The 59,071-nt window shown below is 43.1% G+C and overlaps 2 protein-coding genes across 2 annotated transcripts; both read right to left on the reverse strand.

The window, feature by feature from the left end:
* Positions 1–2,548: 2,548 nt before the first annotated feature.
* Positions 2,549–6,604, reverse strand: LOC120522416. The gene is made up of 9 exons (XM_039743366.1): positions 6,358–6,604; positions 6,049–6,258; positions 5,639–5,958; positions 5,294–5,550; positions 4,902–5,141; positions 4,629–4,818; positions 4,252–4,504; positions 3,358–3,415; positions 2,549–2,804 (listed from the first exon to the last, which is right to left on the reverse strand). Exons 1-9 carry the CDS (start codon positions 6,602–6,604, stop codon positions 2,549–2,551), a joined length of 2,031 nt encoding a protein of 676 aa, XP_039599300.1.
* Positions 6,605–6,976: 372 nt separating this feature from the next.
* Positions 6,977–8,858, reverse strand: LOC120522417. Its single transcript, XM_039743367.1, has 5 exons — positions 8,424–8,858; positions 8,218–8,330; positions 7,621–8,066; positions 7,210–7,537; positions 6,977–7,129 (listed from the first exon to the last, which is right to left on the reverse strand). Exons 1-5 carry the CDS (start codon positions 8,593–8,595, stop codon positions 6,977–6,979), a joined length of 1,212 nt encoding a protein of 403 aa, XP_039599301.1. The 5' UTR covers positions 8,596–8,858.
* Between the last annotated feature and the right edge of the window lie 50,213 nt (positions 8,859–59,071).

Genomic DNA, 59,071 nt, shown 5'->3' on the forward strand with positions numbered 1-59,071 from the left:
CTGCCCGGTCTGCATGTACAGGTGCACGCCGGTGGGTCCTGGATGCAGTGGAGGTGGCGCTCTGAGTTTTCCAGATTTCCTGGATCTTGTCGCGGTCCAAAACCGGGACACCCATGTTGTCAGTGGCATCCCCGAAGGCCTCCAGCATCTCCTCAATGAGCCGGCCAGTCTCCTGCACGCCACGTGTGCGGCGGCGGCAGTGGCGGGCCAGCTCCTTCAACGGGATCTTTCCGTAGCCGGAGCCTTGGGATCGCTCCCGCCTCACCAGCCCTGGCCTGTAGCAGCCGGGCGACGCCTCCCTGGTCCCACTCAAAGAGGCAGAACGAGAGACGCCGCCATGAAGAGGCTATATAGTGGGTGGCTCTCCGTGGTGACACCGCCGCAAAGCGCGCATCAGGTGCCACACGTCGAGCCGCACCACCAGCTGTTCCCACTGGTGGAATAAGAGGGACACCTTGAGGGTCCCCCGTGGGAACAGCAGTCTCGGTCCACGTAGAGGACCAGAGGTGGGGACACACTGGCATCACGGTATCGCCGCATCAGCCCGGTGGCCATGGGGTGCAGGCCAGCGCCCTTGGCTGCAGTGAGGACGCTGATCAGGACCTGGCCGTGCTCGTTCCCCACGTTGGTCACCCAGGCTGCCGTTCCTGCCGCGGCACCGGCAAGTTTCTTGGTCACCTGTAGGATGAAAGGAAGAGCGACAGTAAGCTGGAAGGAAAGAAGGAAGGAGAGAGGGTGGGGATGGCGATATTGCTCACCTTCTTCGTTGAGTCCATCTTCAGGATTGAGCCAAAGATGGAGGTGATCCGGGCCTTGGTCTCTTCTATCCTCGAAGCCACCTCCCTGGCATAGACGGACAACAACCACTTTGTACGGGCACCGGGTCATCAGCGTAGAGGAGCGAGCCGCAGGTGGCTCAGCACCCCGTGTGATAAATTTGGAGCCGCCGCGTACATGAACTTTTTGGACCGCGTCAGCCAGGACCTGGTGTGCTGCTCGAGCAGATATCTGCAGCCGGGTGGCCCCATTGCCCAGCGTGCGCCCTGCATCTGCCCAATCAGCTTTACGTCGCAGGATAACCTGTGTTAGACAGAACAGAGACGTTAGGACTGCCCGTGTACCTGTGGAGAGCTGACCCAGCCATCAGAGACTCCTTGTCTGACCTGTAAGTCAGGATAGCTGGAAAGTCATCCCGGTGCGTGTGGTGCAGCTGATCCAGGATATCCTGCGACCAGCCCGCCACCTTCTTCCTGCAGTGCCGCACTCTAGGTACTCCGTGGCCATAAAGTACCATCCGCCTGTGTCCAGGACCCTCCGGACGGTCCTGTAGAGTCCGCCCCGACAACCTGTGGCTGCACGCCGTGCAGGACAGCTTGTAGCCCCACATGCGGTACGGCATCCACAGGAAGAACGGGCGCTGAAAAAAGGTGTCGGGCGATGTTGGGGGCTGGAGGTGCACGCTATGGGGCCGGAGGAAACCACCAAAGGCGAAGGTTGGAGGTCAGCACAGGCTTTCCGCCCTTGCCTGGTGAAAAGGGCCCGCTTACCCACTTGTGCTGTTCCTGGGTAATGACTCCTCCAGCCCTCGGGCAAAGGTAGCTGTGTGAGAGAGAGAGAGAGAGAGAGAGAGAGGACAGACAGACAGAGACAGAGAGCATGAGCAACAGAAAAACAAACAAAAAGAATCGGACAGGGCCTCTTCCTTTCCCGGCAATGCAATTCAAACAAACGCATCCTTTTAACTCACCTCTCTCCTGGCTACGGATAGCGTTTGCGAAGGCTGCTTTCCCGGATCAGCCATCGGTTGGGAGCGCTGGGATGGCACTGGCCCTCTACTGGTTGCAGACTGGGAGGTAGATGCTGGGAAGGTTGTTTACAAATTCAAACAAATAACAGGTTAAACAGAAAAAGTGAAGGAGCCACCACCCATTCCATGGGTGGTAGTCACTTACCAGCCTCCAGCTCCATGCTGGCCGACAGCAGCACGTCATCCGGAATCTCGACGACGGAGGCTGCTGCAGAGAGAGAGGCGCTGGGGGCAACGGTGGTGGTTTTGGGAAGGGAGGAGGTTGCTGCTGCATTCGCCTCGTCTCTTCCGCCACACATACAGCTGGAGTGCATGCATCCTGGTCCCGACTTTGGTGGTCTGGCGCCGGAGCCATTTGATGTAACTGCATTGGGGTACAACAGCACAAATGGTAACACTTGAACAAATGGAAGCAGGGTCCCACTACCTTGCTGGGCCCTTCCCCTCAGACCCCACCCAAAAGTCTTTTCTCACCTCTTGGCCTCCGGATCTGCTGTATTGTAAAGGGCCTCAAACGCCAGGTGTCCGTGTTGGCCGGCCGACGAGCCTCTTGCCCTCGTCCGAGCCCCAGCCGACCCCTCCCCCCGACGGGCGGATGGCCGTCTTCACTTCGGGAAAGAGCCAGGCGTAGGGACTCCAGGGCGATCTTATTGCCCGTCAGCGGGCTATCTGACACCTGGCCATCTTCATGCTCCCTCATGTGGGTTGCCAACACCATGACGGCATAGCCGAGGTCATGGGTCAGCAACCATTTAAAGGTCTGGCCCCGATACTGTCCAAACTGGAGCTCGCTGGCGCTGCGCACCAGCTTGGAGTCCCCGGGTCACCACTGCGCCCGCGACGCGCCTCCTGGCCTGCTCCCTGACCGTCTCGTCCGACTTCACCTTGAACGGCACAGAGCCGCTCAGGCGGTTTGCCTTGGCGACCTGGACCGCCGGAGGCCTTGAGGGTCAGTTCGCCAGAGGTCTCGCGGCGGAACTGCGGCACAGGGTTCAAGCTGGAAAAATCGGATAAACCAAGAGAAAGTTACAGTTCCATTCCAAAGTTTTACAACACCCGTTTTTCTTCCAATTTAACCTGCTCAAATGCAACGAGCGACCTGAAACAGATCCGCAGGAAACTGGCAAACATTAAAAATTTAAAGTTTAGGTTACCAAAAACTGAAATTAAAAGAAATTTCAGAATATTACAAATTGGCCTTCAGGGAACAACTAGTAGGTTAAAACCTCCATTTAGTGTGCACTAAGCGCGTTGCCTCAACAGAGACAAAATAAAGAGTAACTGAGCATGCAAAAAATGAACAAGGAAACAACAGGATGATAAACCACCACCTTTGAACAAATTCTTTAGGCACCAAGCCCAATATCCCAAAAAGTGTTTTTATTTTTTTCTTTCGAATTAACCTTTGTCTTATTTAACCTATGAATACTTACATGTCAACACCGCAGGTGATGTTGGGTCTATTAAAACAACGCAATCGACCAGTACGTCAGTTAAAGAAAGAAACCTTTGCTTTGACAAGAACATTGCTACTACAAACAAAGACTCACGTAGGTATACTAGTGGCAGCCATGGTAACAGATACCAAAAAAGAGTTAATTCTCAATTCTGAAAGAGTAAAAGGGAAAAACAGTCGTGAACACTGACCTTAATTGAGGCAAGTGAGGCCTGCAGTTCTTTAGACGTTGTCCTGGGGTCTTTGTGACCTCTCGGATGAGTCGTCTCTGCGCAAGCCTCTCTTGAAAATGTAAGCCGATCTTCGTGACGGAAGAAGGCCTCTTGCTGTGCGGAGCCGGGTCCGTAAAAGGAGAAAAGGGCGGACGCATAGTAGATTAGCCACGCGGTCGCGGGAAGGTAAACAGAGAGCCCTTAAAGCGGCGGCGTCGGGATAGAGGCAAGGCAGACAGAACGATTCAATCAATAAGGTTTATAAAACGAAATATCAAACAATACAAGAAAAATAACTATATACAATAAATAGAACATGAAATAACTAATAGAAATCAAACACTTATCAAAAAAAGAACATGAAATAACTATATACATATAGTATAAAATAATTAATGAAAAAACTATATACATAGAATAAAAAATATTGCAATACCTGTAGACGAAGCCCAAAATTAAAAAAGACAATTGAGAGAGGGGCCTGCCAACATATAAAGTGCCAGTCATTTGCAAAGATTGGAAAAAAAAAAAAAAAGTAAAAACAGCTTGAAAAAGGACGGAGGCCTCCTTGAGAACATAAAGTGCCAGTTATTTGCAAAGATTGGAGGGAAAAAAAAAAAAAAGTAAAAACAGCTTCAAAAATTAAATGAAGCAGGCCTCCCTTTCTGCCAACAGATAAAGTGCCAGGCAGTTATATATATATATAAAGCAATGTATGGGCTCCATCTACAGATTAAAAAAACAAAAATTAATTTATTGACAATCCCCCCCTGCACGTTTTTGCTTTTCCCTCCGCTTTTCCTCCAGCCACTCCTCGATGGTTTTGCCGGCTGACGTGGAGCAAAAGAATTCCCCCCCAAACTGGCTGTGGCCGAACTCTTTAGTTTTTTGCCGGCCACAGCTCTTACATATGTATTCTTCAATCTTTTTCCTTTGTTTGGGGAGGATTCCTTGCTGTCGTGCCAGCTCGTCCGCCTCCTGCTTTTTCTTCCGCCGCCAGGCAGTGGTGCGGGGTACTGAGGGTCCTGCCTGCGGCGGTGGAAGCGGAGGACTGGCAGTGTCAGCCGGCGGGAGAGTGGCTGGGTGGCGGGGGCTTCATGTGGCACAGGGGGGTGCACAATGATGGCTGGTGCCACATCCACGGGGCCCCGACGTCGCTGCGTCGCCTGAACGGATAGGTCAGGTGGGTCAGGAAGTGGAGTGGTTGTGCAGCGGACTGCTCGGGGCCCGTGGGTCGTGGGCGTGCGGCAGGGGTGGGCTCTGTAGCAAGGGCCGAGCTGGTTGGCAGGGGCACGGCCAACTCCAGATCCCGCCGTTGAAGCTCCCTGGTGCGAGCGTAGTGCCTACAGGGACAGAAAGCAAAGTAAGTCACGGCGGGAGGGAGGAGAGCAGCATGGTGGATGGTACTTGTCCAGTGTGTACTTACCATTGTGCCAGTGTGCGCTGATTGAGGGGGAATAACTGGATTCGAGTCTGGGCCAGGAGTACCGAGTTTGTGAGGATGTTTTCCCGGATGCAGATGTAATCCCGCATCACAGCTGCCCAGCGATTCACCCTCACGCCGCAGATGGTGGTTCCTTCGGGGTGAATCCTGGACAGCTCTACACAAACGGCTTCCACAAGGCGGCTGATGTTTGGCATCTGTGTGGCTTGGCCGCCCATACACCTACAACATTATAGAGAGAGAGGAGAGAGAGAGAGAGAGTATATATATATATATATATATATATATATATATAGAGAGAGAGAGAGAGAGTGTCATGCCATCGATATCCAATCAAAAGGATAGAGGCCACACCAAAGAGGTTGATCACCTACCATCGCAAGCTCTCCACTCCCGGTGTGACAATGGTTTGCGAGTGCTTGCGTCGGAACCTCCCCTGCACCAGTCTTTCCTGGTAGCGTGGCGGAAAGCGAACTGGGGCCTTGTCGCCCTCCGGCAATCGTTCCCAGAGGGTGACGATGTCCGCCACTTGCTGCTGCGTCACGTAGGCGTGGTGACGCAGCTTGACGAGACTCAAGGCCAGGTTGACCACGTGCTGGTAACCTGGGTCAGTGTCAGTTCCAAGGCTATGCTGTTGGGGGGAAGAGAGCAAAAGTGAGAAAGGGGAGCACTCATCAGATATTCCACAGGTATAGCACAACTTGTCAGGAGACACTTACCAGCTTGTGGGACCTGCTTTGAGTGGCCTCGTCTCCAGGGGAGGTCTCCTGGTCGGCTGGCCCAGACTGTGAGGCGCCGATGGCAGGATGCGACTGGGACCTGACAGACGACAACGGTTGTTGGGCGAAGTCCTCCTCAAGGCCGAAGACGGTGTTGTCCAGAGCTTCCTCTTCCAGGCCCTCGACCTCTTGGAAGCCCTCATCGACACTGTCGTCGTCGTCCGTGTCAGTCCCATCCGGAGCGTCGGGATCCCTGCCCATCACTTCCTCCAGCACTCGACCGGTCTGCGAAAACAGGTACTGGATACCAATAAGCTCACCTGTGAAAAGGAGGCAACTGTTATAAAATGAAAAGGTGGGACGGAGGGAGAAACAGATAAGACAGACAGACAGCTCGACGCCTGCCTCACCAGTGTACTTCGCAGGCCGGGTGTAATCAACAACGAGCTTCCTGTGATAGACAATCTCGCTCAGCTCGTTGGTGGAGTGCTGGAGTTGGCCACTGTAGCAGACCATATCACGGTCTGCTCCCTCCACTGCTTGTGCCGCACGGTCTTCGTTCCACCGCGTCAGGCCTTCCAGCAGGTAGGCCTGAAAGTGGGCCGCACTGGCTGAAGTGCCTGAAAGACACGGTGAGAGAGAGAGAGAGATAAAAATGTAATGCCACCCACTCCCTCGCACAACACAGGTCAAAAGTACAGGTTTCTGGGCACCCTTACCAGGTATGAAGCGGTCCAGATGCAGGTGGAACGACTCCAACGAAGTTGAACCTCGCGCACACCTGAACACCGGCAGCGTGATCCCCCCTTTGACCAGCTGCCCGGTCTGCATGTACAGGTGCACGCCAGGTGGGTCCTGGATGCAGTGGAGGTGGCGCCTCTGAGTTTTCCAGATTTCCTGGATCTTGTCGCGGTCCAAAACCGGGACACCCATGTTGTCAGTGGCATCCCCGAAGGCCTCCAGCATCTCCCAATGAGCCGCCAGTCTCCTGCACGCCACGCGTGTGCGGCGGCAGTGGCGGGCCAGCTCCTTCAACGGGATCTTTCCGTAGCCGGAGCCTTCGGGGATCGTTCCCGCCTCACCAGCCCTGGCCAGTCGCGGGCGACGTCTCCCTGGTCCCACTCAAAGAGGCAGAACGAGAGACGCGCCATGAAGAGGCTATATAGTGGGTGGCTCTCCGTGGTGACACCCCGCAAAGCCGCCGTGATCAGGTGCCACACGCCGAGCCGCACCACCAGCTGTTCCCACTGGTGGAATAAGAGGGACACCTTGCAGGGTCCCCCGTGGGAACAGCAGTCTCGGTCCACGTAGAGGACCAGAGGTGGGGACACACTGGCATCACGGTATCGCCGCATCAGCCCGGTGGCCATGGGGTGCAGGCCAGCGCCCTTGGCTGCAGTGAGGACGCTGATCAGGACCTGGCCGCTCTCTCCCCACGCTGGTCACCCAGGCTGCCGTTCCTGCCGCGGCACCGGCAAGTTTCTTGGTCACCTGTAGGATGAAAGGAAGAGCGACAGTAAGCTGGAAGGAAAGAAGGAAGGAGAGAGGGTGGGGATGGCGATATTGCTCACCTTCTTCGTTGAGTCCATCTTCAGGATTGAGCCAAAGATGGAGGTGATCCGGGCCTTGGTCTCTTCTATCCTCGAAGCCACCTCCCTGGCATAGACGGACAACAACCACTTTGTACCGGGCACCGGGGTCATCCGCGGTAGAGGAGCCGAAGCCGCAGGTGGCTCAGCACCCGGTGTGATAAATTTGGAGACCGCGTACATGAACTTTTTGGACCGCGTCAGCCAGGACCTGGTGTGCTGCTCGAGTAGATATCTGCGCAGCCGGGTGGCCCCATTGCCCAGCGTGCGCTCCTGCATCTGCCCAATCAGCTTTATGTCGCAGGATAACCTGTGTTAGACAGAACAGAGCCGTTAGGACTGCCCGTGTACCTGTGGAGAGCTGACCCAGGAATCAGAGACTCCTTGTCTGACCTGTAAGTCAGGATAGCTGGAAAGTCATCCCGGTGCGTGTGGTGCAGCTGATCCAGGATATCCTGCGACCAGCCCGCCACCTTCTTCCTGCAGTGCCGGCACTCTAGGTACTCCGTGGCCATAAAGTACCATCCGTCTGTGTCCAGGACCCTCCGGACGGTCCTGTAGAGTCCGGCTCCCGCCAACCTGTGGCTGCACGCCGTGCAGGACAGCTTGTAGTCCCACATGCGGTACGGCATCCATAGGAAGAACGGGCGCTGAAAAAAGGTGTCGGGCGATGTTGGGGGCTGGAGGTGCACGTTGCGGGGGCCGGGAGGAAACCACCAAAGGCGAAGGTTGGAGGTCAGCACAGGCTTTCCGTCCTTGCCCCTGGTGAAAAGGGCCCGGCTTACCCACTTGTGCTGTTCCTTGGGTAATGACCTCCTCCAGCCCTCGGGCAAAGGTAGCTGTGTGAGAGAGAGAGAGAGAGAGAGAGAGAGAGGGTTAGACAGACAGAGACAGAGAGCATGAGCAACAGAAAAACAAACAAAAAGAATCAGACAGGGCCTCTTCCTTTCCCGGCAATGCAATTCAAACAAACGCATCCTTTTAACTCACCTCTCTCCTGGCTACAGATAGCGTTTGCGAAGGCTGCTTTCCCGGATCAGCCATCGGTTGGGAGCGCTGGGATGGCACTGGCCCTCTACTGGTTGCAGACTGGGAGGTAGATGCTGGGGAAGGTTGTTTGCAAATTCAAACAAATAACAGGTTAAACAGAAAAAGTGAAGGAGCCACCACCCATTCCATGGGTGGTAGTCACTTACCAGCCTCCAGCTCCATGCTGGCCGACAGCAGCACGTCATCCGGAATCTCGACGACGGAGGCTGCTGCAGAGAGAGAGGCGCTGGGGGCAACGGTGGTGGTTTTGGGAAGGGAGGAGGTTGCTGCTGCATTCGCCTCGTCTTTCCGCCACACATACAGCTGGAGTGCATGCATCTTGGTCCCGACTTTGGTGGTCTGGCGCCGGAGCCATTTGATGTAACTGCATTGGGGTACAACAGCACAAATGGTAACACTTGAACAAATGGAAGCAGGGTCCCACTACCTTGCTGGGCCCTTCCCCTCAGACCCCACCCAAAAGTCTTTTTCTCACCTCTTGGCCTCCGGATCTGCTGTATTGTAAAGGGCCTCAAACGTCAGGTGTCCGTGTTGGCCGAAGCCGACGAGCCTCTTGCCCTCGTCCGGAGCCCCAGCCGACCCGTCTCTCCCCGTCGACGGCGGATGGCCGTCTTCACTTCGGGAAAGAGCCAGGCGTAGGACTCCAGGGCGATCTTATTGCCCGTCAGCGGGCTATCTGACACCTGGCCATCTTCATGCTCCCTCATGTGGGTTGCCAACACCATGACGGCATAGCCGAGGTCATGGGTCAGCAACCATTTAAAGGTCTGGCCCCGATACTGTCCAAACTGGAGCTCGCTGGCGCTGCGCACCAGCTTGGAGTCCCCGGGGTCACCAACTGCGGCCCGCACGCGTCTCCTGGCCTGCTCCCTGACCGTCTCGTCCGACTTCACCTTGAACGGCACAGAGCCGCTCAGGCGGTTTGCCTTGGCGACCTGGACCGCCTCGCCGGAGGCCTTGAGGGTCAGTTCGCCAGAGGTCTCGCGGCGGAACTGCGGCACAGGGTTCAAGCTGGAAAAATCGGATAAACCAAGAGAAAGTTACAGTTCCATTCCAAAGTTTTACAACACCCGTTTTTCTTCCAATTTAACCTGCTCAAATGCAACGAGCGACCTGAAACAGATCCGCAGGAAACTGGCAAACATTAAAAATTTAAAGTTTAGGTTACCAAAAACTGAAATTAAAAGAAATTTCAGAATATTACAAATTGGCCTTCAGGGAACAACTAGTAGGTTAAAACCTCCATTTAGTGTGCACCAAGCGACGTTGCCTCCAACAGAGACAAAATAAAGAGTAACTGAGCATGCAAAAAATGAACAAGGAAACAACAGGATGATAAACCACCACCTTTGAACAAATTCTTTAGGCACCAAGCCCAATATCCCAAAAAGTGTTTTTATTTTTTTCTTTCGAATTAACCTTTGTCTTATTTAACCTATGAATACTTACATGTCAACACCGCAGGTGATGTTGGGTCTATTAAAACAACGCAATCGACCAGTACGTCAGTTAAAGAAAGAAACCTTTGCTTTGACAAGAACATTGCTACTACAAACAAAGACTCACGTAGGTATACTAGTGGCAGCCATGGTAACAGATACCAAAAAAAGAGTTAATTGTCAATTCTGAAAGAGTAAAAGGGGAAAAAACAAAAAATTACATATAAATGGTTAGTAATACAATACACACTTTAAGGCCTTTAATAATATTACAACTACCTTGGTTACACTGCATTTTCCTATTTTTTGCATTATTATTATTATTTATTAACAAACATCATCATAACGCAATTCTGTCCAGACTATTTACAGATATTTACATTACTGAAACCACTTTACTAAAAAACAAAAAAAAAAAGAATACTTTTATTAATATCTACAAAACAAATAAATTCTCATTACATTCAACTACATCTGTTTTATTTCGCTTCACTATAATCCTTGTGCACTAAAAGTAACATCAATAGCACCGTTTCAATAGTATCAGCGGGCCCCACTTTAAGATGAGACTTGAAACTTAAACATGACATCGCTTTTACACGGGGAGGCGGGTCTTTCCCAACAAAACTTGAAACGCATCTCTTTCTCAGCCAATAAAAGTTTACAAAATACTTGGCACAAGAGCGCCTCGACCAATCGCTGCACGCTGTTGCACACTTCTGCTTGTCAATCATCCCACAACTCGGCACAGAGTAGCTGAGAAGATCGGAACCATATTTTTCGTTGTTATATTAATCAATTTGATCAACTTTAAAAAGATCTGAGGCGAAAATTCATTTTGCGGAATGTAAACACTACATGGGCGCCATCTTGGACATGTGACCGGAAGACTACCGGCATCCCTCGCGCCGACGTCACATCCCGCTCTAGCGGCCATTGCTATCTCGCGTTTTCCAACACTGATGCTTGTAGCAAGCAGAGGTGGAAAATATACTCGGGAAGTATTACCAGATAGACGAAAGTTTACTCAAGTAAAAGTATCTGACACGGAAACTATTCAAGCAAAAGTAGAAAAACAGCCCAGGTCAAATTACTCAAGTTAAAGTATAATTTAGTTACTTTAGAAAAATAACTTCGTGGGGGCTACACTGAATATATTTGACGCATCGCGGCTTATTTTACGTGTAGGACAAATTGTCGCGTATTTTTTTTTACACCTTTGAATCCGGAAACGCTACTCTGCTCTCTAAATCTTGCAGTCGGCTGTCGTTGAGAGGCATATTCTCGAAAGGCCGTTACAGCTCTCTGAAGTCACAATTTGTCTGGACGAAATACTCAGCCTTCGCTATATCAGTCTACTCAGATCTTATACCGCTGTCAAGTTACGCTATTTTTGTTAGCTGTGGGACAGTTTTAGTTTTTCCTCGTAGGTTTCTAGATGCTTAAGAGATGTACAAGCAGGCAAAGAGTGATTTTGCTCTTCTGCTCCATGGGAGGAGGTTCATTTCCTCTGTAGAGTTCACCTTAGGACATGTGCGTTACAGTATGATAGGTATGCCGCCCTGTCAAACTCACCACCCTGCCTGGAGACAAATCGGGAGACGGTGAAAATAATGCTTGGGTTCTTGTGCATTGCTTCTGGCACTATAAACTGCTTTTGAATCGTATCACTTAAAAGTGCAGTTTTGGCGGTAGGTCCTTCTGGAAGGTAGAAAATGACGAAGGCTGCGAGACTTAAAGTGATACGGCTTGTTCTATAGTATCAATCTGCTGTTATAACATTGTGGCTTATCATGTTACCATGATGTAATAAACTTTTACTTATTCAAAATCAAAATACTTGATTTTCAAAATAGTTGAAAAAATGCTGGCGAGGCTAGAGTTATAGTGCGAAACGCTGGGAGAGGAGGGCTCAAAGGGTTAAGGTGGCGGCGGGCGTCTCGCTTCTGCCCCTCTCGTAGATACAAAGTGGAAAAAGATTCGCATACAGTGGCATGCAAAACTGTGGACACCCCTGCTTAAAATGTCTGTTACTGTGAATAGTTACGTGAGGAGAAGATGAACTGATCATCAAATGACAAAGTTAAAGATAACACATTTCTTCAATATTTAAGCAAGACTGCATGTCTATTTACATCACTCACAGGTACAAAATACCAAAAAACTGAAAAGGGCCTGAAGAAATAGTTTGGGCACCCGACATGGTCAGCACTTAATAACACCACCTTTGGCAAGTATCACAGCTTGTAAACGCTTTTTGCGGCCAGCTGAGAATCTTTCAGTTGTTACCTGGGGCATTTTCCCCCCATTCGTCCTTGTGGGCCGTCTTGCATGAACTACTCTTGAGATCTATCCACACATTTTCAATGACGTTTAGGTCGAGGTACTGTAAGGACAATGGCAAAACAGTCGGCTTGCGCCTCTTGAGGCTTTCCATTGTAGGTTTTGAGGTGTGTTTCGGATCATTATCCCGTTCTTGGACGCATCCATCCCATCTTTTTAACTTCAGCTTTTTTATTTCCAGATGGTGTGATGTTTGCTTCCAGAATTTGCTGGTATTTATTTGAATCCATCTTTCCCTCGACCAATGACATGTTCCCTGTGCCACTGGCTGCAAGACAAGCCCAAAGCATGATTGATCCATCCCCATGCTTATTGTTGTAGAGGTGTTCTTTTCCTGGAATTTGGCACCCTTTTTTTCTCCAAACATACAGTACCTTTGCACACTGTGGCCACAGAGTTCTATTTTGACTTCATCAGTCCACATGAATTGTACAAAATAAAAAACAATACAGTAATCTTGCATAAAAATGTGTCATCTTTAACTTTGTCTTTCGGTGATCAGTTCATCTTCTGCTCACTTAACTATTCACAGTAACAGACATTTTAAGGAAGGGTGTCCATACTTTTGCATGCCACTGTATATACGTCACACACACTCACCCGCCCATCCAGAGCATGCTCCTTCCTGTGTGAATGCAAGTGACACATATAGGTGAGACATGTGTGTTTCTATCTGGGATGTGAACGAGTCTAGTGAGAGCGAAATCAGTGAAGTGCGAAAGCGAATTTTGTTGTCGACTTTGGAGTAATGGAGGTGGACGAATTGGTTCAGAGAGAAAACAGCACAAAATAATTCTTGGGTTGCCACAGTGAAATTACCTATTGTCACAAACATTATGCACAAAAGTACACTTTAATTTGTTGCATTGAAATGTTTCTTATTGTGTGTAATTAACAGCTTCAAAAAATTCCGTTTAGTTACATTTACCTTGGTTTTGATTTCCCCTCCTTGACTGTTCTTTTACTGCTAAAATACTTAAAAAGAATCTCCTTGGGTCACCTTCCGCCTTATCCACTATATTCCTCTCTAACTGCCTTTTAGCCTCCCTAATATCCTTCTTAATGGTTGACCTGATGTTCTCATACGCCCTACGATTCACGCCGGAGATATTAATCTTATACGCCTTATGCAGCTGTTTTTTTTTTCCTTTGCAGCTTCTTTTTCAGCTCTTTATTAACCCAATGCAGAGTTAAAAAAATTTCCTACTAATTCCAAATTCAACTATGTACCTATCCTGCATTATATTTAAAATGGTCTTAAACCTGTTCCACTGCTCATCGACTCTCTCCACACTTAAAAGCTTATCCCAGTCTATCCTTCTTGGACTTTGCCGCATCTGCTCAAAATTTGCCCTGCCAAAGTTAAACTTAACAATTTTAGTCTTCGCATCCACACTCTTCCAAAACGCCGAGAACTGCATTATATCATGGTCACTTGACCCTAGTGATTCAATCATCTCTACACCCTCAATTTTATCCTGATTATTATGAGAAGTCAATCAAAATGACACCTTTTACTGGCTAACTTGAAAGATTACAATATGCAAGCTTTCAAGGCAACTCAGGCCACTTCTTCAGGCCTGATTATCACAAAATGCTAAATCTAGACTGGCTTCACCCTGCGTTGGTGCTTTAACCTACTGTATTAACAGTCACTGATTACTTCTAAAAACTCCTGCTCTTGTGCTCTGCTGCTGGCAAAATTATCCCAGTTAATATATGGGTACTTACAAGTCCACCATGACTATAATATCTGTAACGCACTCCTGACTTAAAGACTCTTTCCCTAATGCTTTCCAGACAAAGCCACATGTCCTCACTAAGATGGGACTCATCCTCCAACTAAAGAGGACTTGCGTTTAAATTCTGTTTGACAAAATCAGCAACCCACCCACCCCCTTTTGTGTTCTCTCTATCCTTCCTAAAATGTGCATCCCTCTATGCTATACTCATCCGCATCTTTGTTACTCAGCCAGGTTTCGGTTATTGATATAACATCATAATTCTGCTCCGCTAAATACAACTCCAACTCACCTGTTTTATTTTTGATAGTTCTAGCATTAAGGCGTGTTACTTTTATTGTGTTACTCATTTTACTTTTGCATTTCAATGTTGGGTTAGAATTTACTGTACATTACTACGCGTGTTTATTTTTACACTATTGTCTGTTCCTTCGTGTATATTTCTAAACCTGGCCTATTCTAAACTCCCTGCCCCCACAAACCCTAGTTTAAACAATCCTTGGCTAACCTATTCGTATGCCTTCCCAACACACTGGTGCCCCTCCAGTAAAGATGTAACCTGTCGTGGCACAACGGATCCCATATGTTGCAAAACGAGTCCCAATGGCCCATAAACCTATGCCCTTCTACCCTACACCAAGATGTGAGCCACGTGTTTAGCCTTCGAATCTCCTCACTCTTACTTGGATAGGTGTGTGGCATAGGCAGAACTTCAAAGACTACCTGTCAGTTCTGCTCCTCAGGCTGGCACATAACTCTTTAAATTTGGAACGCAGAACTGACAGACTACCCCTTATGTATGTCATTTGTTCCAACATGGACAGTGACAACTGGATCCACCCCTGCTCTGGCCAAGAGCCTATCAACTATTTCAGGGAGGTCTCCCACCTGTGCCCCTGGAAGGCAACACTCCATGAGAGAGACTGTGTCTCTGGAGCAAACTTGCGTGTCAATCCCCCTAACACACCGAGTCCCCAACTATCACTACCTCTCTTTCTGGGAACTGGTTTTGAAGGGGCCTGTTGTGGCTCCTTATGCCTGCTTACCACCTCAAAGTTAACTTTACCTCTGTCTGTTCATCTAACTTAGCGCTTCTCTTATTCCCTACTTAAAAAGCTTTCCACTCACGCCATTTATATTCCTTCGTATTTATTAACCTTTATACAGCAAAGCTCTTAACAGGTCTACTTTCCTGACCGCTACAAAGCCATTCAACCTAGAAAAACTCGCATACTGATTATCCACTGTTAATTTCTTACTGCTTTGTCTGCTCCAACAGCCACTTGTGCCTAAACAATGCCTCAGCACTAGCCGCCTGCCTAGGCACTGCAAGGCCCTACTCTTTACCGCTTTGAAGTCAGCCGCTGCCTTTTTTGTTCACTAAGGAATCATCGTTTCTGTTACATACTACAACGCCAGTTGTTTACTTACAGAGATGCCAGTGTCAGCTACTGCTGCTTACTGTCCTCCCTCACCGACGCTAGTCTGAATACAAACAGCAAGTACAACTAACAAGTTAACTATTCCAAATGTTCCCCAAAACACCCGGCTGCTTTTGGTCCTGTGTGGGCGAAAAGAAAGCAAAAAAAAAAAGCCCTTCTAAAGGTGGGGGGACCTTTAATAATTGCTGCACGGCTCCTTAGCGGCAACCAAAACACAAAATATTTAGGAACAAAATGTATTTTTAACTAACTTTTACACCAGAGAGAAAACAAAGTCGCTTCTCCTTCTTTTGCAAGGATGATGTCAGTACATCTCAGTCTCTGAATTCAACAACGCTATTTAGAGTTGAACAAAATTGGTTTTATGAACTGTATACTCAGTTGAGAACTTTACATACAAAACTGCAACTGTCAACTATTCTATTAAACATGAAAAATTAACGGATTAAACAATAAAATTCCAAACACAGAACTGGGATCCAGCATCATCTATTTGCATCTTTTGTCTGGTTTTCAACATATGAAAACATGTTCATTTTTAAAGCAAGAACCAAATAAACAAGACAGCAGCTGCAGTGGTTTCAAAATGTAATTGTTATTCGTCTACTTCATCAACTGCAAACTGTCATCATGAACTCTCAATATGAGGTCCAAAGAGCTGCCCATGCAAGTAAAAACTGTAAATCATTTTTTTTTTTTTTAGTGTTCTCTGGTCTTTGCGTATTTATTCTTGCAATGCATTCTGCATTCTCTTTCTTTCACCTTTCATACACTGACCACGAGCAGTCAGCACACATCTATTTCATTCAAACGCACTTTGATCACAAAATCAGTTTCATCCAATTTACTCAATCGTTCTCAACTGCTATTTTTCTTTTTCTTGTATACATACTGTATATATATATATATATATACACACACAATCTTTGCAATTTATACTTATCTTGTTTGAACTATTTTGACTTTCATATATTTATTTGCTGTAATTCCTAACAGTGACACCATCTTGATAAAAAAAATCTCTCCATGTGTCTTCATGAAAAAGGCGCTCAATTACAAAATCCCACTTACACACATTATGTGCTTGATTACTTTACTGCGTCTCTCGTTAACCCACTACTTGGGTCCGGAGCTCATTCACACTCACACTTGTCTCCGCTCCTGTGGCTTATTTTACTACCACCAAGAGAAAACGGAGCTTATTCACACTCACACTTGTCTCCGCTCCTGTGGCTTATTTTACTACCACTAAGAGAAAACGGAGCTCATGCAGTCACTCACTCAATCATTCCTTATTTGGGGATGGGACAATTAAAATATATGTGTGTGTGTGTGCGCGCGCCTGCCTACCCTTCACTTAGCTGTTTTTGCTATATAGTGATGCAAACCTCAATGCTCTGCATGATTTTTCTAATGTTGTAACTCTTATTGTTTCATCAACAAACATCTAAACAATAGCCCCTTACTTTTAATGGCCAATGGTAGCCGTTGCTCTACTTTTCCTCCCACAGTATAACATTTATTTACAGACCCTTTTTACACGCATAGGTTTCCCTTCTTATCACTCTATGTTCTTTAAAGCAATACAGTCCATTATTTTATATGCAAAACTCTATACACATTTATATTGTGACAGATAGGGAACGCTGTCATCCCCTTAAACCCTCAGACGATAAAAGTCCAAAGAATTATTTTAATAATTCAAGTAAGTGCACAAAACACCTCCACTCTACTTCACTAATCCAATAATCATCAATCCCCCATACCACCCAGCCGCTCGGTCACACTTTCTCCCAACTCAGCTAACTGCTGGGATCTCGTACAGTCCTTGTAACTCTTTGACCCAGAAGTGGATCTGTCCCTCAGCCAATGTGACTTTGTAACACTACGGTGTCAGGTGAAAACTCCTTTTCTTCATGTGGGAAGTACGTCATTTCCTCTGTCCCCTCGACTGGGAAGTACTTCTGGGCTAGAAGGAAAATGGAAGTCCCTGGTCCTCCATGCAGCATCCCCTAGCCGTCCCCACGTTATCCAGCAGGGCTGCGAAGAAAGACTCCACTCCAATATCAATGATGCCCTGCTGGAATTTGGGGTACCCCCAGTTGCAGGGTGGGCTCCATGGGGCGACTGGCCGGGAGAAGGTGCTGGCCATATTCCACAATACTTCCTCCTCCCCTCCCCCCCCACCGGCACACCATGGAGCGTCGCGTGCAGGCCCGCGCGGGTCGTCTTCCTCTAGGAGGGCTTTCTGGTCGGACCCTGGCTATTTCTTGAACAGTATTCCCTAGAGAACCTAGGGGGAACATTAGACCAGATATACACTTTATCCCCTGTTCTCCAAGGACTATTTCAGCAAATGTGGCCCGGCCGGCGGCATTCAGAACACTGCCTCTGTCCTCCAGTTATTCTCCCTCTGCAATGATGGAAACACTCTGGAAAGTCTGGCTCCGCCCCTTTTTTCCACCAAGGAGGGTTCCACAGCCACACCTGATCTCTCTAATTTGTCAGGGGAACCCCATTTTTCTTTTGGGATCTCTTGTTTAATCTGGGGTTTATCTACAGTCTGAGTCTCTCTATTTGCCAGAGAGAGAGAGAGAGAGAGAGACCCTTCACTGTTTGAACCCCCTTTGATTTAACCATACCCGGTGTCGGGGTCTTCAGGATCGTATCACTCCGGGAGACAGCACGAAACAGCTGCTCTGGCTCGATCAACCCCTCCCCCGAGCACTCAGTCAACATTCCCAACTTCCTTGTAGGGCTCGCAGCAACTTGGCACGAGTTATGGATTAATCGCGGGCCCGTGTCAATAGGCGTCCCTTTTTCCTGTACAGTACTGGTAATACTCACCTGTACCACCAAATTAATTAATACAAGAGACTCCCGACCAAACCGCCGCAGGTATTCCTCAAGCCTTTTTAAAGGTGCTGCGGCCGTTGCTCCCAGCTCTTCGAGAGCCCTCTTGATCGTCGTCACAATCTGGAAAAAAAAACTACGTATGGGCTCGAGCAATTTCTCCAGTTCCCGCACGTCCATAATAATTATTTAAAATCGGTCGGAGGTGGTCTCGATTCATCCCTACCTTCCGGCCAGGAGCCAATAAGCACACCCGCTCTTGGCACGCAAGGGCGTCTAGGATTTGGAGACCTCATTTCTGGAGGACCGGGCTGCCATCTTTGGCTGACTGCGATCCGCCTGTAGTAATTTATCGGCTGACCGATCAGTCATTTCCCGGACCTCCTTACCGTTTTGTGGGATGAGAGGTACTTCGCTCACCTCCCCCTTCCCCTTTGGAAAGTCCAAATCTGTCTTCTTTTGGGCGAAGTAGTACGCAGCAGGACGCGGACCTTCTCCTTCCCAGAGTCCCTCGGCGTTGGTCACGTGATCCTCGCCGGCACACAACATGCGGAAGTCCTTCTTGCTCATCTGTTCGAATAGGAGCGCACCACCATCTTCAGGATTTTCTCCTGCCTCTTGCTGGGCCTACGGATGACCTTCTCCGAGGTATGTGCACGGGACGAAATGTGTTATTTTAAATGTGTTATCAATTAAATCCCCGGCACAAACATCGTGGTGGTCGTCTTTCTCCGGAGGCCTTTCCCGACCCGTGTAGCTCTGTAGCTCATCCCGAGTGTCAGCCATGATGAGCGTGGGACCTCCGCTTTGGCTGTTGCTCTGCTTGGCCTTTCTTCCTCATGATGGACTTGGTAAATGGAGTTTGTGGCGATTTTTCTGCATGTCGTGACACGGTCTTCTTGGGGTTTTCTGGCCGCAGAAAATTTTTTTCCAGGTCCTCTGCCAAACCGACGGCCAGAGGATCCTGCTGCCTAAGCCACTGTGACAGATAGGGGGCACTGTCGTCCCCTTGAACCCTCAGACAATGTGTCACACACCAGATAAAAGTCCAAAGAATTTTTTTTTAATACAAATAAGTGCACAAAGTTTTCCATTATACTTCAGTAATCCAATAATATTCAATACAATAATCGATCCTCCACACCTCCCAGCAGCTCAGTCACCCTTCCTCCCAACTCCGCTCACTGCTGGGATCTCCCACAGTCCTTTTAAACTCTTTTGACACAGAAGTGTTCCTGTCCCTCAGTCGATGCGACTTTGTAACACTTCCAGGTCGGGTGAAAACTCCTTTTCTTCATCCCGGAAGTACATCATTTCCTCTGTCCCCTCGACTGGGAAGTACTTCCGGGCTATAAGGAAAATAGAAGTCCCTGGTCCTCCCTGCAGCGTCCCCTGGCGGTCCCCACGTTATCCAGCTGTGAAGAAAGACTCCAATGTCCACAAAGCCCTGCTGGAATTCGGGGGCACCTCCATATTGCAGGGAGGGCTACATCTGGGGGCTTAGGGGTATTGGCCGGGAGAAGCTACTATTGCTGCAGCTTTCCCTCAGACTGGCTCTCTCTCGAGGCGGCCTGCAGGCAGCCGGCAACTTTGCCTCTTTTACGCCTCCCTGAAGAACATGTAGAGCCACAGCAAGGGGTGTTAGTTCAGGAACTCCACACCTATTCTATACACTGTTTGCCGTCGTCACAGTAACCTTAGTATTTGATAGGATTTGAGCACCGCCTGTTACTTGTGCAGTCCTCCGTCCCCGGGATCAGAGCGTTTATCCTTTTAACCACTTCAAAAAATCTTTAAATTCAAATTTCCATTATTTACTACACAACATTTGTACAATCATATTTACATCAGCTGCGCAGCCTTTACACATTCCATTTAAGTCTGTATGCCCATCTCCTCATCCTACCTTGTTCTTTTAGAGAGGCTTTCTGCCGCTGTCTCCGTCGGAGGGACGAGCGCTCTTTTGAATCTTCACACAAATTTTAGCTAAATATCACTTACCTTTTTAGGTGATCACCATCTGTGTTTGTTTCACAGAGCACCGTCCCACCTCTGGATGCCACAGCTGCCTTTTTCTTCCTCATGTCAAGGGGTCACCAGAATCTGACAATGAGAAAATCGTCGGCGCAAAGACGCACCAAAGGTCATCACCTGGAATGAAGGCTCTCAGGAGTCAAGAGGATGGGATAACAGAGTTTATTGTTTTATTGCAATAAACAACACGGACTCAACCCAATTCGGCCAAATCAAGCTGAACCCCCAAACGGTTCAAAAATCAGTTTATACAGGTGCTGGTCATAAAATTACAATATCATGACAAAGTTGATTTATTTCAGTAATTCCATTCAAAAAGTTAAAATTGTATATTAGATTCATTCATTACACACAGACTGATGTATTTCAAATGTTTATTTCTTTTAATTTTGATGATTATAACTGACAACTAATGAAAGTCCCAAATTCAGTATCTTGGAAAATTAGAATATTGTGAAAAACTTCAATATTGAAGACACCTGGTGTCACATTCTAATCAGCTAATCAACTCAAAACACCTGCAAAAGCCTTTAAATGGTCTCTCAGTCTAGTTCTGTAGGCTACACAATCATGGGGAAAGACTGCTGACTTGACAGTTGTCCAAAAGACGACCATTGACACCTTGCACAAGGAGGGCAAGACACCAAAGGTCATTGCTAAAGAGGCTGGCTGTTCACAGAGCTCTGTGTCCAAGCACATTAATAGAGAGGTGAAGGGAAGGACAAGATGTGGTAGAAAAAAGTGTACAAGCAATAGGGATAACCACACCCTGGAGAGGATTGTGAAAGAAAACCCATTCAAAACTGTGGGGGAGATTCACAAAGAGTGGACTGCAGCTGGAGTCAGTGCTTCAAGAACCACCACGCACAGACGTATGCAAGACATGGGTTTCAGCTGTCGCATTCCTTGTGTCAAGCCACTCTTGAACAAGAGACAGCGTCAGAAGCGTCTCGCCTGGGCTAAAGACAAAACTGCTGCTGAGTGGTCCAAAGTTATGTTCTCTGATGAAAGTAAATTTTGCATTTCCTTTGGAAAAAATCAAGGTCCCAGAGTCTGGAGGAAGAGAGGAGAGGCACAGAATCCACGTTGCTTGAGGTCCAGTGTAAAGTTTCCACAGTCAGTGATGGTTTGGGGTGCCATGTCATCTGCTGGTGTTGATCTATTGTGTTTTCTGAGGTCCAAGGTCAAAGCAGCCGTCTACCAGGAAGTTTTAGAGCACTTCATGCTTCCTGCTGCTGACGAACTTTATGGAGATGCAGATTTCATTTTCCAACAGGACCTGGCACCTGCACAAAGTGCCAAAGCTACCAGTACCTGGTTTAAGGACCATGGTATCCCTGTTCTTGATTGGCCAGCAAACTCGCCTGACCTTAACCCCATAGAAAATCTATGGGGTATTGTGAAGAGGAAGATGCAATACGCCAGATCCAACAATTCAGAAGAGCTGAAGGCCACTATCAGAGCAACATGGGCTCTCATAACACCTGAGCAGTGCCACAGACTGATCGACTTCATGCCGCGCCGCTCTGCTGCAGTAATCCAGGCCAAAGGAGCCCCAACTAAATATTGAGTGCTGTACATGCTCATACTTTTCATGTTCATACCTTTCAGTTGGCCAACATTTCTAAAAATCCTTTTTTTGCATTGGTCTTAATTGATATTCTAATTTTCGAGATACTGAATTTGGGACTTTCATTAGTTGTCAGTTATAATCATCAAAATTAAAAGAAATAAACATTTAAATACATCAGTCTTTGTGTGATGAATGAATCTAATATACAAGTTTCACTTTTTGAATGGAATTACTGAAATAAATCAACTTTGTCATGCTATTCTAATTTTACGACCGGAACCTGTAAATCATTTCTTATCATTCTGACCTCGCTAGAAGCAGCCTATTCCCCACTTCCCCTTGACCCTTTTCTCTGCAGCTGGCCTAATTCATTTTTTTTAGAACCATCAATATTTCTTATCTTTATTTTTCTGCTTCGCTTATTTTTTAGGTCGGCCGAGAGCCAACACATGTTTTCCCTTCTTCCATCCTGGTGGTGTTATTATCTCATCTTTCTCCCTTCCTGGGTCCTCTCGCTAGATTTTATTGGCAGCTAAAGCCAAGCTGCAATTAAAAAAGAAATATGGCATGGGCCTTTAATTAACCATTAGCAGGCCCACCTTTCATTAAATAAAGGTTAATGCTTATATATTTTTCTATATTTACTTATGCTAATACACGAATCTACTAATTTTATTTTCCATAATACCTGACTAAAGAAGCAAAATTTTAAAGCCCCAAACCACTGTTAATGTTACCTAATAAATAGCAAAGTAGAACTTCGATTAGAAAGAAAATGTGCGCTCTGACGAACACAGCACATGTGTGTCATCAGTATCACGTCAAAGTTGTTTCTTGCCAAGTCCTTCTTGTGACCAATTCTGGTGTGAATACGCACCTGACTTCAGACTCGTAAAACAAGGCTGTTAAGAGATATTAACTGGCGCTGCTCTCGGCTATCCGTGTCAAAGTGTCTATACTGATCCAGGTGCAGCTCACCGTATCTCACGCTGGCTCATGCGCCTTTGCCAACATTGTAATTTCCTCTTATAAATCTTCTATTTTGTCTACGAAATACGTGAAAACTTTGGCAGAATCCATTTCATTGGCAGTAGTAAGCAATTTTCTAGTTAATTCTTATGTTATCTCATTTAACGCTACAGAAGACAATTCCCCAATCAAAACACAGTATGTGCTACAGCCCACCCTCTCAAGTTTAACAAGCAAAAGTGACAGTTTTATTTCAAGCTGTTATTTCATGGTGCGTTTCGAGGACTATTATGGACAATAAATAAGCAACAAAACACATATTTCGTGACATACATTTATGCTCACAATTCATGACATGTTTATTTTTGCTCACATTTCACAGTACATTCACGCATTTGTGCATTTATTTACTCATTTCATTTTGTCCAAAATATTCCTATGACACTAATATAGCTGGACAGTAGGTGGCAGTTGCATAGATTTACAAATACCAACCATGTGATATCTGGATCAGCACCATCCAATCCATCAATATTTTGAAAAACTGGGACAAAATAATGGAGATCAATTTGATCTGAGACAGAGAAAAAGGGGGATCTGATTATCCAGACTACTTTAATCTAGAGTAAATATTTGGGGGTTAGAGAGGCCCCTGGGCACTGCTTTGTTTGTAACAATAGCTGGTTATTTTTCAGTTTAATAAACTGACTTTTTTCTGTTAAATCATATATGCTGTACTTTTAAACATGCTGCACGTTTAAAAATAAAAATCAAACTTAGTTTCATGCGTTTTTGCACATCTGAGGAAGAGTTCTTGCATACGTGACTGAAGGATGGATCAGGGCCACTGTTGCCAATAACCTGGCCCATTACACTGCGAAATACTGAGATGCAACAACTGACTGAGCCAGAGAAAACAGGAAAACTGCACGGCCATTACGTCATTTATTAAAATACTTTGTGTTTCCAGGTCAAGGCCTACGAGCCCCCAAATTTTTTTCATGTGGTTTTAGTTTAATTGGCCACTGTGTCAACCAACTGTACTTTTAAACAACTCGCCTTGAAAATGTAACCAAGTAGGATTGTTACTAATTAAAAATACTTTTTAAAAACAGTACATGTATTTACATTTGAAAGTACAATTCCCTACAAAATCTACTCAAGGACAGTTTAAAAAAAATATATATCTCATGTGCATGTACTGAATGATTCAATGTACAGTGGAACCTCTAGATACGAGAAATTCAAGATGAGTAAAGTATGAGCGAAAAATTTGGATCTAAATACGAGCATTGGCTCGCGTAATGAGCCAGGCTGTGGTTATGCGCGACACTTTTCCCAATTTGCCTCGACTCGGGGATTCACCCAAGCTGACGCTGCCAGCCCGTCAGCTCACTCAGTGTTCCTTGTTCTACCGTAGCGTGAGGATCTACAAGTTTGTGCGTTTGTGATTTCATTGTTTCACTGTAGCAGTTCGCCGTATAAGCGTATCCAAAAATATTGCGGACATGCAGACGGACAATAGGAGACGATTGCCCTCAAGAGGAGTACTAGGGTGTTTTACCGTGTTAGCCATTATAAATGTACAGAAAAGCCAAGCAAAATGACACCTTTTATTGGCTAACTAAAAAGATTACAATATGCAAGCCTTGATTACATCTTGCCTGAATTGCCTCGAACGCTTGCATACTGTAATCTTTTTAGTTAGCCAATAAAATGTGTCATTTTGCTTGGCTTTTCTCTGCCCTCAAGAGGAGAGAGAGAGAGTGAGCGAGCAAGGGAGATGAGAGAGAGAGAGAGAGAGAGAGAGAGGGGGGGGGCGCGCGAGCAAGAGAGAAGGAGAGGGAGACGAGCACGAGAGAGAACAACCATCAGCTCAGTTATGATCACATGATGCTCAGCACACAAAGTGTATCCACACTTATTTATCAGCGTTGTTAGGAAAATTGATTTTTATGTTGATATTTTTGGGGGTGCGGAATGGATTAACTGGATTTCCATTATTTTCAATGAGGAATTTTTGTTCTAGATAGAAGAAATTCGCTATACAAGCTCAGTGCTGGAACGAATTAAACTCGTATCTAGAGGTTCTACTGTATTTTAAAAAGGCTAACATTTTTATTCTGTGTAACCTACAGCTGATTTAACAAACAGCTGGTAAAGAATGTGGCACACATGGGCAATAAACTATGTTATCTTGCAAATGAAAATACCGTGAGATTCATTATCACATCATCAACTCTGACCACTATTCCTGGTAAGTTTGTGGTGGCAGCACATCAGCCAAGAATTCCCTGTCCCCAGCCACAGATTCCCATGCTGGCAGCGTAATGCTGTAATGAAAATGCTAGGGTGCAAATGTGTGCGATACTGAAGGTGTAGTGGGTGCAGATGTGACAGCAACAGCAACCATGAGGGATACATCCAAGTAACCGATACAGCAGTAAGACGGTCCTCACTTAAATCACTATTCAATGTCCAAGAATACAACGGGTTTATTTGCGGTTCTAATGGCAAAAATAAGTGCATCAGCCGGGGAGAAGTCACTTACGATATGAGCAGCAGAGGCGCCTATAAAAAGTGCAAAAGCCTACAATGTCATAGTCAGTCTCACGCAGCAAAAGCGAGGTGTCCTTTTAACAGTGGTGGAAAGTGATGAAGTACAATCACTGCATTACTGTACTTAAGTACATTTTTACTGTATCTATACTCTGCTTAGGTAGGTTCAGCTGTGTCTTTTGACTTTTACTCCACTACATTTTACAACAAATATCACAACTGTCTACATGGCGATAAATCACATTTTACAGTCCCTTGAATGTTTCATTGTTTTGAACAATGCTTTTCAGTGAATCAATTTACAAGCACAAATGAATCGATTCAGTAGAGCTCCACAGGAGTGCTAAAAAGCATGCGTGACGACATCTGCCTCTTCCACTTAGAGCAGTGGAAAAATCTGTCTGACAGACTACCTTAATTGTGTAGTAAAATGAGCAGAGTTTGTCCAAGAGCAAGTTCTGTATTTACTGATAAACCGCCCACTACTTACTGTACTACTTGCAACATTGTCTCTGAAGCATCAAAGAGAATGGGATTGGAAATAAAAATAACAGGTGCAGCAAAAGGATGTGATGACTTTCGGAGTTTTAAGAAGGATTGATCAATAGACGGAGGACATATAAAGTGCCGTGGCAGTGTTTACACAAAATGAAGTTTCAGTGATCATTAACAACTCTTTGTAGGAATAATGTTTCTCCAAAAAAAAAAAAAAACAAAGTGTTAAGTGGAATCTGGAGTAATTTTGAACTATTTGTGAACTTCTTTAGAAAAAGGTATTGTTAATAAAGAGCCTCATATGAAAACATTTTTTAATGTTGTTTAAGAAAAGGTAAATAAGCTGCATTGATTAATTTTTGCTTAACTGGTGCCATGAGTCAAATGATAAAGTTACCTTTCATTCTATGCTTTCAAAAATCATTCCCTAGCGCCACAACCCCATTAACTTCTTTCTACAAGCTTTACTGAAGCTGAAACCGAGCATTTCCATTGATAGTGATATACCACAGAAATCTATTCCTGTTCTGAATGATAATAGTTGTTTTAGGTTCAGGCTCTCTGTGTGGAGTTTGCATGTTGTCCCTGTGTGCATGTGGGTTTCCTCCCACAGTCCATAGAAATGTAGGTTACATGAATTGGTGGAACTGAATTGGCTGAATTGTGTCTGTGTGTCCTGCCCGTGATGAGATGGCATCCTGCCCAGGAATCATTACTCCCTTACAAGGAGGGTTCTTCATCGGAGAAAGTGCACAGAAGCCCTCCCCACAAGAAACATCCAGTCACACAAGAATAACGCAGCTGCACCAGGCGTAAAGGCGAAAGATGGCACCGTTTGGATGCAGAAAGAGGTCAGGCATCATCCCGCCTGTGAATCTGACACGTGTATGTCCTTCAATGAAGTTTGGTTTGTGATCGTTTAGTGATAAAAATAAATGTATATGTTGCCTTTGTAAAAGCATAGCCAGTTCGAATGCTATTTACCTTGATTTATTTACTTAACGTTTCTTGTGGATAGGGCTTCCATTCTCTTTCTCCGATGTAGAACTCGCATCCTCATCTGAGTTCACCCGTGTTATTGCATGTCTTTATTTGAAAACTAGCACAGCGTCGGATCGGGGGAAGGGTGAACGTGACAGAGAATAAAATAAATTAAAAAAAAAAAAAAAAAAACCACAGTCGGCACAGCGCCATCAGATCTAAACACTAGCGTGGCGAATTGCTCACGTACTGAACTGACTTTAGCTGCAGGTGGTAGTCCTATTTTACTTATAGTTCCAAGCACAGTTGTGTTGTGTTACAGCAGTCCATTAGCCAGCAAAAGCGCTGTGAAGAAGGGGTCTGTTGCTACGATCCTGCCTTTGTCCAGTCTGATAGCAGTCACGGGACATGACATCTTTGATTGCAGTTACAACAAACAGTTCTGAGCAGGCATCAGCCACACCGCTGCTCTTGTGAAAAGAATGGAGATAAATACCATCAACTCAAAGAGGGAGAGGCAAGTTTGTTGTACCACGTGAACGTCACTGAGAAAATAAAACTGAATAATAAAAAACACTAACTTTTACAAATACCCAACATTTACACCAGGTGTTAGACTCAAATTAAATGAATGTTATTATACTGTAGAAATAATAATAATAATAATAGCAGCTCACTACTCAAAACACCCGGTCTCGAACCTGGGACCTTCAGGTGATAAGGCAGTAGTTCTTACCTCTGCACCATTCCAGAATACATGTAAAGTCCCTGTCGACTGACATTTGAGCTTGAGTTTTTAACTCGACATCCACATGTACATCGAATGTTTTTTTTCCCCCCTTTGGTTATACTCTTGAATAACGGCCCACGTATTTATTTGATATTTGGACTAAAGTCTTCCACACATTATACACTTATTTGTATAACATGGAAAACATTCCTACTTTAGGTATGTGTTCAACTTTTCTTGCATTTCCTTTCATCCTACACTTACCCAGATCTATGTAGACAAGGACCACACATGAAATGCATGTTTTCCAAACAACGATATACTGTATTGATTTACCCTATACAACTCCAGGCTCATCACACAAAGATAAGGAGCCTTGGCTTGAGCTGGTAGAAGTTTCTGCCTGTGAGCTGGGCTTCGTCAAGGCAGAGGGTGAGACAGCAGCCAGCTTGCACCGATCAATGTATTTATAAAACAAAAGACACTGATATTAGAGGTGCGGAAGGATTTAAGCTTGGCCAGGATGATGAGTTTTTTTCGTAGGCTTCAGGAATTCAAGTACAAATGAATGAAGCACTCATATTATTTATGATTTTTTCTATTTACAGCTAAATCATCATCGGCAAAAGAGAACTCTGTCACTGATCATTCTGTCATTTATCATGCATACACAACGCTGTAACAGGTCATTTACCTATGTATTAGAAAGTGCTAATTGTTCTCTACAATTTGTTATTGGCATAAACATTAAATTAGTATATTTATTCATGACCGGATCTACCATCAGGGTGACTCGGGTGGTTACCCTGGGGTCCTGTTCACTCAGGGGCCTTTGTATGTGCCACAAAAAAAGTGCCTAGGAACAGGAAAAGTCCAATTTTTACCGACAGTACAAGCACTTACAGCAACACAAAGTCCTGCACCCACTACTGGCACAACACCAAATAGACGGAAATAAACAAAAATAAACTTTTAAAATAAAAATACAAGTGGGTATTGCACGATCAGAGCAGGTATCTAATAAGTCACTTTTATGAGAGAGGACATTTGATGTGCTACCATGTCACAAAAGAGGAAAAATGATGGTCATTCAAAGCAAGAGCCCGGAAGTGCATCGAATGGAAAAATTAGAGAGTTTGAAGATATAAATTTAGCGGAACGGTTTATGGACTCAAGTTCCCCACTTCAAAATGTAAACTCAGTATTATACTAACCAAGACTATGTATTATACTAAGTGATTATCAGCCTGGTTCAATTTTACTTTAAGAAGCCAAGTACTTACAGCTCATTATACCAACATTCAGTGGTAGGCTGATGCATTTATTTATTCTTACATTTTGTTGTATTTTATGATCTCTTGTTGCACCGTATTGTATTATATATGGAGTGCTGTGTGTTGGCACGCATTTCATCGATCGACAACTTGCATTTGCCTTATAATCATGTAAACCAGCAGCACTGTATGCTGTATGACAAAGGTCTGTTTGCACATATCTGCGAGTGTGCATTCTCATCCGTGTTTGTTGCAAATCGAACATACGTTATCTATACTAATAAAAGGCAAAGCCCTCACTGACTGACTCACTCACTCACTCATCACTAATTCTCCAACTTCCCATGTAGAGAGAAGCAGGCTCATTCCTTACAGCTTACTTACAAAAGTTAGGCAGGTTTCATTTAGAAATTCTACCCTAACGGTCATAACTGGAATCTACTTATGTACATATAAAAATCCAAACCTACAAGGCCCTGTGTGAAAAGTAATTGCCCCTTGTTAAAAATAACCTAACTGTGGTGTATCACACCTGAGTTCAATTTCGTAGCCACCCCAGGCCTGATTACTGCCACACCTGTTTCAATCAAGAAATCACTTAAATAGGAGCTGCCTGACACAGAGAAGTAGACCAAAAGCACCTCAAAAGCTAGACATCATGCCAAGATCCAAAGAAATTCAGGAACAAATGAGAACAGAAGTAATTGAGATCTATCAGTCTGGTAAAGGTTATAAAGCCATTTCTAAAGCTTTGGGACTCCAGCGAACCACAGTGAGAGCCATTATCCACAAATGGCAAAAACATGGAACAGTGGTGAACCTTCCCAGGAGTGGCGGCCGACCAACCAAAATTACCCCAAGAGCGCAGAGGCGACTCATCCGAGAGGTCACAAAGACCCCAGGACAACGTCTAAAGAACTGCAGGCCTCACTTGCCTCAATTAAGGTCAGTGTTCACGACTCCACCATAAGAAAGAGACTGGGCAAAAACGGCCTGCATGGCAGATTTCCAAGACGCAAACCACTGTGAAGCAAAAAGAACATTAGGGCTCGTCTCAATTTTACTAAGAAACATCTCAATGATTGCCAAGACTTTTGGGGAAAATACCTTGTGGACTGATGAGACAAAAGTTGAACTTTTGGAAGGCAAATGTCCGTTACATCTTGCGTAAAAGGAACACAGCATTTCAGAAAAGAACATCATACCAACAGTAAAATATGGTGGTGGTAGTGTGATGGTCTGGGGTTGTTTTGCTGCTTCAGGACCTGGAAGGCTTGCTGTGATAGATGGAACCATGAATTCTACTGTCTACCAAAAAATCCTGAAGGAGAATGTCCGGCCATCTGTTCATCAACTCAAGCTGAAGCGATCATGGGTGCTGCAACAGGACAATGACCCAAAACACACCAGCAAATCCACCTCTGAATGGCTGAAGAAAAACAAAATGAAGACTTTGGAGTGGCCTAGTCAAAATTATATACCGGCCATAGCCAGCAGCTCGCTCGCCGTGTGAGGCGGAGTTACGTCCCTCATCGTCACGCCTCCCACATAATTGAGTGCCTGCCCATATAAGGCCATCTGTCAGCAGCAATCCAATAGAAACACTGCCGCTAAATATTCACGGGTGAAGGACTGTGCTTATGCAGAGTAAAATGAGATGGTCAGGGTGGTGTTTGGCACAAACTCAGCGAAACTGCTAGAGAAACTTTTAAGTGCCGGGTCTTAGCTAACATTAAATACAGCCCTGGCCATCGCACGAGATGGCACCAGCACAGCTGGGAAACTTCGATGCATGTACACCGAGCGGCTCATGTGAAATGACGCAGTGCACAGACAAAAAGCAACAGTTCCAAAGAGTGCTGAACAAAAACCGAATTACACAATTGAGAAGGCAGCAAAAAAATATGAAGCGTGTGATACATACAAGCATATTCATAAGTGCAGCTACTGTGGAAACAAAGCACACGGTGGAAAAAGTCAATGTCCCGCTAAAGGAAGACAGTGAGGAAAAAAAAAAAAAACCCATGCATGCAGTGCATCACGTCTCAGATAAAGAGGAAGACGAGCTGTTTATTGGTGCTGTAAGAAACGAATCGATGAATGAAACCTGTTATCTTTACAACGATTGACAAACACAGAATGTAACTTGAACACAACACATCCTACAAATAAGAACCTGATTGAAAGAAATGATAATCAAATCCTTGATGACAGCAACACTAATAACACTCACAAAACAATTACTGTATATTGACAATCATGTTAGGTTATTTTTAAAATTTTCCCTTTTCTTTTTCATAACTTAACACACTACTTCTCCGCTGCGAATCGCGGATATATATATATATATATTATATATGCTGATCTACATACTCTGAAATAGACAAACCACACGCTGTGGTGCAATGGTAGAGGCTTTGCTTCTAGCGCCGAAGTCCGAGGTTCGATTCCCAAGAGGGGGTGCACGAAGTACGTACGCGCGCTTCCCGATTCATTTTACCCTCGCATCCCCTTGGTTTGAGACGTATGAAAAAATATGCAGTTAACAAAGAAAGACAGATCACAAATTGAAGCTTTATGAATAATGGATACTTTATCCGCCATCAATGATTGTTTTGGTAAAGCCATGCTCAGTGTATTCATTAGATGAACGGTAAAAAAGTAAGAGCGAGGGAAGGGTGACTTATTGAGGCACGCAGGCGAAACCACAATAGCACGCGGGTTCGATGCGTCGGTGAGCGTCAACTAGATCTGAATTGCGTGATCACACTCGAAAAAATATATCTTTTCGAGTTCTATTTAGTCGACACAAATATCTTTGGTTGGAACGTAAGGCGAATTTACTCTTTACATTTGTATGGTGAAGAAAAATTTATGCAATGACGTCTACATTTAACTTACATTTCTACCAAAGATATTTCTGTCGACTAAATAAAAATTCCTTCTATTTAAAATTTAAATAGAACTTGAACAGATACGATAGTTCATAATATCCACGCAGACTTGCACGTAAGAGCGGGAGTCAACCGTTTTAACACACAGCGTATTGCACGGATACGAAATAGCCTGCCCATTTAATTATTTAGGAATGGATAAATAAAGATTTTGTACAAATAATGTTTTTCATTTTTCTTCCTTGATTGATTCTGGCACCCCCAGCAACAGTTGCTCGCACCCCAAAGACTGTGTGTGTGTGTATATATATATATATATATATATATATATATATTTATATTACACACTCACCTAAAGGATTATTAGGAACACCTGTTCAATTTCTCATTAATGCAATTATCTAATCAACCAATCACATGGCAGTTGCTTCAATGCATTTAGGGGTGTTTTCCTGGTCAAGACAATCTCCTGAACTCCAAACTGAATGTCAGAATGGGAAAGAAAGGTGATTTAAGCAATTTTGAGCATGGCATGGTTGTTGGTGCCAGACGGGCCGGTCTGAGTATTTCACAATCTGCTCAGTTACTGGGATTTTCACGCACAACCATTTCTAGGGTTTACAAAGAATGGTGTGAAAAGGGAAAAACATCCAATATGCGGCAGTCCTGTGGGTAAAAATGCCTTGTTGATGCTAGAGGTCAGAGGAGAATGGGCCGACTGATTCAAGCTGATAGAAGAGCAACTTTGACTGAAATAACCACTCGTTACAACCGAGGTATGCAGCAAAGCATTTGTGAAGCCAGAACACGCACAACCTTGAGGTGGATGGGCTACAACAGCAGAAGACCCCACCGGGTACCACTCATCTCCACTACAAATAGGAAAAAGAGGCTACAATTTCCACGAGCTCAAAATTGGACAGTTGAAGACTGGAGAAATGTTGCCTGGTCTGATGAGTCTCGATTTCTGTTGAGACATTCAAATGGTAGAGTCAGAATTTAGCGTAAACAGAATGAGAACATGGATCCATCATGCCTTGTTACCACTGTGCAGGCTGCTGGTGGTGGTGGTGTAATGGTGTGGGGGATGTTTTCTTGGCACACTTTAGGCCCCTTAGTGCCAATTGGGCATCGTTTTAATGCCACGGGCTACCTGAGCATTGTTTCTGACCATGTCCATCCCTTCATGACCACAATGTACCCATCCTCGGATGGCTACTTCCAGCAGGATAATGCACCATGTCACAAAGCTTGAATCATTTCAAATTGGTTTCTTGAACATGACAATGAGTTCACTGTACTAAAATGGCCCCCACAGTCACCAGATCTCAACCCAATAGAGCATCTTTGGAATGTGGTGGAACGGGAGCTTTGTGCCCTGGATGTGCATCCCACAAATCACCATCAACTGCAAGATGCTATCCAATCAATATGGGCCAACATTTCTAAAGAATGCTTTCAGCACCTTGTTGAATCAATGCCACGTAGAATTAAGGCAGTTCTGAAGGCGAAAGGGGGTCAAACACCGTACAGTATTAGTATGGTGTTCCTAATAATCCTTTAGGTGAGTGTATATATATGACAGCAACACTCATCACTCACAACAAACAATTACATTGACAATCATGTTACGTTATTTTCAAAATGTTTCCTTTTCTTTTTCATTACTTCTTTAACACACTACTTCTCCGCTGCGAAGCGCGGGTATTTTGCTAGTTTGTAATAACTGCAATTACGCATCGGCCCCCATTAAAATCCAGTGCCGCACCCACCTGCTAAATTTGTTTGGCTACCAGCTCTGTAAATGAACAAAAAAGGTGAAATTGATCCAGTATAAAGTTTTGGAGTTGTTGCTCCTTCTTCAAAGCCTGTACCTGACTTATTACTGATATACGATGGATGTTCAAAAAGTTTCCGCACTTTTAGATTTTCGTTGGAAACTGTGAAGGAGAGGAGTAGTAGTGAGTGGTAACTAAAAGGTTTGTTCGACGCTGGGAAAATTGAATCGCAAACGGAGGTGACTAGGCAGAAAAGTGATGTAATTTGTTTTTGAAATTCTTAAAATAGATTTTTTTTAAAAAGTGCGCATCTTTATGAACGTCCCTCGTATATGGTGTTCATAATAGCGAGGGGCCTTTTCAGAGTGGACGACTTCACCTGCCTTTGTCGGTAGCATAATACGCATCTGTCACAGTACTGACCCTATGAACTTCTCATTCTTATACATACGTTCGGGAGGAACAAATAACGACCTATTATACTGTCGAATCAGAGAATACATTTGACAAGTACTTTTAAATATATTTACAAGCAGGCGCTTTCCTACTTTTACTTTGGTAGAAAGTTCAACGGGGTGCTTCAACTTGATCTAGAGGACGCTTTCGTTCGTTTGCACTTTTACCCAAGTAAACCGCTTAAAAACAAATGTAAAGAGTCCATTCTGGCACTCAGCGCCGCCCCAACATCATGGTTTCATTGTGCACTTCTGGTCGAACGTTCATTAAACTCATATAGAAACGCACGCAATCCTTTATCGGCGGTCAACGCGTGTCCGCCATATTAGACGCCATTTAAAAATTGTTTTTTCTTTCTTAAAATCGCCTGACACCTTAACCTGCGATTGAAACGACATGCGTCGCCCTGAAACACCATTCCCACATCACTACAGGTTTTAAACAATTGACTCTAAATGTGTCTTCAACAACATTTCACAAATCCAAGCCAAACAGAGAGAGTCGATAAAATGATAGGTGGAAGCCCCGATAATAACCTTAACTACAAACTCTGCACTCACATTTCGTAAGTTAACAAAAAAAAAAAAAACTAACAGGAATAGTTCTGTAAAGAACAATACAGCGAAACATGTTGCATTACCTGTGAATAAGGTCTTGTCACGAGTCAGTCGCCCTCTTCTTTCTCACAGAGAATATTAGTACGGCTCCTCACGCCCTTCTAGACGACGTTCCGTTAAGATGGCGTTTTCAGGCGCTCCTACTATTAACTCCAAAGTTAACGTCAATGAGCGGCATTAAGCGTGTCGCCCTCTGTTGGCCGTTGCCTGGTACTGATTTGTATTAAACAAACATTTTTATCGGCATCTACAGGTGCCGGTCATAAAATTAGAATATCATGACAAAGTTGATTTATTTCAGTAATTCCATTCAAAAAGTGAAAAAATTATTTTTTTCTATGGGGTTAAGGTCAGGCGAGTTTGCTGGCCAATCAAAAACAGGGATACCATGGTCCTTAAACCAGGTACTGGTAGTTTTGGCACTTTGTGCAGGTGCCAGGTCCTGTTGGAAAATGATATCTGCATCTCCATAAAGTTCGTCAGCAGCAGGAAGCATGAAGTGCTCTAAAACTTCCTGGTAGATGGCTGCGTTGACCTTGGACCTCAGAAAACACAGTGGACCAACACCAGCAGATTACATGGTACCCCAAACCATCACTGACTGTGGAAACTTTACACTGGACCTCAAGCAACGTGGATTCTGTGCCTCTCCTCTTTTCCTCCAGACTCTGGGACCTTGATTTCCAAAGGAAATCCAAAATTTACTTTCATCAGAGAACATAACTTTGGACCACTCAGCAGCAGTTTTGTCTTTAGCCCAGGCGAGACGCTTCTGACGCTGTCTCTTGTTCAAGAGTGGCTTGACACAAGGAATGCGACAGCTGAAACCCATGTCTTGCATACGTCTGTGCGTGGTGGTTCTTGAAGCACTGACTCCAGCTGCAGTCCACTCTTTGTGAATCTCCCCCACAGTTTTGAATGGGTTTTGTTTCAAAATCCCCTCCAGGATGCAGTTATCTCTATTGCTTGTACACTTTTTTCTACCACATCTTGTCCTTCCCTTCGCCTCTCTATTAATGTGCTTGGACACAGAGCTCTGTGAACAGCCAGCCTCTTTAGCAATGACCTTTTGTGCCTTGCCCTCCTTGTGCAAGGTGTCAATGGTCGTCTTTTGGACAACTGTCAAGTCAGCAGTCTTCCCCATGATTGTGTAGCCTACAGAATTAGACTGAGAGACCATTTAAAGGCTTTTGCAGGTGTTTTGCAGTTAATTGACTGATTAGATTGTGGCACCAGATGTCTTCAATATTGAACCTTTTCACAATATTCTAATTTTCCGAGATACTGAATTTGGGACTTTCATTAGTTGTCAGTTATAATCATCAAAATTAAAAGAAATAAACATTTGAAATACATCAGTCTGTGTGTAATGAATGAATCTAATATACAAGTTTCACTTTTTGAATGGAATTACTGAAATAAATCAACTTTGTCATGATATTCTAATGTTATGACCGGCACCTGTATAAACAAACAGCCTGAACACAGGACTCTTTACAAAGACAACAGCTATGCTTTAAAAGTTTCCCCACTCCCACTAGCAAGAGCTCGGTGCCTCTTTACCTTCATTGTTTTTGATGAATACTACATTAAAACAATCCGAAAAAAAGTCCGAACCAAACTTAGAACCACTAGCATTGGAAGTGTGTAATGCACCATTAAAGCACCGGGATTAGGGGTGGAGGCGTTAGCCACAATGACGAATGGTCAGTTATGTACAAAGATGAAGCACAACAGCACAGCCCAATGAATCCAACTTTAACGAAAGCTGTGGAATTTAATGCCGCTGACATTAACGAATGCAAATCACGAGTGTCGGAACTGGAGAAACAACGGCTCTTCAAAAATAGATTTAATGAGCTGAAGGAAACATTAAAGGAACAAGACCGATATGATCAGAGATAAAACCTAAGAATTAAAGGATTCAGGGAAATGTTGAAAAAGGATACAAGACTTGAGTTAATACAACAGCTTTGGAAGTAGCTCCAGTCCGAGCTGTTAGGATGAAGGATATTAACCGCACCGTGCACGGGCAGAGTAAGAAGGATGCAAAATCAGCACAGATAGGTGATTCCGCAATTCACCTGAGATCAGAATCGGGACGTTCTAGGAAGATTCTGTGCCATGTAAGCAGGAAGAAGTTGTTAAATTTGCAGAAGGGCCGTCACAATAGGATAGGCTGGCCAGTGAGACTCCTTATTAATTATTAAGAACAATATCGATACAATACAAGCAACAGCACATATCACAGGTCACCTTCATATAAAACATTGCCGGGGGTACAGACTAGAAACAAAGGCAGATTTTGAAAAAAGTTTAAATGATTTAAATAGTGATACAATCAGTATCGCTTTCATATTTTTACAATCGGAAATAGTTTGTAGATTTACCCTAACATTCATTTTAAAATGTTCAAATGCAGGACTTCCAAACTGCTTCATGTTGTGTATATAATAGTGTGCCAATATAATATTGAATAATATTTATTTATTTCATTACAAGTGACATTTTCTGTTGTTTGTAGTGGGGTTGTAGTTTAATTATGTAACTCTATCCAAAACTTTTTTTTTTAGAACAGGACATAACCAAAACAAATACTGAATAGTTGCAGGAATATGGTAACAAAAAGTGCATTTACATTGAGCATTAATTTTAAATCAGTGGACAACTAAAATATTTACAGGATAAACCTGATGAATTATCTTGTATGTGATCATCTCTTTATAACTTTATTAGTTATTCAGTACTTATTGGGTATCGTCCATAGTTTTTCCCAATCAATGTCTTTTCGAAATAAAGAATTCCAATATGCTGTAATAGCAAGTGTGTGTTCATCTTGTGATAAAGATCTTAAAAATTGATGATTGCATGTATAATTCAAAATATCTTTTCCTTGTAGTTTAATAAAAGCCATACATTTTTTAAACGTTTCTGTTGGACTTTTATTACAGTCTCTTAAAAGAGTCGACATTTCTCTAGGGGTAGCCTATTTTACAGTGTGATATTCATTAGGCTGCAGTGGGCTGGCGCCCTGCCCAGGGTGTGTTTCCTGCCTTGCGCCGGGTGTTGGCTGGGATTGGCTCCGGCAGACCCCCGTGACCATGTAGTCAGGATATAGCGGGTTGGTTGATGGATGAATGGATATTCATTAGGATTAATATAAATGTTATATTTATTTATGTACTACTCATAGTAATATGACTCACTATTATCATTTAATATTTGTTTAACCCAAACTATATAATTTTTGTCCCAATTTTCAAAAATGAAAGATTTATTTCTAATTTTAATACATCTGTTCTTCTAAATAGTAAATCTATGGAGGGAAAAGTTAAGCTTATACTTAAATGACCATGTAAGGAGAGCCTGTTTATAAAACTAGCAAGTTTCAAAGGAATTTTTCCAGAGGACAAAATTGCACTTGAGTAAGAATTCGATGCCACCAACATTTTGAAATACAAGATTAGGAATTATATACCACATACTATCCTTGTTTTTAGATAGTTTTGAATTCATTTTATTTTAAGGATAGCATTAGTAGATTTAAATTCCAAAGAATGTGAAGCCCCCTTCTGCCAGTGAACAACAAATATTTTAAGTTTTTTTTTTCTCCAATTGAAATTAAAAAGTCTAGAGTATTTTTTTAAATAAGTGTAGTTGTAACATCCAAGACAAGTGAGGCATCAAATAGTTGTGATTAACCCTCAGATTTTGATGAAAGTATTTGGCCATTTAAAGGTCTCTTAACAACCATTAATTAAGTCTTTTCTCAAAAATTCATAATAGGGGAAAAATTTAGATGATTTCTATTATTTGAATCTTTAGAAATCTTAATACCAAGGTAATTAATTACATCTTTAACAAGGATATTTTGCAAATTGATCACATTTCCCCAGATCCATTAGGTCAGATTTAATGACATTTAAAGAGAAACCAGACTGATTTCTTAAAAAAGTGTTGTGTTATCCACTGTGTACATTTATTTTCCCTATTTAGTATTTGAAAATGATATCTTTAATTATTTATAGCCATAACTTGTGTAACCAGTAACAACAACATGGGCTGAAAGGACTGCCCCAGAGAGCCTCTTGGGCCATGCATCAGACAAGCCAAGAAAGCATGTCACGAGGCATGCGTCCGTGATCCACCCGCCTTCATCAGTGGCAGATGCATGCATCAGTGTAAACTGCTGAAGCAATAAGGTTAATTTGCACGAATATGAAACCAAATAATAAATAAATGCTTAGTTGGGTTGTTTCATTTTGAGCAGTTTGAGGAGAGTTCTGGGTTTAAAGGGGTTTCTAGAAACTATTTATTTATCCGCATTTACTATTATTTATAGATAGAATTTTACAGAGGTTGTTTTATATATGTATAAAATGTATTTTACAGAGGTTGTTTTATATATGCATAAACTGCTCAACAAATTAAAGGAACACTTTGAAAACACATCAGATCTCAATGGGGGAAAAAATCATGCTGGATATCTATACTGATATGGACTGGGTAATTTGTTAGGAATGAAAGGATGCCACATCGTTTGATGGAAATGAAAATTATCAACCTACAGAGGGCTGAATTCAAAGATACCCCGAAAATCAAAGTGAAAAAATTATGCAGCAGGCTAGTCCATTTTGCTGAAATTTCATTGCAGCAACTCAAAATCATACTCGGTAGTTTGTATGGCCCCCACGTGCTTGTTAGCATGCCTAACAACGTTCGAGGCATGCTCCTAATGAGACGACAGATGGTGTCCTTGGGGATCTCCTCCCAGATCTGGATCATGGCATCACTGACCTCCTGGAAAGTCTGAGGTGCAACCGGGCAGCGTTGGATGGACAGAAACATAATGTCCCAGAGGTGTTCTATTAGATTTAGGTCAGGTGTGCTTTATTTTTGTTTTGTCAGGCAAGCTTAATTTTTGTTTTGTAAAGTCCGTATGGTGAAGCCTTTTCTTTTACAAGAGACTCATTCACGCGTAGAGGTCGCCATCTTGTGGTGAAGTCTTTGGAGCGATCGTATGTTGTTCAATTATTGGAATTCTGGCTCGGCTGAGGCTGTAATTTGTTCCCAGGAAAGACAGTAACTACCAAGGTCAGGTCAGGTCAGGTCAGGTTGGGGAGCATGCACTGGTACAGCGCATTGCCACACCACCACATGATGAAACAGCCTGGTTGGCAGCTCCCTAGGCTGACATGCAGGCAATCGTGCCACATGGCCCTAGTGCAGTAACAGCCTCATTCATTCGGGACTCCATGAGCAACTGCTCATTCGACAGAAAGTGAAACCAGTGGTACCCAATGATTCTCCAAAAAGACACAGTACGGAAGGAGTCCAGTCTTCATCTCAGATCACTAGATAGTGTCCATGTCTTGTATCCATATAGCAAAACAGGAAGCACCAGGACTTGGACCGTTGTCCTTTAGCAGAGATATCAGGAGCGCCATAAAGCCCTTACCAGCAATCTCATGACACCCCTATGCTTCACAGGAAGAGTCACCACAGACATGAATATCACTGCCGAGGTAAGTAAACCTCTCCATAAGGTCGACACACTCCACAGACAGAGAGACTACCAAGATGAGCGATAATGGGTGTTGGCTAGCAGTGCCACTGGCCATTGAGGGTATTTTTCTTATTCTAGTGAATATATTTGGTTATCCTGTCTGTCTATTTTATAATAAAAAAAATCTTGGGAAGAGAGACGAGATGTGACTTTCTCAGTGAGACACTTTCATGTCTCACGAGACAAGACTTTGTGACAAGAGATTTAACCATGCCTAGGGCTAGAAATAAAAGAGAAAGAGTAGATGACAAAGTAGAACGTCATAAAGAATTCAAAAACGTTGGCACGATACACATGCAGAGCAGATTAGAGATAATGGAAGTACGAAAATTCGAAAGTCTCAAAAAAATGATAGTAAAGATCTCATTAGCGCTAACAAACGGAAATTATTTCTCGGTGAAATAATGGAACAACGAAAAGAGATGAAATATATTGTTCGGATTTAAGCTTTAAGTCACAGACTTGCGGATCGTCTAGTTCGTCTTGCCATCAGGGAAAAGTAGTATTTCTTCCCAATGAAGAGGCCTATCCATGAGAATTAAAAGTTTTGTTGTTTTGTTATATTGAAATCCACATATGCGAGTGGCAGAGACTCGAAGTTGCTGGTGCATAGCGCAGGCTGGGGGGCGGGGAGTTGTATGAGCGAAGTGAGCAGGGGTCAAAGCCAGGACAAAATATCAGAAGAACAAAATGTTACTTTGCAAGGTTTATCCAACCAATTATGCATTAGTAGGCAATTTTAATAGATGAATGGATGGATGGAGATCCTTTTGTGTTTGAGGCGGTCCATTTCAAGTGCATCCATTCAAAATTTTAACAACTCCAATTTTGTATTAGATATTTGGAGAGTTTTAACCCCTGATAACAGAAAATATTACCTGGTTAAATGTAATGGTGAAAGTAAAAGAGGAATCGATTATTGGTTAGGTAGTCATGTTATTCTAAGGTTTGTTAATAAATCGCTCATCAATAATGCACCCCAAAATAATAATTGCGGGATTCCTTTTAAATTAAAACCAAAAACACAATCATTATAGTAAAAATAAAGGGTGTTGGAAAATTGAATCTGACTCATTAAATGAAATAATGTAATCAATTGAAAGTTTAAAAGTTGAACCAAATGACTGAACATCAAAAAGTATTGCAGTAAGTGGTAATATTTTAAAATTTAAAATCAGGGAATTTTCAGTTAATTTCAGCAAAAGTCTTTGGAAACAAAAAAGGGAATTTAAAGCTAAAATAACACAAGAAATCAGTACATATTGTAGCAGGGCGAGATTAACTGAATCAGAAAACCAAAAACTAATGGAGTTATAATCTTAACTGGGAAGAGCTAAGGGAATATATACTCAGCAAAAGAAGAAACGTCCCTTTTTCAGGACTGTGTATTTGAACAATAATGTTTTAAAAATCCAAAGGCAAAATTTTGGTCACGTTCTTAAAACCCCCAGGACCATCAAAAAAGGGGGTTGTCCCCGAACCGGGGGAAAAACCCAAAAAAAAATTCCCAAAATTCCCCCCTTTATTGGGTGAAGGGAATTGGGATGCTGCAGGGAAAAGGGATTTAAGGACTTTTTTTGGGCCCCCCAATTAAATTTTCCCTGGCTCATGGTGGGATTTTTTAAAAGTCAGGAAAGGAAGGAAGGCTATCAAAATTTTGAAGGGGAAAACCCCAAAATTTTAACCCAAAACCCCTTTCCGGATTGGTAAAAAACCTATTCCCTGGCATTAAAAAAAGGAAAGGCCCAACCAAAACCCCCCGGCCCCAACCCCTAACCGTACCCAACCCCCCTAGTGCCCCGCCCCGTTTTCCCGGGGTAGGCCCCCCCCCAAAAACCCAAGGGGGTTTTTAAAAGGGCCTGTTTCCAGGCTCACTACCACCCCCAAGCCCCCTTTTAAAAACCCCAAAAAAGGCGACCGCCCGGAGGGAAAAGTGCCCTTCCCCCCTGATTTTCAAAATTTTTCCCCACCAGGGGTAGGTTTTATTTTTTTTAAACCCAAAAAAAAGAGCCCGGGCCTTTACGCAAAGGTTTAAGGGTGCTACCCAAAAAAAGGGAGGGCTTTTGAAAAAGGGGCTTTGGGGGAAAAAGGGGTTAAATTACGCAAAAACTTTTAAAAAATTGGTTTTTTTAAAAACCTTTTTAAAAGGCAAATTTGGGGAACTAAGTTTTAAAACAGTGGTTTTTTCCCAAATTTTGAAAAAAAGGAATTTTTAATTTGGGTTTCCTTTCCCTTCAGGGAAATTTAAAAAATTTTTTTTTATGTTTATTTTGGTTTAAAAATTTTAGTGTTATAAATAAACACAAATTTTTTTTCCCAAAAGGGGGAAAACCCTTAAATTTGGGATTTTTTTTGAATATATAAAAAGATTGGGGTTTTTTTTGGTTGAAAAGGGGCCGGGTCATCTTCAGTAACTTAAAAATAACCCAAAAAACTTTTGGTGTTTTATTTAAATGGGGAAACCCTATGAATATTAAAACCCAAAATTTTGGTTTAAATTTTAATAATGGTTCCGCTATTGGTTGACCCTTTTAAAATTTATTATGGAATATTTTTAAAATTTTAAACCCCTTTTTCCCAAAAGTTAATCAAACCCCTTTTTTAAAATGTTTTAAATTTAAAAAACAAAACTTTTAAAAAGAAAGGGGGGGAAAACCTTCCTTCCAATTCCCCTTAACTAAAGCTCTTGGAATTGCCTAAAAAACCAAAAATTTTTCCTGAAAAACAATTATTTTTTAATTAAAAAAACCCCCTTTTTAACCAAAATTTTAATTTTTTTTAAATTTATCCGATTTTTATGGGAAATTTTTAAAAAAACAATTTTCCGAAAGGTTTTAAAACCCATTGAAACCCCCAAAAAAAAATTTTTTTTCTTTTTCCTTTCCCTTTGTTGGTGGTACCCCCTTTATTTTCCCAAAGTTCAGCTTTTAAAAAATATTATTGGAAAAAAAAGAAAAAAATTTAAAATCATTTTTTTAAAAAACCCCCCTAAACCCCAAATCCAAAGAAAAGGGTTTTTTTTAAAAATTTGGTTTTAAAAAAAGGGGAAAACAAACTTAGGCGGAAACCTTTTTTTTCCCCAATTTTTCAAAACCAAAAAAATTTAGAGGTTTTTAAAAATTTTTTTTAAAAAAAAAAAATAAAATTTTTTAGTTTTATTAATTGGGGTTTCATGGGAAAAGGAGTGCGTTTAATAATGAAAATTTGTTTTTTTAAAAAAAGAAACTAAAGGCCCGTCTTTTAAAAGTTGTAAAAACCTTTATTTAAACAAAGGGGTTGATTACTTTTTAAAATTTTTGCAAAAATTTAAAAACGGGGGGAAAAAAGCCTTAAAAAGATTTTATTAGTTTTTTTCCCCAATAGAAAAGGGCCAAACCCCCCTTTTTTCATTTTCCTTTCCTTGGAAATTTATTTTTACTAATTTTTTACTTTGTCCTCCCAAAAAACAAATAAAAAAAAGGTTTTTCCCCTGTTTTAATGAAAATTTTAAGCTTTAAAAAGTTTTTAAACCCAAATTAAAAAATTGGGGTTTTTAAATTTAATTTTAAGGAAAAATAATTTTAAAAATTTTCATTTAAAATTTTCCTTTTGTTCAAATTGTTTTGGGGAAAAATATTTTCCCCAAAAATTTTTTAAAACTTTTGGTGTTTGGTATTTAAAGGGGAAATTTTTTTGATAATAAAAAATTTTAATACCTTTGTTGGGAAAATTCTTATTTTCAAAAAATTTTTTACTTTTAAAATTTTGGGTTAATTTTAATTAAAACCCCCATTTTATTCACTGAAAATTTTTTTTAATTAAACCCCCTTTTTTTCAAATTTTTATCTTTCTTAAAAAAATTTTTATAAAATTTTTCCTAGAAGTAAGTTTTTAAACATTGTTTAAAATGAAAAGCAAATTCCTTTAAAACTTTTTAAAAACAAACAGAAGAAAAAAATTGTAATAATACATTTATTAAAATAACCCGAAGTAATAAACTATATCCAGATAAGTGTAAAGGATAATATATTTTTAAAGGTTATATAAAAAGGTTAATACTAAACTTAGAACAGAATATCCTTATTTTTCTATCCCCTCAAAAGGCAAAGAACAATTTAGATGTTTTGAATAATGTATTGTTTGTGGAAAAATAATAAATAATTTGATCAGTTTGATCAATCTGGTGTACATGACAAAGCCACGCAGAACCTGTCTTGTCTATAAGTGCATATGACAAACTTCCTGTTTTTCCTAACAAACAAGAAACCACAAGTGACCAACTGATGAACTTTAAAAATGTTGTAAATGCTGATCCAAGCAAATTGGTGTAAGATATAATGTTTTAAAATTCTTTTGCAACTAAAGTCATAAGACAAAGACCCTATAAAAGATTTGGGACACCGACCCCTCTGGGCAGATGAAGGGCAGGTGTCCTAGGACTGTGCTTCTATGTCATTTTACCTTTGCCTGGTGTGTATTAATAAAATATTTTTTACTAACTTTAATTATATCTCTCTGTCTTCAGTCACAAGAAACAACACTATAGAAAAAGTGTCCACATGTTCTAATGACTTTTTAATGTTGAAATTTAATTCAGAATGTAATAATTGTTTTTATTGTAATGTCATAGAAACTTCAAGTCACATCTTAAATTCTTTCACTGTAAATAAGCAGAAGGGTTTCGGGGTTCTGTAAACAAATTGCTTTTTGAAAAAATATTATCCTACCTACTTTTTATTTGGAAAATATTACATTTTGGTGTGGATATAAAGAAAGTTCATTTTTTGATCAATAAATTCTGTTGCACACTTGTAGATTGGTAAAATCTTCTCCAGTTATCTTTTTAAAGAATTTTCAGCATTCTTTAATTTCTTAAAACAAGATTAACTCTAATTACACCCTGCCATGAAATTATCATGTCTATCTGAAGAGTTTAATTTAACTTAAGCCCCTCCATTTTTATTGTTATATATTGTATCTTTCAATACATAATATGATGTTTCTTATTAAACTATTCAGATGCTAACTGTTTATATACTATATGTTTAAAGCTATGAATATGCTTTTTATTTCTGTATTCATTCAAGTTTTTCTTTTTTATAAAGATTTTTATTTTTAAAAAATGGCCTTGGTAGTTGTTGGACAGGTGTACTAAAATCCTTACAATTCTTTGCATTCATGTTGATCTTCTGATAGTAATTTTGCCATTAAAATACTGCAATAAATATATATTTTTGTATGGATGACAGTTTTGTACTATAGAGCAATGTTTAAATGTGTTGTCCTAAACATGAACTTTGTTGACATTACAGCAAATATGAATGTTGCTGAATATTGTAGAACAGTGCTCACCTGCAATGTGCTGCACTTAATTCTTTACTCTTTACTCTGGCAAAGAAAATCACAACAGATTTTAGGGAATGTGCTTGTGAAAATGTGCACATTTAAGGGGGTTTAGAGCATTGTCCAATGTCCCATCCTAGAGGTGACTTCAACTTGTTTTTTGTGTGTGTGTGTGGCTTTCATTTTAACTCATGCGACAATACATGTCAGTCAACCACAGGAGCGTGCTTCAGATAAGATAACTAAAATAAAATGAAAAAATATTCAGTATTTTTCCAACAGTACAATGTATTAGTAAATCCAGAGGCGGATCTAGAGAATTTTACATGGGGTGACAAAAGAATGGTATGAAGATTTTTAAGAGGGTTGCAACAACTCTCCCCGGCCACTTCTTCTAGCTCTTCCGGGGAATCCCGAGGCGTTCCCAGGCCAGCCAAGAGACATAATCTCTCCAGCATGTCCTGGGTCTTCCCCGGGGCCTCCTCCCAGTTAGACATGCCTGGAACACCTCACCAGGGAGGCGTCCAGGTGGCATCCTGATTAGATGCCCAAGCCACCTCAACTGACTCCTCTCGATGCGGAGGAGCAGTGGCTCTACTCTGGGCCCCTCCCGGATGACTGAGCTTCTCACCCTATCTTTAAGGGAAAGCCCAGACACCCTGCGGAGGAAACTCATTTCAGCTGCTTGTATTCGCGATCTCGTTCTTTCGGTCACTACCCATAGCTTATGACTATAGGTGAGGGTAGGAACATAGATCGGCTGGTAAATTGAGAGCTTTGCCTAATGGCTCAGCTCCTTTCTCACCACGACAGACCGATGCAGAGCAAGCATCACTGCGGACGCTGCACCAATCCGCCTGTCGATCTCCCGCTCCATTCTTCCCTCACTCGTGAACAAGACCCCGAGATACTTGAACTCTTCCACTTGGGGCATGATCTCACTCCCAACCCTGAGAGGGCACTCCACCTTTTTCCAGGTGAGGACCATGGACTCGGATTTGGAGGTGCTGATTCCCATCCCAGCCGCTTCACACTCGGCTGTGAACCGATCCAGAGAGAGCTGAAAATCATGGCCTGATGAAGCAAACAGGACAACGTCATCTGCAAAAAGCAGTGACCCAATCCTGACCCCACCAAACTGGACCCCTTCAATGCCCTGGCTGCGCCTAGAAATTCTGTCCATAAAAGTTATGAACAGAATCGGTAAAAAAGGGCAACCCTGGCAGAGTCCAACTCTCAACGGAAACGGGTTCGACTTACTGCCGGCAATGCAGACCAAGCTCGGCACCGGTTGTACAGGGACTGAACAGCTCTTATCAGGAGGTCTGGCACCCCATACTCCCGGAGCACCCCCGACAGGATTCCCAGAGGAAGACGGTCGAACGCCTTTTCCAAGTCCACAAAACACATGTAGACTGGTTGAGCAAACTCCCATATATCCTCCAGGACCCTGCCAAGGGTGTAGAGCCGGTCCACTGTTCCGCGACCAGGACGAAAACCACACTGTTCCTCCTGAATATGAGGTTCGACTATCTGACGGACCTTCCTCTCCAGGACCCCCGAATAGACTTTTCCAGGGAGGCTGAGGAGTGTGATCCCTCAACAATTGGAACACACCCTCCAGTCGGCCAATCCAGAGGCACTTCCTGATTTCCAAGAGAGGGGCCATCTTGAGGAACGGGCATATCTCATCCACCCCGGGGTCTGCCAATCCAGAGGCACTGTCCCTGATTTCCATGCGATGTTGCAGAGACCGGATGGTCAACCAAGACAGTCCTACAATCCAGATCCAGGACCCTTGAGGAACTGCCCGGGCATATCTCATCCACCCCGGGCCCCCTGCCACCAAGGACTTCTTTTGACCACCTCACAACACGTTTGGGCCAACCTCAGTCCCAGAGATGGGGGACAGTCCACCCTCCAAGACATGTGGCGCAAGTCCATCATGCTCTGCTTCCTCATTGGAAGGCATGTTAGTGGGACTGAGGAGGTCTTCAAAGTACTCCCTCTCTTCCACTAGGGTGAACCCCATTGAACAGGCTCCAAGTCAGGGGGAAATAAGTATGTGCACTCCTGCTCGGCGCCTCTAACCGGGGGCAACTCCAGAGTGGTAGAGAGTCCAGCCCCTCTCAAGGAGATTGGTTCCAGAGTCTAAGCTGTGCGTTGAGGTGAGCCCGACTATATCTAGCTGGAACCTCTCTACCTGGTGCACTAGCTCAGGCTCCTTCTCCTTCAGAGAGGTGACATTCCATGTCCCAAGAGCCAGCTTCTGTAGCAGAGGATTGGACCACCTTCAGCCACCACCCAACTCACACTGCACCCGACCTCCTTTGCCCCTCCTACAGATGGTGAGCCCATGGGAAGGAGGGGCCCATGTTGCCTCTTTGGGCTATGCCTGGCCAAGCCCCATGGGTGCAGGCCTGGTCACCAGGCGCTTGCCATCGAGCCCCACCTCCAGGCCTGGCTCCAGAGGGGGACCCCGGTGACCCACATCCAGGTGAGGGAAAACGCCATCCAAAGTTCTTGTTCTTCATAGGAGGTTTATTGAAACCATCCTTGAACTCCCACCTTATCATGGTGGAGGGGTTTGCGTGTAACAATGATTCTAGGCGCTCTGTTGTCTGGGGCTTTATGCCCCTGGTAGGGACACCCAAGACAAACTGGTCCTAGGTGAGGGAGGAAAAGCGATTCAATAAACCTCCTATAAGTATAATGTAAAGTCCCAAAATAGTTGATACATTAGTAAGGGGTAAATATCTGGTAAAAAGGAAATAAGACTGCTTACCTGTATATGTAAGCTGTTTTCAGAGAAAAAAACAAAGTTATACAGTATGTTATATATGACCTAATTTTCTGATTTTAAATGCACTGGTACAAATGAGGTCAGGATGTACTAGTTAAACAGGCAGGCAGCTCCAAGTACATTTTTCTCTTATACTTGTTATTGGCACTGTACTGTATAAGAAAACACATCATAACTAGATGAAAGAGCAAATTATAAATATATATATATATATAGTTACATTGACCTTATCAGCAAGAGTTCACATCAAATCAAAGTAGTTCTCCCCTCCATAAACTGCCTATTATGGGTCAAATACTGTATTCATGAAGTCTTTAGAACTGGTCATTCTGTTGCCATGGATCACCATTATTTTTTACACATTAGTCTTTCAGCAAAATATTATTACAGTATGATTTTATATATTGTGATTTGTGGGTCACAGACTTGCACAAGAGAGAAGCAGGTGAGTCCAGGCTTCTGAAAAGATTAGCTTTATTGTTGTGAAGACAGGAACATTCACAAAGAATTTATTCAAATGGGTTAAGTACACACAACACACAAACAGTAACACTGATGGCTGTTCTGTATTAGCTCCCTTCTCAGATTAAAAGAACAGATAGCCTTCCTTGGAGAGAAGACAGAAACTGAGCACACAGCCAGATGCGAGAGGACATCAGCACTGACTTGCACAGAACCGGGATGATGGCAAACATCAAAATCAAATGGCTGCAAAATAACAAAGCACCTAGTGAGCCGATGAAGTTTACTGTATATTCTTCTTCCTGTTGAGCCACTGGAGCAGAGTGTGGCCAGTCACCATGGTAAACCACCTACCTCACAAGAAATAGCAGACCGCCTCCACTGCCCACTTAATTCCCAGTCATTCCCTCTCAATGGTTGAGTAATCAATGAAGATCATCACTGGATGCAGCTCGAAGCGGGGTGCCACCATTGAGACAGACGTGGAGAGAGCAAACCAAATGAACAACTTCTTGAACAGGTTTGACCAACCTAACCCACTCTCACCTCGGAGTACTGCATCCTCCAACCATCCTTCTGCTGATACCAGCATAGGAGAGACATCCCCACCCACAATTACAACAGCACAGGTGAGCAGAGAGCTGAGGAGACTTTGTGCCAGCAAAGCAGCGGGTCCAGATGGAGTATCACCACGACTGCTGAAGGCCTGTGAGTTGGAACTAAGAAGTCCTCTACAGCGCATCTTCAACCTGAGCCTGGAACAGGGGAGAGTCCTGAGGCTTTGGAAAACATATTGTATCACCCCAGTCCCAAAGGTATCGTGTCCTAGTGAGCTGAATGACTTCCGGCCTGTCGCTCTAACATCAGATGTGATGAAGACCATGGAGCGGCTGCTGCTTCACCACCTGAGGCCACAGGTCCGCCGCACCATCAACCCTCTGCATTTCGCATACCAGGAGAAGGTGAGAGTGGAGGATGCCATCATCTATATGCTACACCGATCCCTCTCCCACTTGGACAGAGGCAGTGGTGCTGTAAGAATTATGTTTCTGGACTTCTCTACCGCCTTCAACACCATCCAACCTCTGCTCTTTAGGGACAAGCTGACAGAGATGGGAGTAGATTCACACCTGGTGGCATGGATCGTGGACTGTCTTACAGACAGACCTCAGTATGTGCATCTAGGGAACTGCAGGTCTGACATTGTGGTCAGCAACACAGGAGCGCTGCAGGGGACTGTACTTTCTCCAGTCCTGTTCACCCTATATACATCAGACTTCCAATACAACTCGGAGTCCTGCCACTTGCAAAAGTTCACTGACGACACTGCTATCGTGGGCTGCATCAGGAGTGGGCAGGAGGAGGAGTATAGGAACCAAATCAAGGACTTTGTTAAATGGTGTGACTCAAACGACTTACACCTGAACACCAGCAAAACCAAGGAGCTGGTGGTGGATTTTAGGAGGACCAGGCCCCTCATGGTCCCCGTGATCATCAGAGAAGACTGTGTGAAGAGGGTACAGACCTATACATACTTGGGAGTGCAGCTAGATGATAAATTGGACTGGACTGCCAATACTGATGCTCTGTGTAAGAAAGGTCAGATCCGACTATACTTCCATAGAAGGCTGGCGTCCTTCAATATCTGCAATAAGATGCTGCCGATGTTCTATTAGACAGTTGTGGCGAGTGCCCTCTTCAACGCGGTGATGAGCTGGGGAGGCAGCATAAAGAAGAAGGACGCCTCATACCTGGACAAACTTGTCAGGATGGGACGGTCTATTGTAGGAATGAAGCTGAACAGTTTAACATCCATGGCCGAGCGACGGGCACTGAGCAGGCTCCTGTCAATCATGGAGAATCCACTGCATCCACTGAGCAGTGTCCTCTCCAGTCAGACTGTTGTCACTGTCCTGTTCTATCCATCCATCTAATGACACTCCCTGTGAAGCAATTTCCTGCTCAGAAACATGATGGAGTGTTCTTGCCCATTAAAACTCTGAGAGAGTACAGCCCCCAAATCAAATGCCCTTCCATCTATCTGCAGAATGAAGTCTTTTTGTCTTTTGTCAGGTCATTTAGAGGGACAGCTCTATGTACAAAATTCAGAATGAATTTATTATAATAACCAGCAAGTCCTCGGAAAGCCTGAACCTGCTTTTGTGCTTCTGGATGTGGATACGCAAACAACTTGACCACCTTAAGCAACTGAGGTCTACTCAAACTGTTCCACATAGAATACCCCAAATAATGTGTTTCCAACATGCCCAATCTATATTTCTTAGGATTAAGTGTCAACCCAGCCTGCCTGAAGCAGTCAAGCACTGGTTATAGGTGGTCAAGATGTTACCTACACTCATTACTGAAAATGACATAATCATTGAGATACGCTCCACAATGGGATTACAAAATCTGATCCATCATACACTAAAAAGTTAAAGGTGTGCCATGAAAAACAAATGGGAGTCTGGTGAATTTGAATAACCCATCCTGTCTTTTCACAACTGGATTCCTCTAGAGGCATCAGCCAGTATGCCTTTGTAAGAGGCAGAAATATATAAGGGCTACCCGAGTTTCTCCAGTAAGTCATCAATATGCTGCATCTGGTATGCCTCATATTTTTAAATCTTATTCAAGCGTCTAAAATCTATACATCACCAAACTAAGCTATCTGGTTTGGGTATCAGAAAAATTAGGCAATGCCATTCGCTTTTACTCTCATGAATCGCACCCTATTTGAGCATCTGCATAACCTCATCACATACCACATCCATCTTTGATTTCAGTATACAAGCACATCTGTATTTTAAAACCAGTCTCAGTCACAATCTTGTGTTCAGCAATTTCAGTCCAGCTGGGAAAAGATGAAAAGACATCAGAGTTACTTCCAATCAGAGTCAGTAACTCAGCCTTGTGTGCGTCCATCAAATCATCACTAATAGCATCCCCAGTCTGAGAGACATCAGCAGTAGAGGACAGCACCTTGTTAGGGTCATGTCACTCCTTCAAAAGATTAACATATAAGATTTGAATGGGCTATTGCCAACCTTATATTACACAGGATTCATTCTTTCCTCCACTACCACAGGACCCTGCCATTTTCCCATAAACTTATGTCTTATGTCAGAACAAGTACCTGATCGTCTTTTTTGAATTTGCGAAGTTCGTTTTTCCTAAAATTATTATGGTTTTTGTTTTTTGCATCCTGTTTGTGTTGCTGATGCTCCACAGTGATAGAGGACAATTTAGAAATTTGTTCCTTGAGCAAAACAACCCAATGAACAAATCTCACCCCATGTGCCTCAGTGTGAACCCCTTCCATTCTTCCCAAAAAATATCCAATACCCCTAGTGGTTGCCTGCCAAATAAAAGTTCAAATGAACTGAAGCCAGTAAATGCCTGAGGAAATTCACGAACAGCAAACATGAGAAAGGGCAACACCGTGTTCCAGGATGTTGGATCGTCATCAGCCACATGCAGAATCATCTACTTTAATGTCTTGTTAAATCTTTCAGTTAGGTAATTTGTCTGAGAATGATAAACAGTGGTGCTCAATTGTTTAATTGCAAGGCTCTCACATAGCTGTTTCATGATGAAGGAAGTAAAGGGCAAACCCTGATTACTTAAAATCACATGTGGAATGCCAAAACAAGTAAAAAACCTCCAACAGAGCCTTTGCAACAGCCTGTGTGTTAGGCTTTCGCAAAGCGGCCACGTCTGGATATCTTGTTTCATAATCAACCAATAAAAGCATATACTGATAGCAATTCATACCCTTGAGAAGTAGACCAATAGTGTCTAACCCAACACTCTTGAAAGGAACGTCGAAAATATGCATCAATGAAATGGGAGCAGGTCTATGAGCAGAAACAACTTGACAGTCGGGGCAAGACTTAACAAACTTCTCAACATCTGTGCCCATATTCAGTCAATAAAAGCATTTTGAAATGTAATCCCTTGCCTTCTCTGTGCCGAGATGACCCCACCCCAAGACTTGTGTGTGAGCAATTTGCAACACCATCTCTCTATGACTGCTCAGGACCACAGATTTTCAGTCAGTCTGCCCCTCATGCGAACAGAAATCTCCTGATACAATAAGCCATTGTTAACTAAAATGTGTGGAATTTTAAAACTAGGGTCCACCATCTCTTCATAATAACAATCATTTGCGACATGTGCTTACTCAGATATAAAATCTAAAATGAGGTTGGGTCATTGCAAGCATGCAAAATCTGTGTGTAAGCCCCTGCTTCCCCAGAACCCAATGGAGCAGCCCCCTCTTCCCTAGTCACTGGCTTCCCAGAGCCTGAAGCTGCAGCCCCATTTGAAGTGGTTGAAGGTGCAAGCACCTGTTGCATAGAGCCTTCCAACTGTCCCAAAAGCTCAGGTGAAGGATTGTCCCCATTTCCACTAGACAAATCTGGTTCAAAATCCAAGCTGGGCTCCTGACCAGCCTTGTCAGCGGTGATTCCCTCCCTTTCTACTAAAGAAAGAGGTACTTTTCAGGTGGCAAAGATCTGCGGGAATAGGGCATTCTTCTTCCCAACTAAGAAAGGCCAGTATGAAGAGTCTGACATGGCAGACCAAACTTCTTCCTTTATATTTCAGAGGGAGTAGTACAACCTCTTACTCCTTTATATCCCCATGAACACAGCAAATGTTAACATACTCCATGCTTGTTCAGGGTATCTGCGAGATCAAGTCACATTGGATTACACAGTAGTCACTACCAGAGTCCAATAGGGCAGGGACTTCGTGCCCGGCTAAGACAACCAAGACCTTAAAGTTATCTTTTTTTAAGAACTTGGCCTTAGAGCAACAAATCTCTGCCAATGTGCTCTCCAGGGACTGAGTAGGTGTGAAGTGATACTCCCTAGCCAGATGTCCAGAATGATTACTGCGAAAGCACTTGCATTTGGTCCCAACTGTGGAATTTCCTCAATGGTGTCTTCTGCATGGGCTGCCTCCTGGAGAGTCTTCTCCCCAGCAACTGGGGGCGTGACTGTTGGACAGGATTAGGAGCCAGACTAGGGAAGACCCTCTGCTTCGAAGTGGCTTGGGTCCATTCCAATCTGCGGGTCAAATCCAACAGAGTTTTCAAATTGCTTCAAAGCATCTCATTACAGAAGTAGTTTCATATCCCAGTCAACACAGCGTCAATGGTGAGCTTGTCTACAACTCGCTTGAGGGAGTCCCTACAGAATCCCCTTTGGATGAGGCCTAGGAAGTCCTGTACCTGTCCCTGGACAGGGCAATCAGGGTTGTTCTCTTGGCTAGGGAGCTCATACTAGTACAAAGAAAAACTTGCTGCTTCAGGAAATTGTAATCATCATGTACAGTATATCAAGAGGGAGGGCTTGCACAACTTGCAGAGCATCTCCGGTCAAAAAGGAGCCAGGATGGCAGCCCAGTTTTGCCTAAAATAGGAAACACTCGGCATCGTCTGAAGGAGCCATCTTCTTGAGCACATCCCTGGGATGGGTAGGGGCCATAGCCCCTGCAAGTGCCTCCTGCTGAAGCTGAACATTTTTTGGCTGTTGCGGATCCATCTGTGCAAGACCCCACTCCTGTGATCACTTGTGATGTGTGGGTCACAGCCATACACAAGAGAGAAGGAGGTGAGTCCAGGTTTCCGAAATAATCAGCTTTATTGTTGAGAAGACAGGAACATTCTCAAAGCATTTATTCAAACTGGAGCTGTCCCTTAAGCACACACATCACATAAGTAGTGATGCTGTCGGCTGTCCTTTATTAGTTCCCTTAACAGAGTTTCAGCACACAGTTTTAAGCACCGCTGGAGGGTGCTGGGTGTGCTGGGTCTCACTATATACACTTTGTGTATTAGGGTCTCTCAAAAACTAAAAGAAAAATAATAATAATGTTTCACTTTCCGGGTGTTGCCTGCTTTTGAGGTTTACAATAAAAAGTACTATTTTAGTTACATAACCAAAAGTAAACCTAATGACAACGTGCTCACTCTTTCAATGAGTGAGCACCCTTAATATACAAATAAATTGTATAAATATAAAGTAGAAAAAGCAACATTGGAAGGACAGACCTCTGATGCACTTCACTGATGACCTCACTCTATGTGGAGCAGTCACCCCTTAACCACAAATGCAACCCTCAAAAATCCCTCCCTATTTTATCATGTAAGCATGCTGATAAGCCTTGTATATTTAGATGGATGTCTTTTGAATATGTACACATTATTTGCTCATTATAATTGAATAAAAATACATTATTTCATCATACTGTTACTACATATACTGTTAGTTTAATAAGATTGTTATCCTTAGCTAACAAAGGTGCTTCTCTTTTTCTCTGTAAGACATCCTTGTTAAAATTACTGAAAATAAAAAGAAAACAACAACTTACCTAGAATAGTCTGCCTCTCCACCAGAACCTATGCCAGCAATAACAACATTTTAGTCTGAATGCCAGTCCATCAGAGGATGCACACCTTCACAGATGCAATATAATATTTCTAAAGTCACCGGAAAAGATCAGTATGTATGGTTTTCTAGTGTAACAGCTCTCACAAGATTTTGAAGAACATCAACATTAAAAGCTCAATTACCCAAACTAGCTCAGTTTATGAAATAGGCTTGATATTTGCTTCCCCACAGGGAGAGAACAGCAATCACTACTACCAGAAATGACATCCTCCAAGGTGTGTGGATATTATGCAACAGTTCTGTAAAGAAGAAACCATCTCACAGCTGCCATTATCGGGATTCTACAAATCAATGCTGATGTAACTCTGAGGACCTATTAGAACATTAGAACAACTGTGAAGAGAAGAGCCCATTCGACCCAATAAGCTTGTCCATCTTTTTCACCAATATTCCCCAAAATAACATTAGTTCGAGATTTCTAAAGTCCTGCCTCTCCAGTTCAGTACTTGGTAATTTATTCCATATGTCTATGTTTCTTTATGTGAAAAAAAATCTGAAATTTACCCTTAGCAATCAATTTTATACACTTTTATCATGTTACTTATTAGTCTCCATGGTTCAGCTCCTCCTAGCTCTCCTGATAGCTCATACTTTTAGCCCTGGAATGAGCCTAGTCGCTCTTCTCTGGACATTCTCTACTGCTGCTACATCTTTTTTGTAATATGAAAATCAAACCTGTACTCAGTACTCTAGGTGAAGCCTTGTTAGTCCATTTTATACTGTAACTTAAGCATATCTCACCTTGACTTGTACTCCAATATATGACCTAACATCCTATTAGCATTCTTCATCACTTTTCTACATCATTTTGATGTAGATAATAAGGGTTCCACTGTGTCTTTTGAGAGACTGACCACTTCTTCATATGTACTGTATATACTAGATCCTTTTCATAAGAAGTAATTTCATGTTTCAGAGCTCCTATTGTTCATTTATATAAAACATTTAAACTGCCTATGTGTTATACCTTACATTAATTTTCATCTACCACATACCTTCCCTAGCCTATGTGCTGTCTAAGTACTTCTGTGACAGTTTAGCTGATCCTACATTATCTGCCCTTCCACCAAGTTTGTTATAATCTGCACACTTCATTTTAGTAATTGGTAAATTGTATTAATTCTCAATGTACTGATTATATTCTATTCAGGATCAATTATGTATATTACAAGAGCAGTGGTCCCACTTCCAGCACTGATCCCTGAGGGGCATCACTTTTAACATCACCTAATTCTGGGAAAGCTTCCCTCAACATAATCTTTGTCTCTTGTGTTTGAGATTTTGTTTCTTGTGTTTAAGCCAGTTTTGCACAAAACTACATATCAGACTCTCAAACTTCACCTCTTTTAGTTTGATCACTAACCTTTCAAGTGGTACCTTATCAAAAGCCTTCTGAAAATCAAGATAAATAATAGCATATTCACCTCTCTTATCATGTGCTTTGTTGCTTCCTCACAAAATTCCACCTTATTTGTGACCCACAACCTTCTCTGTCTGAACTCACACTATTTGTTAATACACCTGTTCTCCTAGAAATGTTCTGCTGGATCTTTTCCTTGATAATTTCATCTTTTAATTTACTTGTGATACACATTAAGCTTGCTGGCCTATAGTTACTTTGATCAGACCAATCACTCTCTTTATTCAATGGGAATGAATGGATGGATGGATGGATAGATAGATAGATAGATAGATAGATAGATAGATAGATAGATAGATAGATAGATAGATAGATAGATAGAGTGCCTCTGGAAAGTATTCATAGACTTATTCACTTTTTCCACATTTTGTTATGTTACAGCCTTATTCCAAAATGAATTAAATTCATTTTTTTCCTCAGAATTCTACACACAACACCCCATAATGACAACGTGAAAAAAGTTTACTTGAGGTTTTGCAAATTTATTAAAAATAAAAAAACTGAGAAAGCACATGTACATAAGTATTCACAGCCTTTGCCATGAAGCTCCAAATTGAGCTCAGGTGCATCCTGTTTCCCCTGATCATCCTTGAGATGTTTCTGCAGCTTAATTGGAGTTCACCTGTGGTAAATTCAATTGATTGGACATGATTTGGAAAGGCACACACCTGTCTATATAAGGTCCCACAGTGGACAGTTCATGTCAGAGCACAAACCAAGCATGAAGTCAAAGGAATTGACTGTAGACCTCCGAGACAGGATTGTCTTGAGGCACAAATCTGGGGAAGGTTACAGAAAAATTTCTGCTGCTTTGAAGGTCCCAATGAGCACAGTGGCCTCCAGGACTCTTACCAGAGCTGGCCGGCCATCTAAACTGAGCGATTGGGGGAGAAGGGCCTTAGTCAGGGAGGTGACCAAGAACCTGGTGATCACTCTCTCAGAGCTCCAGAGGTCCTCTGTGGAGAGAGGAGAAACTTCCAGAAGGACAACCATCTCTGCAGCAATCCACCAATCAGGCCTGTATGGTATCGTGGCCAGACGGAAGCCACTCCTTAGTAAAAGGCACATGGCAGCCCGCCTGGAGTTTGCCAAAAGGCAAACAAAATTCTCTGGTCTGATGAGACAAAGATTGAACCCTTTGGTGTGAATGCCAGGCGTCACGTTTGGAGGAAACCAGGCACCTCTCATCACCAGCCCAATACCATCCCTACAGTGAAGCATGGTGGTAGCAGCATCATGCTGTGGGGATGTTTTTCAGCAGCAGGAACTGGGAGACTAATCAGGATAAAGGGAAAGATGACTGCAGCAATGTACAGAGACATCCTGGATGAAAACCTGCTCCTGAGCACTCTTGACCTCAGACTGGGGTGACGGTTCATCTTTCAGCAGGACAACGACCCTAAGCACACAGCCAAGATATCATAGGAGTGGATTCAGGACAACTCTGTGAATGTCCTTGAGTGGCCCAACCCGATCCCAGACTTGAATCCGATTGAACATCTCTGGAGAGATCTCAAAATGGCTGTGCACCGACGCTTCTCATCCAACCTGATGGAGCTTGAGAGGTGCTGCAAAGAGGAATGGGCGAAACTGGCCAAGGATAGGTGTGCCAAGCTTGTGGCATCATATTCAAAAAGACTTGAGGCTGTAATTGCTGCCAACGGTGCATCGACAAAGTATTGAGCAAAGGCTGTGAATACTTATGTACATGTGATTTCTCAGTTTGTTTATTTTTAATAAATTTGCAAAAACCTCAAATAAGCTTTTTTCACATTGTCATTATGGGGTGTTGTGTGTAGAATTCTGAGGAAAAAAATGAATTTAATCAATTTTGGAATAAGGCTGTAACATAACAAAATGTGGAAAAAGTGATGCACTGTGAATACTTTTTGGATGCACTGTAGATACTTTATTAATCCCAAGGGGAAATTCACAATACATAGCCTTTACTCTTCTGGGGCCTCATGTATAAATGGTGCGTACGCACAAAATGTTGTGCACGCCTATTTCTATGCTCACATCGCGATGTATAGAAACTTAACTTGGCATTAAGCCACACCAGCTCAATCCATTGCGTATGCAAGTTTTCCGCTCTGTTTTGCAAACTGGCAGCATCCAGGGTCAAAGCAATGCTACTATTCCCGTGTGGTTTCCCTTTCTTTTTTAGATCCACATGGGCTTTATTCAATACACTGAAATTAACTGCATAGTGTTTATAAATTGAATGCACCTGATTGTAATCAATCTGTAACAATATAAAGGTGCACAGAATGGCCAAATATTCCACTGCCATAGGTGCTTTAATGTTGTTAGAGGACATCGCAAATGGAAGGATGAGATCATACTGATTTCTTGGCATATGATGATGACTGGCTTCTTAGTAGGTTTAGATTTTCAAGAGCGATTCTCTTGGAGTTATGTGCTGAACTGGTGCCAGCTTTACAAAGGCAGACTTTGAGGGATTGTGCTGTACCTGTTGCTTTGCAAGTTCTGTCCACTCTCAGGCTTTTATCCACAGGAGCTTCAGTGTGAACTGGCTGACCGATCAGGTATTTCTCAGTCATCACTGAGTTGTGTCATGCCA

This window comes from Polypterus senegalus, unplaced genomic scaffold (assembly GCF_016835505.1).
Source record: "Polypterus senegalus isolate Bchr_013 unplaced genomic scaffold, ASM1683550v1 scaffold_3311, whole genome shotgun sequence".
Taxonomy (NCBI): Eukaryota; Metazoa; Chordata; class Cladistia; order Polypteriformes; family Polypteridae; genus Polypterus; species Polypterus senegalus.

Excerpts from the sequence above, each read along its gene's own strand:
- LOC120522417 (XM_039743367.1), bottom strand. The coding sequence starts at position 8,595 with ATGCATGCACTCCAGCTGTATGTGTGGCGGAAAGACGAGGCGAATGCA. Across the intron at positions 8,067-8,217 it reads TATCTGTAGCCAGGAGAGAG|CTACCTTTGCCCGAGGGCTG; the intron begins GTGAGTTAAAAG and ends TCTCTCACACAG. Across the intron at positions 7,538-7,620 it reads CCAGCTATCCTGACTTACAG|GTTATCCTGCGACATAAAGC; the intron begins GTCAGACAAGGA and ends TGTCTAACACAG.
- LOC120522416 (XM_039743366.1), bottom strand. The coding sequence starts at position 6,604 with ATGCTGGAGGCCTTCGGGGATGCCACTGACAACATGGGTGTCCCGGTT. Across the intron at positions 5,551-5,638 it reads AAAGCAGGTCCCACAAGCTG|CATAGCCTTGGAACTGACAC; the intron begins GTAAGTGTCTCC and ends TCCCCCCAACAG. Across the intron at positions 5,142-5,293 it reads GGAGTGGAGAGCTTGCGATG|GTGTATGGGCGGCCAAGCCA; the intron begins GTAGGTGATCAA and ends ATAATGTTGTAG.